General features: G+C 41.1%; 3 protein-coding genes across 4 annotated transcripts in view; all 3 read right to left on the bottom strand.

Moving 5' to 3' along the window:
* Positions 1-815: 815 nt before the first annotated feature.
* On the bottom strand, positions 816-33415 carry ell (elongation factor RNA polymerase II). The gene is made up of 12 exons (XM_062395122.1): positions 33281-33415; positions 22559-22603; positions 14892-15013; positions 13571-13734; positions 11761-12011; positions 11541-11665; positions 7993-8062; positions 5385-5988; positions 4908-4974; positions 3760-3931; positions 3624-3668; positions 816-3529 (listed from the first exon to the last, which is right to left on the bottom strand). Exons 1-12 carry the CDS (start codon positions 33413-33415, stop codon positions 3425-3427), a joined length of 1905 nt encoding a protein of 634 aa, XP_062251106.1. The 3' UTR covers positions 816-3424.
* A 1703-nt stretch (positions 33416-35118) lies between these two features.
* On the bottom strand, positions 35119-43489 carry fkbp8 (FKBP prolyl isomerase 8). Its single transcript, XM_062395123.1, has 9 exons — positions 43339-43489; positions 42567-42835; positions 41413-41582; positions 41192-41280; positions 40748-40968; positions 40297-40469; positions 40138-40215; positions 37879-38019; positions 35119-36549 (listed from the first exon to the last, which is right to left on the bottom strand). Exons 2-9 carry the CDS (start codon positions 42823-42825, stop codon positions 36463-36465), a joined length of 1218 nt encoding a protein of 405 aa, XP_062251107.1. The 5' UTR covers positions 42826-42835; positions 43339-43489; the 3' UTR covers positions 35119-36462.
* Positions 43490-46206: 2717 nt separating this feature from the next.
* Positions 46207-60948, bottom strand: part of ssbp4 (single stranded DNA binding protein 4) — a gene marked incomplete in the record, with an annotated part of 67311 nt that continues 52569 nt past the window's right edge. Inside the window, 12 exon segments of one of the 2 annotated variants that reach the window (XM_062395125.1) lie at positions 46207-49230; positions 50531-50632; positions 50719-50747; positions 51130-51208; positions 51351-51421; positions 52940-52994; positions 53128-53163; positions 53255-53300; positions 53787-53851; positions 54976-55043; positions 55183-55309; positions 58146-58229. In XM_062395125.1, the coding sequence (XP_062251109.1) occupies positions 49201-49230; positions 50531-50632; positions 50719-50747; positions 51130-51208; positions 51351-51421; positions 52940-52994; positions 53128-53163; positions 53255-53300; positions 53787-53851; positions 54976-55043; positions 55183-55309; positions 58146-58229 (792 nt within the window). 2 annotated transcript variants of the gene reach the window in all.

Raw genomic sequence — 60948 nt, 5'->3', positions numbered from 1 at the left:
TTATCTGAGGGATTTTTACACACTGTCTGATAAAGATTCCGACAGTAAAGGCAAGGGGTAGTGATGGATTTTCTTTAACAAGTTAAGTCTTTTCTAAGACATGAACTGAACTATGAACTAGTTCAGAATTTAAATGGGGAACTATGAACGTGAACTATTCAGGTTTACTTGTATGAACTGAAATTTGAACTAGTTCATGAGGTGTAAACTTGCACAACACTGTTCAAATCTTTCTTTTTCAATTCGTTGTCATTTTGAACAAAAACGAGATGTGAGGATTGAACCGTGGGAACCTGCTGCCACCTACAGGACATCTACGTCACTACAGCACTCAGAAATAGTAAATAAATATTAGAATACAGACAGGTCCATTGCACATTACATTACATGTCATTTACCTGACGCTTTTGTCCAAAGCAACTTACATTTTTAGTACACTCAACATTTATGAGGGGCCATTATAGGGGTTCAGTATCTTTGCCAAAGTTACTTAGGCATGCAGATGGGAAAGAGTGGGAATTGAACCAGCAATCCTCTTGTTGCAGATCACCCGCTCTATCCCCTAGGCCACGCTCTCCCCCAGGAATGGAAAATTAAATTAAAAACGTTATTAAACACACCTGTGTCATTTATATTTCTAAGAAATGACAGCTGTAGTTCTTCTAAAAAGAGATCAAAACAGGTATTTCATGCTTTGTCAAAGGGAAAAGTACTCAAATACTACCTCTGTGTGTTACATTCAGGGCCTCACTACCCCTGCACAATCCATGAATTACTCTCAATAACAGAAAACAGCAGTGTCTGATTTTCATAAATAAGGATTTTAAAGAATTTTATTGAAACAAAGATCAATTTCAGTCCCAGTCCCTTATGGTTTTCAAAAAGCGTGCTTTGGGTTTTAGCGCCAACAGTTCACGGCTCTTCTCCCTCTTTGCTTATACAGCAGCATGTATATACTCAGAGAAATGGGGGAAAAAAACCCCTATACAACAGGTGATTTTGGCACAACTCAAACAGCGGGTACTCCTGTGCTGGCATTTCGTTACTTTCACAACAGTTAGGTCTCCATCGGAGCAAAAGATGAACTCATTCACAATGGATTTTGACTGTAAAGGAGGCGTAATACAGTAATCATGTCAGAGTGTTTCTAAAAAACAAGGTACAGTAAGATTCAATGAGAAGTGTCTTTCTTGTTAAGGGGTTGCAGTACTGGGCTAGTGTTGATCCTAGTGACAAAAATACTGACGTCTCCTCCTGCTCAGACGTCGTCAGTTCTCAGATTCAGTCTTGACCATGGCAGCGTTGTCAAAGTGAGCACTGGCTTTAATACATCGTTTGAAATCAGAAATAAATATAATCTGAACCTTGACGTTAAAAACACTTGAGCCCAGTCATGCAAACCTTATCTGAAGTACAAGGAGCCTCCCCGGACTTCCCACAAGAAAAACATTCAGAAACTTTCCACGGGATGATATGGACAAAAGAAATGAGAACAGTAACCAGAGAATACTGCGACATGTTCTTTAGCCAACATGTGGTAGAGCGCCACGTTGGATCAGACTCAGTAAACACTTTGGTATACATGCTGGTCAGATTCATGTCTCATGATTACATCAACTCAGTTGGACTCGCCTTTGATTGAGTTCTAACCCCCCCGCCAAGTAAAGACACAAAGATTGTTCATTGTAACACATTCATAAAGCATGCACTCCGATGGACAAAGAGAAAAGTGTCATTTTGGACTACCCCCCCACACCCAGGTAACAGCGAGATCAGGCGAAAAAAGTGCAGATTTTTCATGTTCACAATAAAAAGATTGATATAAGAAATGCAGCAGTTGACTGAACTCAACTTCTGATGCAGTATTTCTTCATTTGTCTTCGGCTCCGTCTCGACGCAACACTTCTCTGAGAGGAGAGCTGATCCAGGAGATTAGATTATCGCTTCGTCCTCCACTGATTTGACATCACATTAGAAAAGGCAAAAAGTGGTCGCACGTGAGCGTTGCTTCTCTGAGCAGGAGGGCCGCTCAGAAGATGATCAAGGATGGCTTCATCTTAACAGTCGTCGTGAATGGACTACATTATATTTTGATGAGTAGACCCAAAAAAACCTGATCCAATAGGACAATGCAAACACTATTGTTATAAAATAACTTAAATTGCCAATAATAGTAACTAAAGAGATTTCAGATCTGAGGATCAAATAAAAACATTTTGAACACCATGAAGATGAAAGAAAGAGCCTGCAGATCTGAATCCCCCATCCGCATCATCTTACAATTACAGGATTCTTCTATAGCGTGATGAAGAGTAGAGCTGGCCACGAACTCTTCAGACAACTGTAAATCTACTGCTACAAAAAGCCATCACAAACGATACTGGAAAGACACCAACTTTAGATCTTAGAATATGGTGAGAACATAATAAAGGACCACTGCTGTGAACGAGCATCCCGTCATGAGTGAGGAGACTGTGTCCGCGGAAAATCTACAGCTTCGGTCTGACTGGAAAACTTTCACACGTCCCCATTGTTAAGACATCTGCACATGATTTTAGAAAAGAAGAGCCAAGCGCACAAACCTGCCACTGACCCGTGTGCATTTGGAGGCATCGTTTTGATTTAATCAAGAAGTAATATCTGCGTCTCTTTAAAAGAGGAAAGAATGATGAATGCCAACAGGTTGACAATAAGGTGGGCAAGGCAGCTTCTGAATAAAAAAAAGAAAGAAAAAAGTCTGACATTCAAAATGTGAGGACAAAAAAAAAAAGAAGAAAAATAAGAGGGATTTTAAGTTAGTACTGGTATTGAGGAGTGTAGAACAGATTCATTCCCCAGCAGTCAAGTGTCCAAAATAAATAAAAAAAGGTCAGAAAAATAAAGGGAACATCACAACATTTGTTTCAGAATAAGGGGTAAACTGAAGCATCATTAACTTAAATCTTTCTTTACACGAAAACGAAAATTAGTTGCTTTTGGCGTACAATCAGCAGTATTCATCTCAGTGTCGCCCTTCCCTCACTCCAGTTTCAAAAGAAGGAACAAATATTTCCCCCAAGAAACTGTCCATGTTTTTGACTCGTTCAGACCTCTGTGCACAGTTAGCAGGCTGGGCTGTTGAGATCAAACTCAGCCAGACAACTTGTCCTTCTTTCTGAACTCATTGTAACTACACAGATGGACCTGGCCACACCAGACGCAGCCCGTTTTCAAAAAGGAGGGAGAAAAACAAATCAAAGGAAAGAGAGAAAAATAGATCACATGTCCTGCTAAGTCCTCTCTAGAGCCTTTGGCCCTGATGAGGGAAATACTCCCTTCATGGCATCTTTCATAATACATTTTTTTTGCACAAGCGGAATCCAAAGTTTTCCTGTATCTGCTTGGTTTCCAGAGATAACAGGGAAACAATGTCTAATAACTACTTTTAAAGTTGCTGTTGATCGTACTCTGCAATATGTCTCTTTATATGTGCCAGTTTGTTGTGTAGATATTCACAGCGGTTCTTGTCTTGGCTATAGTTTGGATTAGTCTGCAGGGAGAATAAAAGCACAGAGTCAGAGACAGATAATTACCTTAATATACACATCAGATATACTCAAATTAGTTAAGGGAGGAAAGTTCACCTTTTTTATTTTATGATATTCTTGAAGTATCTGATTGTGGATTGTCTGCAAAGAGAGGGAATAAATTAGTGTGTATTTTAAATAACCCAAGATACTTCTTGACAAAAACTGCACGTGTGTTGTTCAGGAAACTCACCTTGTACTTGTCTGTGCCTTGCTGCAGTTGCTTGAGCTCGTTGTCGAGCACCGTGAACTGCCGGGTGATGCCCTCTATCCGAGCATGCAGGCTCCGGTACTCACTGTACTCGGTGTTGAAATCGTTTTTATACCTCTGACGCTGCTCTGGAGAGGCAATAACTGTGTACTTTCTGAGAGAGGAATGAGGGGAGAAGTTAGTGAAATACCCAAACCACTTAGAACAGAGTGCAAACATTTAAGGCCCTATATTGTAGAGAGTGAGATTTCTGAATAACATTCAAGATTTTAATCCCGAAGCAGGGGCTGTGAAAGTATTGAAGTGCAAAATGCTCACAGCCTGTATTTAGAGACTGTGCCTTCAGTAATTTTGTGATGTCTCAATCTGTCAGTCTTCACTTTCAGCCATATCACCAGCACTGGTCATGATCAGCACCCGGGCCGATTAATCCAAACTTTCTCTGAGCACTCACTTGAAATCAGCTTTAGCTTCATTCAATATCTTTCTAGTGAATGTTTTGTTTGACCTCTTGTTAAATTACCTTTAATTGCGTTTTACTTTTTTCCTAAAAAAATCTTATTACAAACGGGTCCATCTTTAAGTAGCCATTTCTCCAAACCGAGACACAATGAAAGTTAACAACATTAAATCAATGAATGTTTTCACAAGAAGTTTTCAAGTTGAAACAAATTTCATTTAGTTTAGTAAAGTATGATAAAATAAGCATCCCAAATGAATGGTTGCAATGAACCCGTTGCATTACAGACAATCAACAATGATTCATATAGATACAGGTATAGAACATAAACATTTTTCAGATATACAAGCGTTTATTCCTAATGTACATCAGAAACACAAACACTCTCACAAAGTCTTACTGAACATGAAAATATGGGAAACGTGTCTGGGTGCTCAGTTTCGAGTCAGGTTTGAATTTTGATGTTAACTTGTAAGCAGGCACCGCTAGTTTTAAAGAACCTTCCAGCAACTGCACTAACTGTATGCGATAGAAACCAACTTCCATTGTTTTTTTGGACAGGCATCTGCTCCTTGCATCTCACCCCCCAGGCTCTCCCTTCAACTCTACCACCTTAACTAACATCATCACTTTTGATCTACAGAGACCTTCATGTAAAACCTATACTCACAATAAGTAGTCTGCGACCACAGGTGATGATGAAGGAATACTGGTACTGTTGCACATCCCGTTCGGACCTGAAACAAGATCAAACAGAACTATTAACGTTATTAATGGTATTTGTGTTGTCCCAGCTGTAGTGCGACTGGAAAGGAAACACCACAAAAGGTCATTCACTATTATAAGTTATTGTTGTTAAAAAGGTATCTCTTAAACATGCTATCCGCTAATGATGATATCTGCCAGTTGGAGTCTATTTGAGGTAACTGAATGCATAATGCTGAACAGCAGGGGACTCTGATTAATCAATGAGTCACAGGCTGGTCACATGATGGATCACCTACACACAGTGATGACTAAGTACTGTCTGTCCGCATGTGAAGAGCTCCTGTTATTCAGAAATCTCTTACCTGAAGTGAGCTGTGAAACAGATTTAGAGTAAATAATGATTTAGGGAGAGAAAAAAAGAGGACGAGGTTGCTCTCACCTGTGCTTTTCTGTGGAATACTGTTGCTTTTGAGGTTTCCTGGGCTCATCTCACAGGCTCTATTAGGCTCAGGCCCACGTTGCTCACGACTCTTCCTCTCCTTCTCTTGCTCCTTGTCCCTCACCCTGTCTTTGCTCTTCTCCTTCTCTTTATGCTTTTTCGACTTCTTCTTGGATTTGCTGTTGGAAGATGAGAGGCTCTTGTCCCGAATTCCATCCAGGACTGAGTGTCCGGGAGATGATGTGCTGAAGCTGGGCACAGTGAGCGCCGTTGACATGGTAGCAGCAATGACCAACGGAGGCCATTCTGATACCACCGTTTCTTGAGAGTCACATTCTCTCCCATTATGGCTGGAGTCATTGCTGACGTCCGACAGCGCTTCGAAGGGACGAGGGATGTCCAGCACAGGGAGCTGCTGGGAGCTGGATGTCACGCCACCTTCTGCCGTGGAAACCACCTCAGCCTGCGCTCCTCCAGCGTCTCCTCTCCCATTGGAGGAGCTGATCTTGCCATTAACAGGGGCTGTCGTAGCTTTGCTAGCGAGGTGGGATATCCTGGGCTTTTTGTTGGCCAGAGGGTCGGTGAAGTCAGCAGCGGGCCGTTTCTGGCAGGAAGAAAAATCAATTTTAGAGGCAGAACCTGTATTAGGGTTCCACATGAATTCAGTTCACCTTAGATCGAGCCGGAGGGGAAACTGCGAACCAGGTCAGAACAAATGAAAATGGTCTGAACTGAGGAGTGAGTGTAAACACAGGAGGATAGAAAGTGGGGTCAAACGGTCTGAGGGTGGAAAAGTGGTCTAAGACTTGTGAAAACCATTGTAGATGGAGACAGCAACACAAAGAAAACAGAGTATAGTAGGACGAGTATTCTCAGAAGTACTGTGACGTGTTCACAATAGCAGGGATAATATTACAGGCAGGGCTCTGTTTGACCCAGCATGCGCTACTGTCATTGGGAGTGGCCGACCCAATCACTGTGTGACCCAACAGAGGACTGGTATGCTCAAACTACAAGAGGAACCTGCAACACAGTGATTGCAACAAGCTAAGCAGTTATTACAATGTCCATCTTCATTTTGGGCCAACAGCCAGATTACTTAACACTGTTTTTCTTCAGCAATCACATTTGTGGGAGGTAGCAGTTATGAAAACTTGTTTTTTTCTGAAGAATGACAGAGGGGAGATAACTGGAAATTAAATGCTTGCATGGACTGGTTATGGTAGTTTGAATCCATTTTAGTGCGGACGTGGTTTTACTCCCTTTGCCTAGCAGCACTACCTGATTCATCAGATGTTTATGCACAGCTTTTATTTGTTTTCACCTCAGAATCTAAAAATATTCTCAGGGTATCGTGTTCGCTCGTGTATCTGTGTGCTGTGTTTACTGAGGGAGTGAGTGGAAAGCAAGGGGCATTCAGTAGGTGTCTGCCGGAGAAGAACCTGAGAGGAAGGAGCTATTAATAAAATAGTTCCCTCGACCTAATGGAAGAGTAAACAAAGAATAAACTGGTCTGGTCAGACTGAAAAAGAGCAGCATGGTAAGGAATGTGAAAAATATGAATTAGGTGAAGAGTGAAAAAGAGAGCAACTATCATGAATTGTAGAGTGGATGGAATTTCAGTGTTGGTTCAGAAACAGTGCTTTGGTACCAATTCAGAATTAATCTGATGAAACTGAAATTCACCTAAAAAGGAAACAAATCAGTTTAGAGGGAGAAAGAACTGAGAAAAACTCTCCATGAGAAATAACAGAAATCCCCAGACAGCAGGGAGAACCCAGACAGGAGGGTGTAGTGTCTGGTAAAAATAACTTGGTACATATTTTTTGTGAAATGATGTGTATTGGACAATTAAAGATGTGTATATTTCCTATTATATAATTTCTACTGGATCAGCTGGAACAACTGAAGGCAAAGTAACTCTTTGACTCAGTCTATTTGCACTCTGTGGAAGAAACATCAAGCAGTTCCCAAGTCTCAAAACTGAAATGTCATTATAAAAGTAATCACGATTAAACTGATTAAACCGTCTGACCACGGTAAAAAATCCCTGACTTTAGTTTTTAAGGTTAGCTTCTGTGGAATCACTCAAAAATCACTTATGAACATACCTGTGTAAATTTAGATGTGTGTGCACCTGATCTGTCTCTCTGTGTACTTTAAAGTAATGCATTATTTTATTTAGAATGTATATCTTCAGTTTTTTCACTTCGAATTCTTTGGCCCCATCAAGAGATCTGTGACTCTTGCCTGGGAAAAGTACACAGATAAACTTAACTTATATACACATATTAGACACTATTCTATAGCCATTTTTAATTTTAACTTATCTTCTGTGTCTTTTTCTTTTCTGCTGATATTGTCTATCAATGTCTCATCTTTTTTCCATGCTTGTGTTGCATACCTTTGTCATGATTGTAAAGCTCTCTAGCTTAACTAGATACACATATATTTGTTTGATTTCAATGTATCAATGCGTTTGGCTCATCTCTTTCTGGGATTATTAAACCTCCCTAATTTACTAAACCCACATCTTATCCCAGTAATATGTGAACAGAACTTGTGAAAAAAAAAAAGGAGAAAATAAATGACAAATGACAAAACTCACCTGGGAGGGCGAGCTGCTGGCCGGCTCTTTGGGCGGGCTCTCTGGTGGAGGGGCAGAGCTGTTCTGTTTCCTAACAGAGTAAACACACAGGCAAACTAATATAAGAAAAGCTTGATATGAAAATAATCTTTGCACACTTGGTGTGGCAGGGACCCAACTTTATCTATCCAGTAAAGATTTGATATTAAGATCTGATCGTTCTTTTATTTCAAATGTTGCAAGCTTGTTCTTTCTAGTTTAAGCTTACAATGCTCTGTTTCAAGAAGTGACACTCAGGCGAAAGATCCAAACTACGAAGCTGTCATTTTTGCAGAGCTTATTCTACGGATGCATGAGGGCATTAAAAACAAGTTACAACAGTCTCTTTGTGAGGCTGAGACAGTCGCTATGACAACTGAGTGAAGGAGGAGCTACTTGACAGAGCCGCATTTTATAATAACACTTTACACGCATGGACGAGGCAATTAAATCATTATTTAAATCCGTGCAAATTTTCCAGCAGTTTAAAAGTCTACAGTGTTTGTCATAGAACATCTCGCATTTAATTCAGCCATCTTTCTTTCTCCAAAGAAGTAAAAGTGTAATCTCACAGTTCACCTCATGATTCCTTAAAGGCTGAACAGTTTTTGCAGCTAGTTCAAGACAAGTGACAAAGTGGTATGACTCCAGTGAGAGAGAGTAATAGAGAGAGAATATGGGCCTGCAGCTCACGTGGGGTATTTGGAAGGTTTTGTAAAACTTGTTCTTATGTATGGTTTTCAAAAGGGGATCTAGGACATACGTACTTTGTTTGTTTCAACTCCATGAGACTCTTTACTAACTGTAGTATTCAGGCCTGTATTTGGACTTGTCCAGTCGTGAACACATCAGCCAGGAACTATTCCCGTGTCAGATGAGAACAGAGCCTCGGATGTATTATGATGCATGAAACTGATCTCATTATGTGTCAGATAAATCTGTCACATGGCAGCAGTGTCAAAACAAAGAGTCGCAGCAATATACAGCTATTCAACCAGGATAAACAGTGTTTAACTTACAGCCAAGACAAAGTTTACTCAGTTTAACATATTGAGCCAGTCTCTCTCTTTAAAAGGAACATTGTGTATAATTTAGTGACATCGAGTGGTGAATTTGTAGCTGAATTCCCTTCACCTCAGTGGTCTTAAAAACTCAAAAAGGTTATAGTTTGTCCATTTTGGATTGCTGTAAAAAACATGGTGGCCTCTGTAGCGTGGATCCTGTCTCGATGTTAATATAAAGCATTTAAATATAAAGGGCCCCTTCTAGGGTCAAGAAAATAACAATTCATACAATTTAGATGATTACACACTGATGAAAACTTTTTATACAACAATTCTGCCAATAGATCGCTTTCAACTAAATCTTACACACTGAACATTGAATTGATTCCATGACTAACATGACATTTGATTCTGAATGTAAAAGAGCAGTTTGCACATGCAAAGTTCCTGCTGCCACGGCTGGTGTCACTATCAGTAGGGGGCAGTTGGATGCAACATGTCTTGTCAATGCCCCACCCTATAGTTCCAACAGGCCGTGTGTGTGTGTGTGTGTGTGTGTGTGTGTGTGTGTGTGTGTGTGTGTGTGTGTGTGTGTTTGTGTATCTGTGGTGCGGACAGTCAGATAGACAGGTGGTGGGAGCTAGGAGTGAGACAGCGGGCCCAAGCGGTACAGCTAACCTTGGACCGGTGCCATCTCACACAGATCAGCATGTGCTAGAACAGTGTTGCATCACGTGCAATACATTCATGTAGCTGCGCTGCTGCGTGACTGAGTGTATTAGCTCAAAACTCTGGAGAAGCTGGGGTGGGGGGAGGCGGTATTAGGTGGGAGGCTATGATTGTTAGTCAGCTGATAAACTCCAAAACAAAGCTCAAAGTACAGTAAAAACACAGACACACATGCCTGTACAAACAAAATACAAGCACGTACGTACACAACAGAAAAGACACAGAGTGGCTAGAATAACAGAAGTCCATATACACTAATGCAATACAACTTTAAATGTTGTACGTGATACTTATATGACAGAGTAATGGGGCCAACATGACGGGAAAAAAAGAATAGCTTTACAAGATTTCAGAAAAAAATGGAATAAACACGGAGAACCAGCTCTTGCCGGATCTCTGCTCCTTCTGAGTCCAATATCGTGAACCAATCTCATTATAAAACCATGAAACCCCTTTGAATAACACAAAGATGTATCAATCAATAATCAGTCAACCTCTACCAAACATTTCCTCCTTCACAAAAGAGGCAATAGACACAATCTTGTCCTGAAGCTTATGATAATTTGGTGCTGATGAGTCAAATTATATTACATTCTTCGTGAAACTTATACTAAAGTAAAAATTTACTCCATGCTCCACATTCCTCATTTTAACGCTGATTGATCTTCTCAGATTCCCCATCTAAAAACCATTGCAGCCTCAAATTATGACTATTTTCACATAATATAATATAGACTTTATTCTCCTCTATTCTGCATCACACGTATTATTTCTTCTACATGGCCTAAGTCTGTTGCACGTACATGGATAGAAATTTAAAAACCCAGTTCAGTTGTCTAGTAAACACAAAACATACCAAAAAAACTATTTGAGCATCAGTCTCAACAAGAGGGTAATTTCAGGTAAAGCATCACCATCTGCTCGAGCAAGTTCTTTCTGTTATTCAATTTGAATGACCCAGCTGCCCTTAGCGTGCACCATAGGTGCATTTGAGCTTATCATTGAGTGTAGGAGCCATACCTGAGTGCACTATGCAAACACAGTTTAAGCTCAGACTATGCTGCCTGGTCTATATATATCTGGCTGGGGGCTTGCTATTCCTTAGCGTCCCAGATCCTGAGAAAACACATTTTTCTACTAGGAAGAAGGCCAGAAACTTTTGCCGTCAACAATTACAACACTCTGACAAAATTATGTGAAGGGACGACATGGACACCTGCCACTCTCGCATAACACAAAAGCTGGTTGCCCAAGTTTTGAGCATCCATACTTCGGTACATAAGTCATGACAGTGGGGAGAATAAGAGTTTCACAAATCTCATATAAACCATAATCTCATAATTGTTTACGTACAAAGATATGGCAGAACTGTAAAGGCAGATTTCTCGACAATGTCTGGCAGCTGTATATTCATTATTTGCAGTGTCACACTTACTCTACAACACACTGAGTTATAGCATAGGAAAGGTCTACCCAGGAAAAGCAAATATAATGAAAGAAGCAGATATACTAAAAACAACCGTCACTTTACAAATCAGCTATTGTTGCTCTGAAGCTAAGGGACATAATGCTTCTGGCGTGAAACATCTCCTGAAAATAATTTTCATAAACATTGCAAAACAACATCCCAACCCTGAAACTTAAAATCATCAGTAAAAATGAGAACTATTAATGTCAACATTTGGCTGATAAAATAATCTTCACATCTAAACAGCAAGAAAATCCTCATATAACATATATAGCAGCAAGGTGACGTGTGGGTTTTTAAAGTGAGGGTGATCCACATGCCTGACGTACCTAAACAAGATTCTCTTGAGTATCTGCTGATCTTCTTCCGTGTAGCCCGCCCAGTCCTTCTGAATTTCCTTAAACAAAAAGTCCTTCAATGTGAAGGTGCTGTCTTTCCCATTCAGGTTGGCCACCTAGGTAAATACAGAGAAGTGATGGATGAGTTTACTACTGATGACGGAAGGTGTGTGTGCTATAGTTAAGAGTGTGTGCGTTTGTGTGGTGAGACCTGTTGCAGGAAGCTGTCTAGGGAGTCTTTGTCCATAAGTGAGAGGCCATCTTTTTGCAACCTCAGGATCAGCTCAGGCTTCTTGTAAGGCTTGAGGCCCAGCAGGTGTATGAGACGCTCTCGGAGTGGCCGGTTCTGAATCGCCCCTTTCTTCAGAGCACTGCTGGAGATGATGACGGGCCGAGATGTTCTCCGCGATGGGGCAACGTCTGAGAGGCCAGGTGCCGGTTTCCGTATCTGAACCTTTTTGCCTGAAAGGAGTTACAGGGGAGAAGTTAGAGCATGTAAGGTTGGCACATGGCTGATACCACTGTGATGACATTGAAATATTTTCTATTGGAAATCTGACATTTTGTATTAAATATTTGTCAAACATACAATATTTAGAGGTGCACTTGTATGCACTTGTTAGGTATTGAATGTGAATGTTCAAAATTGGACAATAACATTTTAAGAAATAACATTCTGGCAGAGTTGAAGAAAACAAGGAGCAAAAGAGACAAACATTTTGGCTGAATGGTTTTGAGAGGACATATATCCTTCTCAAGTAAAAACAAGTTAGTACAGATCACTCTAGAGTTGAGTTATGAGTTGTGCTCAGAATTTCTGCTAATGGGAAACCTAACTGCTGGAGGAATTGTGTGAAATCAACTACAATCTTCCAATGAAACAAACGCTTTGGCTGAAAAAGGACTCAAGTGACTTTTTGGTAGCGAGTCTAGTAATGGAGCAAACTTCTCCTAATGACCACTATATGACACTATTGATATGTTACATGGAGTCTTATAAATTTTCCTCTTCCTTTTAACATCACACACTTTTCAGTTTCTTCAAAATAATTCATCTTTAAATGTGAAATTATGAAATACTGTATGTGTTGTTTGACTTACTGCTGAACAGTGAATAGGCTTACAGTGGACGTCTTTCTTTGCAGGCAATGAGGCAGGGTCACTGTGGTGTTTTTAACACGATATGTTTTATAGTGCAGCTCACAGAACAAAACAAAAAGGTCAGGAAGTTGACGTGTTCTGCCTGGAGACAGAAAGATGATCAGTGTGTATGTGGAGCATCGTGTGTATTCAATAAAGGTTCTTGTTACATATACGAGGCAATGGGCTGAGCCTCTGCCATTCAGCCATGGAACCAAACCACCTGTCTGGTCGAAGGCAGCAGGGACCTGAGCCATTAAGATGTTTGCAGGGCACAGGAAGTACTCCACTTAAAGACATTTACAAGTGAGAACAATAATGTCCGAGTCAGTTGATCCAGACATTTTCTGAAACTGTTCATAATAGGCCCCTTGTAAAATGTCTGTATAATGTCAGAGTGTGAGCCTGTGTGAGAATACAGCGTGAAAATAAGAAAAATGCTCTTCAAAACTGAACAAACAAAAAAAAAAAAAATATCTCAGGATGAAAAAGATGAAAGAAGACGAAGATGTCCACTTAGAGAGACGAGGATATTCAAAATCTTTCAGTGATACGAATTGATGCTGATTACGAAGTGCCATGTTATTTCCACAGCGGAATTCATCCATTATGTCCGGCCTCCTTTATGCTCTACCCAGGTGCCAACCCTCGGCGGAATGTTCAAGACGCTTTCCTGTTGTTGTGAATGCATCTGACCTGGACAACACACCTGCTGTGACATGCTCCGGAGTTCACGTCTGAGAATGGCGACTCCTAACACTTTTACGGTGTTGAAATAGAAATATCTTTTCCATCACCGAAAACCCTACTTGCTGAATACTGGTGGTCCGTGACTGAGAGAGCGACTGATATCATCTCGTGTCTGCATCATGTCTCCTCACCTACGTATCGCCCCCCAGGCTTGATGACGATGGCACTCCTACTGCGAGTCTCCTCCTCAACCTGAGCCATGTTCTCCCTGGCCTTCTGGTAGGAGTCGTCTGTGGCACACACTGTTATCTTGTCCTGGATGCATCCCAAACAATCCAGCTGAATGCTCCCTTCACTGCCAAAACACAAAGAGGAGAAGTTGACTAGAAGCTGGAGGGAGAGAATAGAAAGGTTAGAAGGGAATTGCTTTTCATTAAGAAGGTGCTGAATGATTTAGATCAGTTTTTGAAGTAGACAGGAAACAAACCAATACCATGCTATATTTTAGAGGACGCTACTTCAAAATACTGAATATGAATGCACCAATAGAGTTCACTCTCAGTTTTAAGCTTAAATCACTCAATACTGTGCATTCATACGAGTTCAATTAAACATCCTGTTGGCATTAGTATTTTAAAAATGTTCATCCGACTGCGAGTTCCCACAGTGAGACTTACTGCTGTATCAAAACTCTATTCTCTCCTGACTTTTTCCGCTTTGATTCTCCACCACTTTGATTAGGTTTTGGCAGAACATGAGATGGTACAGTTGCTAGAAACTGAGCTCTTTCATTTGGGTTTTAGATTGGACCTCAAGGTTGATTAGGATCCAGTCAGGGATGCGGCTGAACTCCACCTGACCCACTTGTTAAAAATATTTTCACAGCGACAGGGTCAGAAGCAGTCAGAGGAGCAGAGGAATCTTGCAGCGCTTCTTTTCTCTTTCTACTTCAAAACACATTTCTGGTTCTCTGATTCACACAGTATTTGTATACATTTGTTAGTCTACAGAAAATGTCAGAATGAGTTTAAAGGGCCCGATGCATGAAAGGGAATCACATTATGAGGTGTTGTGTCTTTCCTGCGTCTACCACAAAAACACTTGTAGTAAGACCGAGTGCCACAAATATTTAAGTTAAAATTAAAGCCAGAAACTAAAAATAAAGCAATATTTATTTTTCAACTACTTGATCCTAATTTTGCAACTGTAAGGAAACTAAAAATATTATTTGTTAAATATTGGGATAATAATGGGTGATTAAAGATGATTAAATGATTTAACATTGGATGTTGTCTTTTCACACTTGCTTCTGGTTGCTCATGTGTTCACTAGTGGTGCCTGTTAGGCAGAGAGGCTTTGAGACTCACCTCAGGTCCTGATTATGTTAAACGCATGGTCTGTTGTCAAAGAAGATTTAAGTTTGATCTTACAGTTTGTGAATTTGTTTCTAAATAAGAGGAAGTAGTTGCACATTAAGAGTGAAGGTGAGTGAGATACAGTGTTTTCTCTCACCTGGTGATGTATTGCTGGATGCAGTCAAAGCTTCCCTGGGGGTTATCTCTGCCCACATTCGACAGGTAGAAAGTAAACTTATGCAGTTCACTGGTATTTTCTGACCGTGGTATTGAAATTTTCTGTTGAAAACACAAAAAGAAGAAAGGAATTCCCAAATGAAAACAGGGTCAATGAACTTTTAAATTTACATGGTTACATTTAAGACCATTTGCTTTTCATACCTGAATTTAACACACACTTTACTTTTCAGTCAGCACAAAGAAAGGAGCAAATCCATTCTAGATTAAACATGTTTTCTGTCTGATGCATTCAGTACTTTAAACAAGCATCTGCACTACACACAGCTGGGCCTGAGGCATTTTCTTCCTGGCATTAAAAACAGTGAAAACCTTCCAAATTGCAGCCGAAAACCACTGCGTTCTCCTCTTACAGCTCATATCTACGAAGAGAGTCTATGAGCTGCACTGTTTTCCAAACGTGTGATTGCAGGAGCCACATGTAAATTACTGTAGCAGAAGAGCTATGATAGGTATTTCTGCAGTCTGTGGCCTACCAAGCGGCTCTGCACATCCTATTCCACCCCCATAATTACCTTCCTCCCACACTACAGGTGTTGCTTTTCGAAGACTCTGGATGAGGTGGAGTTAATCACAGTCAACTAGCTGCTGACTTCCACAAACCAAGTGACACCTGGGAGGAAGACGCTACCTTTGCGTTTTTAAATTCATTTGACACTATAAAGTTCAGCATAGGCTGAAAATGGTGAACATTATATTGCAGGGCAAAGAGGCATTAGTAATCTTCTTAGAGAGAAAGCACTGGGCGACTCTGAAACTTGCCCTTGCCACTTTTCAATAATATGCCACCTTAAAATAGTTTTGACACCCAATTAGGGTTCACACTTGATTTGCAATGGATAACGCAGCCTGAGCACACTCTCTTGGAAAATAACATCTTCCTTACATGCTCAAACCAAAGCCACGCATGGGAACGTTGGATGGCCAGTGTAATGTTTGCCATGTAGCTGAACTACATGTTAGTTTTTGTTGTTTGTCAATTCATGTCAATGGACAGTTAGAATGAACCCTTTTTCTGAAGTTGCTATTTAGCAACAATAACCTCAAATTTATTGCTACTCTTTTTTAAAGTGTGCTTGCCGCAGTGGCACTGGTCCCTTGACATTGGCACTGGTCATCAAGATGGACGACATGAAAGCTGCCAAAATATTAAGCCAAAGTTTGTCATCAAGATCGGTTAAGTGAGTGTTAGTGGGACCACAGCTCCATCCCGTATCACTTCTGCACAGGCAGCATTAATATAATTATTTTAATATTTAATTATTTGTACTGATCAATATATCATTTAAATAAAAATTGGATTACATCAGTTTGTGTACCAGTACTTTTTGAACATTTTCAGCTCATTTTAACAATAAAACTGATAAAAGTGATAATTTTGTTCTCCATCATTGTGATACAGAATTTACACACTGTCATCTCTACGAACTCATCAGAATGTGAATTCAAGCCTTATTTAATTTGAAGAGTCCTGAGGAAGAGACTCCGACAGTAAGGCCAGGCAGCCTACTTATGTCACAGCCAAGGAAGGTGCATGACACCAGGAAAACAAACGACCTTACCAAAGACCCTGGTTCAGGTGCTTCTGACCAGTGAGAAGCTCGATGAGAGCGACCTAACCTACATCACCGCTCCCGTGACTCACTGACTTCTACATCAGGGCACGGACTGACACGCGCTCAGTGTACAGGCAGCTGGCCTTTTATTTTCCTTCCTGGAAAACCTTTCACCACGTGTTCTGCACTTTAAGGGAAACACACTGATTCGGAGTAGAGTCAAACAGAATGGAACAGTGACCACTTTCTGAAACTTTTAGAAAGCTCTGGAAGTAAATTTCCAGTTCCTTTCCACCATTGTCGTTTCAGAAAATTCCTTTAAAAAGATTTGAAGCCGACCAGCTACAAGATGAAACAGGATCATAAAACATCTGATTCGTAGCAAAAAATATGTATATATATACACATTGGAAAAGGGTAGAAAGGCACAAGTAAAAGTGTGAACATAATCTTTTAAGATTGAAGAAACTACATACATACATGTCCCATAAACCATTGCAAAAAGCCCTTTCCAACAACCTCCGGCAAGTTTCCTCTTGGATTAAACCTTCTCCTCCCTTTGAACACTTTTCCTCATCACTTAGAAACCGCAGCATGGTCGAAAAGGGAAATCTAAGTTTTTCCGTGGAAACTTAGTATTGCACTGAACCATCTTATCTTAACCAACATGATTTTGAAAGCGGTGGTACATATTTCCATGGCAACAGCGAGCTATTACACAAGAGTATTGTGGGTAGTGTAGTACTCCTTGACATCATGAATAAAATTCTCAGAATGCAGTTGATAGCTTACAGGCTAAGCCTTCTACAGGGGCACATGACATTGCTTCACAATCTCGTAGCTTGTACTAAGTCTACCTTAGATGGTCACAATGTTATGGCCGATAATGAAAATCTCTGTACAGATAATTAATGGGATTTCCACTTTCAGAACAACACTGAGCTTTATTAAAAAAAGAGTGTCTCAAGACACACTAACATTTTGGTTGTTTGAGTTTTGACTGTTGTGCTTGGTTAGAATGGCCAGTTTCCAAGCCACCTCCACATATCCATATTCATTATTGTCCACCTCAGGATAACAAAACATGCACTACCTCTGCAACAACCTACCTGCTAAAGATACAATAATAATGAATCAGAGGTCAAGCAGCCCCTGCTATCATCAGAGGAGTAGATTTAAATATACCGGTCACGACAACATCTCCAACATATTCACTTTCCTCTCTGATATAAAATGTGGTTTCGGCAAAGAGAAAACTGATTATTTTTTAATCATTTAGCTCCCTGTGTTGAATGAGGGTGTTAAAAGCTATTAAGTGAATAGCTATGTCCAGTTTCAAACACATTATAAACATTTTAAAATAAATGTTTTTGTGGGAAGAGGAGCGACAGTGATAGAAGCTCTCAGCTGACTCACATTGTAGAAGGTAAAAAGAGTGAGAAACGAAAGAGGTCAAATAAAAGCCACCAAATGGCTCAGGCTCAAACTTGAAAGTCTTTTAACCACAGCATGCATAGGATCATTTACTCATCCAGTGATGAGAACAGCTTCTAAAGAAAATGTGTAATCAGGAAGATGAAAGCCCACACACCCTGTTGGTTTTTACTGAGTGGAGATTCTCTCTCGTCTGACTTTGAATTCAGACAACACAACTGTGTCTTTGTGCACTTTGTGTGGACGTTAGTGACGAGCTATTAAATAAAAAAGTAATGCATTTTTGTATTAATGATTTGATGCGTGATGAGCACTCGTGAGATTTTCATATTGGAAATTTTTAAATGTTTGTTTGAGATTTATAACATGATCCCAGTCTAACATAAAGTAGAATTGTCAGGACAACGTGTTCATTTGTGTGCATCATTTTAACAATCTCCTAAAAACAAAGATATTCAGTTCAAAAAGGCAATCTGCTCATGTATAAGCAAATTGCAATCTATCATTTGTTGACAGAACAAATGGTAGATTGAACAGGGACTAGCTCAGAATATAAAAAAAAACACAATTACCTACAAAAAAAATCAAAATAACTGGATTCAGGACATCAAGCAGATCTGACGGGAAAAACAATAGGGTCCTCGCACTGTCAGTGCTCAGGCCCTAACTACAATGAGTACCATACCACTGCTATGGCCCAACAGTTCCCAAAACTACATTTAAATCAACCAGATCTTAATTCTTTCTGCACCAAAATGTCAGATTTTAGTTTATCAGAATTCATCAATTATTCCCTGAGAAATCAATCAAAACATATCAGGATTGGTCCCCTGATCCACACCTACGTACATTTATTGGGTTCTCTCCTGACACATACAACATGCTTCCACCAAGTTTCATGGTAATCCGTCCAGAAGTTGTTGCGTAATCCTGCTAACCAACAGAGACGAACAAACGCAGACGAATACATAACTCATTGTTGGACATAATAATCTAGGAACAAATACTTCTGTGCACACATTAAAAAGCATTGAGAGGTTTCTTAAAGACGAGGTGAAGGGCAGGGAGTGAAAATGAAAACACACCATCTTTAAGTAATAATCCCACTTATGCAGGTCTTCTTTGGGTGGAAGTGGATTGTAAAACCACCCCCTCTGTGTTTTGCAGGCCGCTAGCCTCATCTTCTCATTCTACACGGCATCAAGCAAACAATGGCTCTTTTCAGGCTGGGGGTAGCTGAAGAGGACTGACCCCTACACACTTCAGCCAGACTTCTGTACACGGCCAGGCAGGAAGTGGAGGAGGAAATAGATATGAACAGGGAAAATCAGAGACAGAGATAAGACCCTGACAGGCCAAGAGAACTTCAACGATTTAGTGCCGGCTGATTAAATGCTTTTCTCCCACTGCAAAGCCAACAACCAGCTGACCCTTGACATGTATGGGTGAGTAGCTCCAACATGTAAATAACTCATCCTGCTGTCCAAAAAAAATTATGTGGCCGGACAGCACAACATCCATTCATCCATTATCTATCTACCTTTTGAGAGTTGCGGGGGAACTGGAACCAAGCCCGGTGGACAAGGTAGCAAGAGACGAGGCGCAACGTTTACAGGTCGCCAGCGTGTAACAGGGCCAACATACAGAGATCAGTTTACACAGAGACCATTCACACTCACACCTAAGGTCAATTTAGAGTCTACCTAACCCCAATCTTGGACTATGGGAAGACGCCAGAGTAGCCGGAGTGAACCAAAAGAGAAGATAATAACTCTACAAAGAAAGACTCCTGACGAACTGAGATTCAATTTCCATTTGCATTGTCAAACAATATATTTGGAAAATTTAAATAATATCTGGTAGGAAACAGAACCTGGGACAAAAAAAGATTTTAGTTTCAGCTTGTTTTGGTCAGTAGAAGGAAATAAAACTGGGGCAAAAAATACCAAAAAACTAAACCAATGTGATGCACGCTCAGCCAACATCTGCATATAGCAAAGGTCGATAGCTGTCAGTGGCGTCAGATACTGTAAAATATGCAGTTGATTTTTAGCCACATATACTCTACAGAGTGTTGACTTGGGTTTTCAGAAGCGGAGAACAAACAGCATGTAGAGCGACAGACGGAGAGGGTGTGTGAGAGTGAGAGAGAACAACATGTATAGACCAACTCTGTTTATTCATTTCCACAGGCCAATTGTGCAGCGTTATTAAAGGAAAGAAGCATGTGTCTCCCACACTCAACAACACACAAACTGCACATAACAACAGAAAGTCATATCAACAGCCAGAATGGCATTAGCAAGAGAAATAATACCAGAGCGTGGATACAGGCCACTAGGTCTTTCTGTATCAGACACCTTTTATAAAGCCACATGTCTGGTTTTATTGGGCCACTTAACTTCTGAATCCGAGTCTGAAGGGAAATACACCTCACAAATTTCATATGCTTTTTTTCTTCTTAAATGTTTGACTCTCTAGCAGGTGCTTTGGTGTATGTGTGTCTGTGTGTGTCTGTGTTAGAGCTCACAGAGTGCTCTACCAGATGAATGAATATGAATGAATGAATATGGGATGTCATTGTGACAGCCAGGCCTTCTGCTCTGTAATTTAGCCACTTTCTCATTTCTGACAAGCATTCTGATCCTACAAGCAACAGTTTTTCCTCTGGAGTGGGCCTGCGGCCTAAATACAATGAATTACTTTGCTTCTGGCAGCCTAGAATCATCAGATAAAAAACATGAGTTCTACCAATTGAATCGGGCAGCTGGCAAACATGACTACACATGAACCATGTGCATGTACACGCATGTGTTCTCACATTTCAACATACGTTAAAAAGAATGGTTATGTAGAGCTGATCCTCTTGCTGCAATATTCATAGAGCATGATTAACAAAAGGGCTTTGCTATTTACACATCAACTTCCAGAGCAGATTTGATGTTCACAGATCCTGGTTCCAATCCTACACTAATATATTGAAGGCAGGAGAGTAGCATTACAATCATTTCAAATGTTGTTAATTTGCCATACGTGTCAGGTAGTGCTTTATGAAAATGGGATATACAAATAATTTGATAGATTAATAATCGACACATTTTCAGTCTTAGTTCATGCTCAAAAACCTGTGTGTTTGTATTAAACAGAACTATGGACAGAATGAGATGATAGGAGATGTCGTACTACTGCATAAAATGGTTCTTCAGTTGTCTGAAAGAAGTGTTTGCTTTTTACTGTTTAGTGCGATGCCTCAGACGAAAGAGCGATATGTTCTTTTAAGTAGGGCTGCAACTGTATACCTGCACCAGAAAGTAACACTCAACCAGATTTTCTACAAGTATTATTATTATTGTTCCATCATTATCACTACAATAACCCCTACAAGGAAGTAAAACAAGTGTTTTTTGGTTGACCGTGTGAGTTCACTTTCCCTAATGTCACTGCTGACATCTGCTGCAACTCTAAAGCTTTATTAGGAAGCGCTTCAGTATAAACCACACAATGACCCTGCTTTACTTTGGAAATGGAGAAATGTGCACACATCCAACCCACAGTTCTCAGTATTGTGCCAACCTACGCTGGAGCTTTATTTATCACATCTGATGACCTATGATAACCTGTGTGTCACTATGTGTCACTGTGTGTTGGGTCACCCCGACACACCCACACATGCAGACATTGTAAGAGTTTGTGTGTGCATTAAAGGAAGTAAATATAACAGTGGCTTGTGACAGTCATGTCCACTAACAGCCAATACAACGCTTGGAGATCGAGGCAAATCGCTAAATGAACCAGGCCACTGGATTTGTTTCCAAACTGAAACTTTTAACAGAGCAAATATGAGCATGTCTGACTGGGCAGGCTCATACATGCAAACCCAGTGTTTTGCACAAGCACTAAGTGGCTCCTCACAGAAAATACTTTTGAGCATGAGGACGCTAACTGTCTGCATGTGGACATACTGGAACCCATGTCAATTCTGTCATTGTGATTAAGAAGCAGCTTTCTTTCGATGATATAAGAACATTTCAATCTAATTCACTGTACTTGCTAGCCACTATTGCAGCTAAGGAGGCCAGGCAGGCAGTGACAAGTAGGGGTAACTTTAGCTACAAATAACTGCAGGGATGTCTTCTGTTTTGATCCTGTTCATTTATTCCCTGAATACTTTCCTTGCATTACGACTAAAGCTTCATATTGGCGATAGTAAAGGAATTTGGTTGACAATTGACCATATGGTGTCCACGAAGACAACAACGATGCAATAGGTCACCAACATGTAATAAGCAACACAGAGCTGGCTAAGTTCCCGTTTAAAAATTAGAAAAGCCTGAGTCCACAATATTACTATCATAACATGTCAATTAAGAGACTACAGACACAAAGAGACTTATCCTTTAAAATCAAAGTTCATTATCAGCCAAGCTTCCTACTACAGACAGGAACATAGCTGTCATTTTGGAAGAAAAAAATAAAACTAGCTTCCAACCAGTGTTACCCTATGAAAAATGTTTTTAACATATATTTTTATTCAAGTAAACCATAATGAGGGTGCATGCAATTGGGGGAGACTGTGAGGGAGAGAAAGATGTCTTACCCCTTGATTTCCATTAAATCTGATCAATGGTCGCGATGACAGCACCTATAAAACATAGATAAAAACAGCAGTGTTAAATCATTTTCAAGGTAAGTAAATTAGAACATTTCATTAAGACAACTTTTCAGATAACATCTTGTAGGTTCAAGTCCCTAGAGTAATGAACTTCATATAGCAGAAGCTTCAACCATTCTAAGGAGGAAAAAAAGCTAAGAAACTATCAATTTCCTGACATCATTATATTAGATTTAAGATATGTTTGTGTACTGGAATGTCAATTAATAAAAACGATACAGATATGTCTCTGAAAGGTTCATATTGGGTGATTTTATAAACTGATAAATCTGTCGATATTTAGTTTCAGTATTTGAAATTGAGTGACTCAAACAATCAGTAGTATTTTAGTTCTCGAAGAGAAAACTCTTTCAGAAAGTAATGGAAAGAGGAAAAATAGGTGAAGGTAGTCAGGAACTTAACAGTGCTCCACTTCTGGTGTACTAGAGCACCAGAGTGACAGTTAGCTCTGATTACTGTAGCGTTTAAGTGGCAGCAATAAGTTAACATTCATGGACATAAAAAAAAAAAAAAGAAAAGAAATTTCTAACGTGCTGCTGCTTTAGAGGACCAAATGTGATCAAGTGAGAGACTGTGACTAAAAGGTTCAAAGCAGGACAATCCTATTAAAAAGACAAAACGTGCTTTGTATTCCTGCCTGAACCCTGACCCGAGACACGCATCATGCACACAAAAACTGGTGAGCTTTCGGTGGCTTCATTTACACACACTTCACATCACAGCATTTACTTTACTCACTAACAGTCCAAATCAGTGTTTGGTGTCACGTAGGCATTAAAATATAAGTATTCTTCATCACATTATCCCCCATAGTATTACAGTAGGTGAATAAATTGTATGTGAAGTAGGGCTGGGCCATATGAAAAAAAATGTATCACGATAATTTGTAATTTCCCGATATAAACCAAATCACTCAGTCATTCTACTTTAGATGGTAAAAATCATTAGTGGTATTTCCTGTCTGTGCTTTTGACCAAATTTGCCCAGCCCCAATGTGGAGCATACACAGTAAGTGCGTACAGTTTGGGACATCTGCATGAGGGTTGGAGCCTATACTTTGCGGACATGGGTTGATGACATTTATATGATGAGGACCACAGTGGACTGGCAGACTTGGTATCTATGAATTCGCCTTAGCGTGATTGCTCTGCCTTGGTGGAGGTATACATTCTACTGAGTAGTGATATTTATTGGATAGATATGGATATGACATGTAACAAATCGTTAAAACAACTGAACGTTGTCATTATGTGGTATGTGCTTTAACCATTCGGCCACAAAATGTGTGCCATGGCCAATGACACATTATTAAGTGAATCAGTACCACAGTTATACAGCCAGTACATGATATAAAATGATTCCCTTACTGTAATCATTGTAATCCAGGTGGGAGAGACACAATTGTTCAACACGTTATACCCAGATTACACCGTTTAGATTGCGCAGGAGACTTGCAGCTTATTTATTTTCATAGCAGCCAGCCATTTCTAATGACATCCATTGAGGATATGTCGGTAAATTAATTGATTGGGGTCACTGGGTTATAAAAAGCAGCGGTGACATTATACCAATGCATCGCTCCATTTAGGTACTGCTGTACTGTGATAAATTGACTTGAGCGAATGGATTTTGCTCATGTCGCACATGCGGAAGGCTGTGTAAATATTACCCAGACTCTACTTCCAGAACTTTGCAGCCTTCAGATAACTTTGCTAATCCTCGGTGTTGCTAAACTTGTTTCACCAGCTGCATTGGTACAACACCTTGCCAGCTAAGCCTTCACCAAGTATGGCGTAATAATTGATTGCATTTATAGCCCAACAGATCATGAGGTTGGGTTTTTATTGACGACTTAGGAAAGAGGCAAACCACTGCTATGAATATTTTGTGAGCAACCAAAAACGGTGTCAGATTGTACTGAGTTCTGAACAGTCAAAAGCTCCCGAGGAACGTCCGACCTTTCATGGAGCTACACTCCCTAGCTTCCCCCTGAAATGTTTAACACAGCACCAGTTTTAGCACTTCCAACCACCCTTTACCCCTCCCCCACCACAGTCCTGCGAGCATAGTGCTACCCTCAGCCTGTTCATTTCAATGGGCTGCTGACATGTCACTATTTTCTGGGACCTGAGCCCAGAATGTTCCACAGAGCTAACCTTAGGGACAGAGTACGGGTCCTGAGCGTGGATCGATGACAAGGCCATAGATGTTCTCACACACTGCCAAACAGTGACAGAATGGAGATCAACTGGACAGACGCAGCTCATGATAAAACTGAACTGATGGAAATGTTGTTCTTACGACATAAAAGATTGTCTTCTTATTGTACTTTGCCCAGCAGTATACACTGACCTGAAGTTCTCTAACAATATTATTTGCAAATGCTTTAACTGCTGCACAACTTAATAGTGATTACAAATTAACATGATCCGGAAGTCTTTTGGATCAGTATATACATTTAATGATCGAAAATCGGTCAGACAAATAACAGCAACACATTTTATCAAAATTTTCATCAATAACAGGAGACTTTATGTCAGGATTCCAAACTTGAGACTAAAAGTTCCTTCTTTACCTTAGAGACAACAGTTGACAAGACAACCTCACGGTGCATTTAGAATTCATAATGGGGTTTGATTGTATTATAGGATATTCAGCAGTAAAGTTTGCCCAAGTTGTTTTGATTGCTGCCAAAAAGGTGTCCAATGCATTATTCTAGACAAATGAACGTAGACAAGTAAACTGTGAATTGAGTTTAAAAACCTCCCTGGTCAAGTTCAAATCTGTGCAGCAGTTTAATTGGGTAATAAATTGACAAGTTAAACTACAAACCATCTGGAAACCTTACAGAGAACATCCGGAAAACCTAGAGATCTGTTAATATTATCGGGCCTGGGGAAGGACGGTGTCGAATTTGGTGTGATTTGGACATGTGATACGTTCAATTTTGATAAACCGAAGAAACAGGTAACCATAGCAGCAGCGGCGGTTGGCCTACATCAATGCAAGTGACGTCACAATGACAGCGTGTTCATGGCAACGACAACTGATTCTTCTAATCGGGATTCTGCGTACTGACTCGAGCTACACTGAACTTTGAATAAACAGCTGAACAGCTCTTTGTAAAGCGGCTATGGCGAGGCTTCGGTGTCCTGTGGACTGACTCCTGCAGCCGGCCTTTACTTGCCACGGCTCAGTTACTGCTGGTCACTTTTACAGTTTCAGAGAGAAAGCTGAAACCGGCATCATCACAGCCTATCCCAACAGGAAGGTTTAGAATGAGCACTGCAAAAGCAATTACAAGATGCTATATTATGACAATAGTTTCAGTGAACTTGAATTTAACATGTTAGGATTTTATCTGTGAAAGAACCTAGCTGTTAGTCGTAGAAAAGGACCGGCCACTTAATAAATCAAGTTAAATTATTTCCCCACAGTGTAACTCTACTCCTTCGCTCATGTTGCAATGCCAATGGGTTTCTTTGTTTATGTAGTAAATGCATACAGGAATAGCCATATTTAAATCCCTATGGGTATTGGCCGTGGCACCCAAATTGTCATGTGTTAGGTTACATACGTAGCTGTCATAATGATGGCATGTTCCACCTGTCTAGTATTTCAGAGGTGGAAAGAGCACAGTGTGCTGTGCAGTTTGCAAGTGTGAGATGGTACTGAGTGTACCCACTCTCAATATTAAGTGTGCATGCATCATTACGGAGTGTGCCCAGTGTGTGACACGTGGCGTAATGGTCTAGTCTTTAAAATAGCTGTGACAGAGGGGTGTCAAGCGAGTATTTGAAGTGACACAGTTTTCACAGAGGCCTAATTGGACCTACTTGTTGGTGTATTTAGTTGGACTGGTTTTTCATTGCTCAAAAGAAACCCTTTGAGGTTTATAGTGTTTTCCATTTCATGACTGCTGAGCTACATTTGATCTTAAGCTTGAAATGACAGAACACGTTTCTTTGGTTTTGCACCACTTGTTGGTTGTGCGGAGAGGATCAGGACATTTATATTGTTTTCAGAAAGGAACTGGGATAAAGGTCAGAAAAATTGTGTGCAGACATTTTGCCTTACACATATCCCCCTCTTTCCCATCTGCATGTCAAAGTGTCCTTGGCAAGATACTGAACCCCTAAATGGCTCCTCATAAATGTTGAGTGTAATAAAAAAAATGTAAGTCGCTTTGGACAAAAGCGTCAGCTAAATGACATGTAATGTAATGTAATGTAATGTAACATATGAAGAACCCATGAAGACACAGGATGGGATTGTCTTGGTGGTCAGACACGATCACAACAGAAACATTTCCTTGCCAGGGCTGACGTCTGGGTGGGGCATGTAGGAGGCAGGACATTACATATATATTGCACCGCAGAAACCATGTGTTTTTGTTTATAGCACATTGACGTTGATGGGAAGCTATGGAGTCAGCTGGGATATTTATTCTTGCTGAAACATTCAAAACTTTTTGCATTTGTCCAGTTTAATGTCCAGAGGTTGTTAGGGTGTTAGAAACTTCAAGAGCACACTAACCCTCTTTTCCAGAGATTTTCCTGCTGTATTCTCATATGGGCTCGTACGGATATTGTACTAGGGCTCAGGCAGGAAACTTATATTAAATGTCTTGAGTAACTGACATTTACATTCTCACATAGAGCTCCTCCCCAAATTTCAGGAAATGGCTTTCTTTCCTCATTTGGGTAAGCTAAGCTCAACCATTATTTGTCCAGTTACTCCATTTGGTATTTTGGGGTTCAACTTAGTTCATGACAGTTTATTTTATGAATCTTATGTATAGCAATACTGTTCAGTGGGACTTCAATTGAAAATCCCAGTAGAATGCTTGCCCAGTTCCCTCACAAAATAACTACGGCCAACCACTGTATGGTGTTGTTGGCTACACTAACATTTCTGTTTAATGACACCTGATGTCTGTGAAGGAATACATCTGTTGTTTTAACAGCTTCATCCAAAACACAACATGAGACCACTGTTTTCACAATTATCTGTGTTTGAAAACCAAAGAGTGTGGACAAAACATTATGGTTTCACTTGGATGTGCCACCACTGACAGTTGGCATCAGCTCCAGTACAATTTAAAAAAGCACAAAATGTGATATTTAACAGAAAACTGATGTGAGTTTGTCTTTTTTCCCCATCATATAAAAATAATCTCATTACAATCTACAGCAAGGTCTCTTCTCAAATCTATCTTCCTCTGGTCAGAACAACATTGGCACCATTTTTTACCTGGATTTAACAGATTTTATGTTCCCTATTACAGTCGTGATCATTACAACTTGCCTCATGATTTGTTATTGGCTGCAATTTACATCTCTATGAGATGACAAAAAATCTTTTGGTATGAATATATAAAGCTAGCTTTTTTGGAGTCTCATTTTCTGGCATGACATAATAAAAATCTATTAACTCAAACAAAAATTCAATGGCAAAGTGTTGATAGAAATTGTTTCGTTAATAAACTTTTCATGTAACAGAGCAGCTTATAATCCAAGCAAAGAAGTCCAGTGGCTTTAGGTGAAGACTCCCACAATAACAGTGGCTCTGCCTCATAACTCGTGCTGCTTGAATATTCAATTGCTACAGGACTTAAAATAAATAATGTAGCCAACAGTTGTGTCAACCATCTGTCATTTTGAAAGAGCCTATATTAGCTCAATGATCATTGGATTCTGTCAAGTTTGATAAAATGATGAAGCAGCCATTCAGACATCATGTCTTGGCTTTGATCCATAGTCAATATTCAGTTATATTATTTAACTGATGAATGCTCAGGTATAAAAACAGCTATATGTACAAGCTCCAGTAAATACTGTACACTTGTACCTGTTTTCAGGGATAATATTGTTCCAATAATGGTCAACTAGCACGGGCACCAAAACAATGTTTGTTGACCAAAGATCAAACCATGACCTGTGCTTTGACCGATTTCGTGAAAAAGAAACTGCACCGTGTGCGGTGACACAAGCTTGACACGGTCACGTGTCAACGCTGCCACAGGACGGAGGAACACTATGACATTTGGAGTCATATTTGGCCTTAGTGGTTATGGTCATCCCTTGCAGCGTCCTGTGACCTGCTGAAACTGGGGAGTCAGCATTCCTTAAATAACCATTGCACTGGCACAGCCTGACCAGCTTCAAGCAACATAATCCCCACCCAGTCTCCATTACTTCCCATACCATTCCCATAGGGGTAGAGGCAGGGGGTAGCCAGGAGCCAGGCACTGTAAGCTGACCTCCTTAATAAACCCTATAGCCTGCCACCGCAAGTACTTGACTGAGTATTGATCCATATCTACATGTAAACCTCAGGCATTCAACTTATAGTCTCACATTAAAACCTAGATGCTTTTAAATAATACGATTCCGTAGAGGGTGTCAATGTTTCATCCATAAACAAAGATAAAATCCAGTAATCAAATATCTGTCTATCTCTCTAGATCTACTACCCGCCAAACTGATAACACAACAAAGTCAGATGTACACCTTAGGTTTAGGTAAAAGCAGCCAACATTAGTGGAGACAGGACATATCTAATGTATGTTAAACAAAAGTCTTTGGTGTGCTCCCTAAATACAATACCAGCCAGTAGCCACTGAGATCTACCTTGAGCCTCAGAGTACTCACATGTTCTGCCCGTACCATTGATTACAAACCCAAAACACTGGATGGTGTTAAGGTGCACAGTTATGTCCCTAACATCCGCTGGGGGCCACTAACACCTGCTAACATCTACTGGTAATTGGTTACCTAAATTGTGCAGAAGACCTTCAAACGTAAAAGGGATATTTAACATCTCGTCCTATATTTGTCAATGCCATTTGAAACCAAAACCACCAAATCAGTTGTAGTCATTGTAACCGAGACATTAATGTTGTTTCCGACTTCCAGGCAAGAAAACTCCCTTGGTCATTTCGAAACCACACAATTTAAATATGTCCCACTTTCAACAACTGTTAAATGACAGATCTCGAAAAGCATGACAGGTTTATTGTTTCCTTGATTGGCTGGCCCTGGCATTATGTAACATATAGCAACACTAGCAGGAACTAGCCATTGGTTTACTTCAAGAGCTTGTTATTAAAAATTACTGGATTAAAACCAGCTTTATTAAATGCATCCCATTGTTCATTGACAATGATCATTTCTTCCAGAGCTTTAAATATAGATGCAAAACATAATTAACAGCTCACAACAAGATGAGTGCCGCGACTGTGATGTATGTCCTAAAGAATTTATGCAGGTCATACCTACAATTACAACCACTACCTCACCCCAAGACAAAAGATGTGACATGGGCCAATTCAAAGTTTTAACAATCACATGGGACTACTTGTATTTTCAGAACAAATGACAGTTCCAATTCTGTTTCGCAACAACAGACATCCAGAGACAAAGTTATAAACTTTTATCTGCACTCCCCATAACCTCCAGCTTGATGACGCTAGAGGAGAATTACTTATTTCCTTGCTTATGTCACAGCCTGTTCAAAAACAAAACAAACAAACACGAGTCTCTGGGCTGATAGTCCCACTGCATAGCTCCAGTTCACTTTGTCCTCAGACGACCAGCGGAGGAACCGGCTGACAGTCACGTCTCATACAGGAAACTCAACTATTGCTAGTGGCTGACTGCTGTTCCACTACAGGAACACAGTAAGAATGACTCAGTTTAAATAACATTCTTGGAACTAGTTTACATTGCAGAAACAGATTTGCAGCTGGGCCAACATTTATCATTCAGTCATCTTACATTGGAAAAAATGTTTACAGACTTGTCTCTCCAAAGTAGCATAGTAGTGACTTTCCAATAAGTCTGTTGACAAATAGAGCCTAACAGTTCTTGCTGCGTTGATATTTTGTAAGCTTGAATCCAAAATGTATCAAAGCTTCTGGGCTACATCACACTGGCCTGGAGCAGCGTCGATGAACGCAAGTGGTCAAGGGGCACGACCATATTTGTCCAAGCAAAACTTGGGTCATAAACATGACTGATTACTGATTGTGACCACACCACAACTTTTTCTTCGGAAGGCTTGTGTCATTCTGTAGCTCTCTTCCGCTTCCTTTCTCGAGTTCCCAGCTCACCCCTACATTTGGGTGCCAGCCAGTGTTTGAGTTATGAGGAAGCCTCAGCTCCTCCTGAAGTTACCAGAGCCACAATGAAAACAATATAAGCTCAAGTTTGGGGTGGTGGGGTGTCTGTGCTAATAATTGAGCCCTTAAAATTTGATTGACAAATTAGCTTCCACATGACAAAACTGTCACCAAAGCTCAAAGCTTGTACAAATCTCACACCGACAAGCAAGCGACAAGCCACTTTTGAGTGAAAACATAATAATATATTTTTTTAATCTATTTTTGCACAAATGTGCTCCATATCACTGGTGTTTTCCATTTAACCATTGTGTCAATTTTAACCTTTAACTTTAGAAGGCTCTGAGCACTCGTGAGTGGGGCTGACTAACGAGACTCCCATAATGTAATGTATACGCACTTGGAATTAATTTAAACACATGGCACACCTCCACATGCTAACCGGGTCAGATGGGTATAACCTGTATTGTTATATATTGAAAATACAGCCCCATGAGATTTGATAACAGATCCCCCAGTTGTAACCACAGTAACAGCCCCACCCCCCTCTCCACAAAGGGCCAAAATGTGATTTGAACAGTTGTGCCAGCTAAGGTGCAAGCTACTCAAAATGCTTCACATCAATCTACTGCTCTCTTAACACAAGTAAATACAAGCACTCGCCTCTATTCCATCCTGCATCTGATTACCCAACAGCTAAGATCTTATCAAATAGTGAGTAAGGGCTTTAACTTCAATTAGAGGGAAAATGTTGTAGAGTGCAAAACAACTAGACCAGGTAGCGAGCCTTCATCTCTTTAAGACAAACGTTCTTTAAAAGGTGCATCTTGATCCTTAAGCATGATCTCATAACTTACCTCCTTGGTCATAAGTTTATGAGCTGACCAGCAACATTTCTTGTTGTTAATGAAGTAATCATCACATTTCATAAGGATGTGCATTTAATGCTCCTTTGTGGAAAATAAAGGATGGGGCTACGGGTGGGGCCACTACCCCTCAAGGAAAGCCCAAGTGCCAATACTTAACACTTTACAGGCCGAGATGCTTGAGCTGTTTGCGTGCTTTGTCCTGCCTCCTCATGAAAAGAAGACTCTATGCTGAATTACAATGAATCTAAATTATAACACATTGGTATAAACCCTTCTGTTGCTATATAATTTGAAAATGTTTTGCCAAAATCGCTGTACTCTTCCCACTATTCCGGGTTCGGGGAAGAAGCTATCCTGAATTATAAACGACGCTAGTTGAATTTTAGTAATAAAAAAAAGTGCAACAACTCAGCATGATGCTATAATGTACCATTGCCATGATGTCAGATCGCTCTATATATCTAAAAGGACAAAGGCCTATTGTAAATATAAAAAAATATCCAGTTATTTACAAACTAAATGTAGCTAGAATGACAAAAGCTTAAAGAGTCGAGGGGTCGCCCAAATATTGCCAATTTCGTCCGTGTGACATAGCTCCACAGTTCCCTGTCACTTTTATTGTTCTGGTTTATTGGTTGCAGTTGTGCTGTGCACGGCCACTGGAGCTGGGGGATACGGCCCTTTCCTCCTGCACGGCTTGCCAGGTTTTCCCTGTCAAATATTTATAGACGCTGAAACGTTAGATGGCCATCATCAGACCTACTGCTCTCTACACAACAAGCCAGGCCAGTGAGGCCACACGCCACCGGGAGCAGCAACAGCACAGAGATCCGAGCTGGACATGACGCGAGTTAATGAGTTGGATCTCCAGATAAATAAGTTTGCAGCAGTTGTGAAGCTGCGAGGTGAACGTGAGCCCTCGGTGGCGGTGGGGGGGGGGGGGGGGGGGGGGGGGGGGGGGGGGGGGGGGGGTTGGGAGACAGGACTCAGGTGAATAACACTGGGTACTTTTCCAAATGATTCACCACGTTGTCATCCGGCTTTGCTGGACTTATAGACCGGACCATCGAGATGTACCTTTAGTGAGGTGGTGGGTACGGCTCAGACATTTAAAGTTACCTCTATGTGAGGCTACGTTAGCTAGCAAGGTCTGTCTGCTTTTTTTGACAGATTTAAACTTTCTGGAAACATCGGTCCTCCCAACACAAGTTACTCCATGTTTCCTGTTAGAATGACCACGGACGTTCACACGAGTCAAGAGAGGAGTTCAAACTGTTGTAACAACGAAAACAAACGCAGCGACACGGTGAAATAACAAGTGGAGCTCAGGCTCTTGTTAAATGACTGGGTCGGTGCGGAGCGACGCCAGTCTGGGTGTAGCTTCGTGAAACAGCCACCTAACATCCAACAAGTCACCCGGCCAGAGGAGAGCCGCTGCCGGATCAAGTAGACGGTCCGCCACGCCATAGCTGCCCCAGCAGCCTGCTGCGGGCTGTGTGCGGCGGCGTGACGGCAGCCGCATCGGGCAGGGAGGCAGCCTGAGAACCGGTGGGGGGGGGCTAACTGACCTCGCTCTGCCTGTCACCGAGTCCTCCGCCCGGACAGACCTGTACACGCAGAACCGGGACGCCGCGGGGCCGGGGACAGCCCGCTTACCTTGCTGCTCTGGTAGCCCTCGAAGGCCCTCAGCGCGCTGTCAGTGAGTTTAACGTGGAAGACGGAGACATTGCTGCCGTTGCTCACTCTTCCACAGGACAGTCCGTAGCACTGCTCCTCCTTCAGCGCCGCCATCTTGCTGCCGTTCCCACCACGCGCACGGACGCGCTCTGTTGTAAACCGAGAAGTCCCGTCGCTCCTCAATGAATATTCATGAGTAAGCAGCCTTGCGCCAATGATGTGGCCCCGTACACACACACGCGCGCGCACACACGCGCGCGCACACACAGACACACACGCGTTAGACACACTTTTAAAATCAATACTTAGAAAATATACTCTTAATATCAAGAGTCAAATAATTTATTTCAGCGTGACAAGTCGTTGACTTAAAAAAAAAAAAATTTTACTTCACATTTTAAACAACACGTGAGTCAAAGTGTTTCATATGCCATTATATATCCCCATTGTGTACTTTGAAGATGTGCTGTAGTGATTAACGGAGGACACAACATACGTGTCTCAAGTCATAGGCAAACAAAACGTTTCTCATCAGTGATGATGCGGTGTAAAGCCTGAAACATGCTTCTGCGACTGCGTCTGCGTCTTTTCACGCCGCTGTGGCGCAAGACTCGTTTTCATTCATGCTTCCCCAACCGTTGCGCGTCTTACAAAGCAATTCCGCGCCAGAACACTAGGCGGAGTACTGCTTTTTGTCGAGACGACCTTAGAGACGCCTTCTTTCTTCTTCGTCGATTGTTTATTTACATAGCCACTGCGGCTCCTCGTAGCCTTTTTCTGGCGGACAAATCCGCCAGTCAGTGACAGGTTATACAAGTGATCATACTGTCGGATATCTTCTGCCAAGTGCTCTTCTATTTGGTCCATATTCGTTCTTCTAAATCTTCCGTGATTTCTGCCGGTATTATGGGGCATGAAACCGGAAATGCAGCTCCAGAAGGGATGTAGAGCAGACCAATCACAGCCTTGCGGGCTGAGTGAGCTTGCGGAGCTTTGCCGTAAATTTTAGAAAAGGGGGTCGACACCCGTCAGCACGTAAGGAGGGATACATAAGCACGTAAGGGACCCGGAAGGGCTCTTGCGCTTACGGGCCCGTGAAAACGCAGAAGCATGTTTCAGGCTTAAGGAGGAAACAGGTCATCTCGTTACGTCAGCGATACGTCAATGTCTGGAAAAAAAACCACAGTTCGGGAATATCCATCAACCTCGGGAATGTCCGCGTGTAAACAAATACAACCGTGTGACTGTAAACACTAATCATCCGTGACATGTCAAGGACTGGTTTTATCTTAATATCTTCAAAACAAATATGAATATACAGGGATTATAATAGAGGATGTGTCTGATGTGTCTGACTCATACAGACATTACCACTGGGTACCGATATTGATTAAAGCTCCTTGTAGGGCAATACAACTATATCAATAATTATCACAATGTAGTTTTTATCAATAGCAGTATGACAAGTCATATAACTATCTGCACATATTTTATATTCCAAAACAATTCGGACGAATTACAACTTTCATTGCACATTTAGAAAACAGTCTTGTACATTTTATTTCTAACTTGATCTGATTTATACTAGCTTCTGTTTCTATTCAGATACCTTTTCCATGCGTCAATTTTCAATTTCCTCTACAGAGGATCAATTAAGTTATATATTAGAGCAATAAAGTGCTTATGCATTTTGCAAAGATGTGTAACCTGTAATTGATCAACCTCCTATTAGTATGTTTTGCTGTTTGTTGAGTGATTTTTATTCTCTGCTAATAAAGAACTCATACATTATAAAATGACATAAAAAGGAAACCACATTTTGAGAACAGAAACATTTTTTTTATTGAGATAAATATAAAATTAACAAATGCAGGGAATGCAAGGTTTTTATCACGATCACTTGGTTTTATGCAACTTTTGGCTCTGTAGAACTGACTGTACACTGAAAAAGCCACAGCTTTGGTGTAATCACATTTAATAAATGTATGAAAGCAAATAGCAAAAACAATCTAATAAATAAACAATCATAGGATTATAATTTCAGGAAAAACGTACAGGCAGAAAAATGTAAGCGCATAAAGAGGAAAAAAAAAAAACACCCAACATGGAACTTGAGGGGTCATCCTTCAGCATTTGGTGTTATTTATCAACAATTTAATCTGGAATTGGATAATAAAAATAAACTATCCTTCAGTATCAATAACAGACATGATACATATAAACTTCACATACCATTTTCTGCCTCTGTTTTAAAGGTAAAGCTGCAAACATGAAATGACTCATTTCGGAAAGCTGAACATTCAGTGCAGTATATCTCCACTAGCTGACACTTTAAAGTATTTATACATGAGGGACAGAGTATAAATCATTGGATTCTAATCAGATGACTCAGTTCCATGGAGCTCTATCAGGCCACTTATCGCTTTGAGTTGTCATCAAGACGTCATAAATACAGACAATTTACCATTTAGCTGTGTTGAGGCCAGGTCTAACAACACACTCCTCAGCCAAAATACCCATCATGCAAACTCAACAAAGATCGAAAACTTAAAGTAAGGTAGTGTATTCTTGTTGATAGTTGTAAAGGTGTCTCTGTTTCTCTGGTCACTCTATGAATGGTCTTTCAAGAGATGGGACAAACTACCAAAGTATCTTCTGGTGTGTGAACCTCAAACAGACCATCTGCATTAAACCAAGTTGACATAAAACTTCGTACCACAATTAAAACAATTTGATAAGTTAAGTGTTAACTGCACTATCTGATGCTTTAAAACTATAGCATTACTTTGCTGGGAAAATATTTTATAAATAGATTTTATGTTGCATCTACAGTAAACTATATCAATTTCCAACATCAACTACCAAAGACAAAAACAATGGCAGCAACAGAAAAAGAAAAAAAAACAGTGTATGGCAATGCAACTGATATGCATGAACATCCGTACGATTGGAAAGAACATTTCCCATATGCAAATATTGATGTTTAATTATTCATCACGTTAAACTTCTCAAACATAGCAGAGAACGGGAGACAGTGAAGAAGGGACTGACCCGACTGGCATTTCCACCCACTTTGAGCAAAGCTAAGAAGGCCCTGCCAGATGTGCTTTTGTGTATTGGTTCTCACATTGCAGGGGTCAGACGTTCACTACAGGCTGGGTTCAATTTCTAGCAGCTATGACAACGGATAGCGCTACACCCCCGATGGCTACCGCAGTGGCACCAAATAGCCATTTCCAGCTGAGACCCTAGTGAAATAAAAGGAGAGAAAGAATAGAGAGTGCATATTAAGTACTTTGAATAATGAAATATTGAATCATGACAGCCGGATAATCAGACAACTACTTTCCTATTGTTTTAAGTTGTGTCACTGCCACTTTTTATTAGGTTTACGCGAATGAGGGATTTCAGTCTTCAGACCTCCAGATCTTATACATGTATTTTCAGAGAAACAAGCTGAGAAAAGAGTCCCCCCTGTTGTTGAATGTTGAAGAAATGCTGATTTTATCCTTTAACTGCTCTTTTCTGTGTTTTACTTAAGTCAATCACAGGGTCTGTTTTGGAGAGGAAAATTCAGCTACTGGTAAACTGAAGGAATCCTAGTTGAGCTAACGTTAGCAGCAGCATGATAAACGGCACGCAGCCCTTTAAAGCCTGAAACATGCTTCTGCGACTGCGTCTGCGTCTTTTCACGCTGCTGTGGCGCAAGACTTGTTTTCATTCATGCTTCCCCAACCGTTGCGCGTCTTACAAAGCAATTCCGCGCCAGAACACTAGGCGGAGTAATGCTTTTTGTCGAGACAACCTTAGAGACGCCTTCTTTCTTCTTCGTCGATTGTTTATTTACATAGCCACTGCGGCTCCTCGTAGCCTTTTTCTGGCGGACAAATCCGCCAGTCAGTGACAGGTTATACAAGTGATCATACTATCGGATCTCTTCTGCCAAGTGCTCTTCTATTTGGTCCATATTCGTTCTTCTAAATCTTCCGTGATTTCTGCCGGTATTATGGGGCATGAAACCGGAAATGCAGCTCCAGAAGGGATGTAGAGCAGACCAATCACAGCCTTGCGGGCTGAGTGAGCTTGCAGAGCTTTGCCGTAAATTTTAGAAAAGGGGGTCGACACCCGTCAGCACGTAAGGAGGGATACATAAGCACGTAAGGGACCCGGAAGGGCTCTTGCGCTTACGGGCCCGTGAAAACGCAGAAGCATGTTTCAGGCTTTAGTCACACTGAGTACACGCAAGAGAAACAATGACTTAACGAGAAACAGCAATATTAACTGAAACGTCTTATTTAACAAAAGAGAACACCCCCAAAAGAGCACTTCCACAAACACCACTAACCATTTCTCCCAGCTAATGGGAAACCCGGAAATTATTCATCTAACTTGAAATATTCATTACTGATTGCCTCTTTATTACACTAAGTGCAATTTGAGGAAACGTCCCTATCACTGCAACAGAACATGCATGACAGTGGATAAGTATCATGTGATGATGCCCACAGAGTCAAATGCTACATTTTTTTCCCCACACTTTAAAATGTGTTTTCTCAAGGAACGACTGAATTTCTCACCCATGAAGACTTGGCCCGGTGTTTCTGTGTGCCGCTGTTGCTATTATTGGGGTTACCCAGCATCTTCTTATACATGGCCTGCTCCGCTCCTCTCTGCTCTGAGTTCTTCTTCACCAGCTTGGAGAGCTCTGCATGGATCGTCTAGACAGGAGAGGAAAAATTATGAGTAAAACATTAACACAAATACCCACTTCACCTGAACAACCAAACACCCCAACATGAAGAAAATCCTGCTACTGTAAAACCACCAAAGACTGATAAACTTCCTAATAGAAATGTGAGAATGACAATATCCTTTCATTAGACACACAAGGCCACCAAGTGATCAGAGCATAACAACACTATGGATGCAGCTTTGATTAAATGCCAACATCAAAACAATGTTTGTGTTTGTTGTTCTTTTGTCGTCTTACAGGAAATCACAGGTTTTCATAACAAAATCAGGCTGCCATTTAGCCCATGTCTCCAAACATCATTCCAGGATATGGTTCAGTTACTGTTGCAACAAATTTCTCAAATCTGAGTCACTTCATTGCTTTAAAGTTTTCGAGTGACTAAGCAAAAAACAGCTTTCAGAGAAAACTGAAATATTTCTGCTTTGGAAATGTGCTTCAGAAAGACTGAAGGAGCACCATTACACACAATTCACAATAATATTGAACCAAAAGTCGTTTAATATTTGAGGGAGATTCGGTGACGAGTGGAGAATCGGTGGGAATGTCTGTACAAGTCTGTACCCTGAGGATTTGTCTGTTCTTATCTACTGTTAAGAGTTGGCACACACATTATGCAATCAGCTATCCACCATAATGACCAAAATGACACCACACTGACTGGTGTTCTCAAGGCTGGAATAAAGTAGGATAAACAAACATTTAAACATCCCGTCCTAACAGCCTCTGTGCTGAGGCCATCTATACTGGAACTGTCAACTCTGCACGCCATTTCAAACCGACAAGAAACAACAGATAAAATAAGTCTCCATCAGAGTTGAAGATAGTGGGCGAACAGCTGACACCAATGTAAAAAGGCAGACAGCATGTCTATCAGAGATTGGAGACGAGAGATAGTGTGTCATCTCATCATGCCAAGACTCCTATGACAGTTTAAGACCGCCTCTTTGATTATAAAGAAAGCGTTTTTGTATCTTCACTGAAGCACACCCACTGTTCTTGCTGTTAGAACATGCAGTTCCACTTGGAGTCTTTTAATTATTTTTAGCACAAAGAGACATGCCCATTATAAACTTAAAAAAAAACTAGATATGTGTTGAGAAAGTTGTAAACAAAGTCCTTCTTCAGACCTGGTGGTGACCTCTGCCACTGGTGAGCCTATCAGCTCTGAGTACCCCAGTTCACATCTTGTATTAGAATGTGTCTCAAGTGACCACGTGTGAGAAGATCACTCTTCCCCGTATTATATGCAAATACATAAGTATGCCTTGTCTGTTTGTAAAGAACAAATTATGTTGTTGACAGAAAGGCCTGTTGTCAATGCATTTTTGTGTTTATGACCTTTACTACCTCAAAAATCAGTGTTGTTGTTTGGCGATGATTATAAATATTTCATTGAATGATCAACACTGAGTGTTAAAATACATTCAGATCATTACTTTAACTTTAGTCGGTCAGAGGATGACAGCTAAGTAGGTGGTCATTACAATCACTCTATGAAAAAGAACGGTGTCAATATACATCCTTGTAAAGGTATGCACAGGATTCTCAACTACACACAGACCAACAATTCAGCTATCGATGAAGTTGCAGTATTAAAAATTGTAATAGTGCATTCTATATATATTAAATATATATATATATATATGTACTGCGTGTATTGGATGAAATGTGGTGGGCAAGCCATGTGCAGGTTGACAGATTGGTGTGGGACTGAAGTGGAGGATTCTGGGCTTGAACACCATGCTGCTGCAGCTTACAGCTAATCTAAGAGGCCCACGCACTCAGCTAAGTTTGGTCGAATTCTGCCAAAGAACTGCATATTCCCAACTCCATAAGCAGGAGAACAAGCACAGAGCCTGAGCATTAGTTATGGCTGAGCTGCAGGGCAAACCTATTTACAGCAACAACATGAAAACAGATCCTCTGAAATGATGAATCAGCACTCCACCTGACCTTGCAATACAAACTAAGTGGTGAGATATTTGACCTCATGGCACCACCTAATGGTCGTAATACTTAACTGCAACTTCTCTACAATAAGACCTGTTTTACCAAAACTTGATGGGAAGAGGCAGAAAAGTACCTTGTTGCTTGGTTCCAACTTCAATGCCTTCCTCAAAGTTTGCATGGCTTCTGTGTATTCACCTTGCAAGGCCAATACCTTGAGGGAAAACACACAACAATAAAACAAGCTACCAGAGATTAACAGGAGATAGAGTAAAAAAAACACAAGGAACTGTACCTTGCCCATGCGGAAAAGTGCTTTTATGTTCTCTGGCTGATGGGTCAGAGCTGAGACACAAGATTTAAGTGCGGCGTCATAGTGGTCCAGCTTCAGCTGAGAGGCAGCCATGTTGTTTAAACACTTAACTTTCACATCCATCAATGCGTCCTCCTCCTCAGGAGTAATGTCAACTGCAGCAAAAGCATCCACAACAAAATTAGATAAAGACAGGTTTCAAAAAGGACCACAGACAAACAGAAGCTTGTGAGTGTAAACCCAGTGTAACAAGAGTATAAAAATCTCTGCATTATTAAAATGATTGCAAATTTGTTGAATCATAGGGATTTTTCCTACCTACCATTTCCCACTGGTAAGGTACTAAAGCAATAATCCCAATGCCAAGTATTTGAATAGACATAAACAGTTAATAACTTTTCAGTAACTCATGATTCATTGACCTTCATCTCACCTTTGGAACTAGACTCTGTTATCTGCAGGGCAATACTATACGAGTTGACAGCAAAGGCATAGTCCCCACGCTGATAATGAACATTGCCCCTCTCTCTCTTGAGGCTGGCAAGGGCAATCTTTTCTATAGGGGCCAGCAGCTCCAGGTCTGGAGCATCCGTAGATTCCAGCAGTTCCACTTCTAGGGACAGCTCCGCATTCGGAGGGACCTTGGGTTCAAGTCTGGCAGGTGAAATAAACAGTCGATTTCAGAGAGGTCCGTGACTGGATAACACACACAGAAGTCCAGAACAGATCTTGTAAGTAAAGCTATGTTACCTTATCTAAATTCAACGAAGCACATGTTCATATCTTGTTATTTAAAAGCAAACTCAATTTTGAAACTACAGCTTGTGTGTATATGAAACCCCTTAATGCCAAAATTACATTAAAATACACTGCTAACCTCCCACGGGGGCCATATGCATATTTTCCATCTGTCTGGATGAGCGCCTTCTCTCCCATTTCCATGAGCTGCACAGTGAGATCAAGAGCCTGAAAAAAGAAAAACCAATACTTTCATCATGCATAACCTAGTTAAAAAGGTAAAACAACTCCTAAATACTTTCCTATACTAGTTGTAGCTAAAAGAGAGAATAATTAAGAGAAAAATGAAGGTGTTTTTACCTGAAAAACATCACCGTCTCCCAAAGTGAAATGTACGTCAGACTGCTCCTCTACCAGTGTCCCATCCTTCAGGGAGGTCTTCAGATTAATCTTCACATTCTGTCCTTTCTGTGGCCGACTGTTTCGCCCTTGCCCAGCCTCCAGGACTTTTTTCTTTAGCTGGTCATTACCTAGGGAGAGATAATGATCAGTGAAGTTTCCCAGGTCCTCTGGTACGGGTCAGTTCAATATTATTAAGTGTCAGACAAGAACCCTTGGTGAGGCAGCTTTTAAGCTTTTATACGTTGAGCCTCTGGATCAAATTCTACCTGAAGATATGACAACAACTGGAAGAGTTGAAATACTTAAATGCAAGCTTAAAATCCAATCTCTACAGCCTGGCTTTTGTTTAAGTATGGTTTTAACACATTATTCTATTGAATAAATGTTTTAAATTTCATTACATTGTATCTGACTGTCAACATCTTTTGTATGTTAATTTATCCAATTTTTGTTTTTAATTTCTTATATTACTATAGCTTTTCATAGTTTTTTATAACTTTACAAAAAGTCTATTTGATGGAATCTCCTTATCAACAGGTTTATTTGTTGTGTCTATTCTTTGGCTCATAAGTCAATTATTTGACCGACTGATTGACTGATGTCCATCATAATATATTATATTCAGTAGGGAGAGGCGGTGGTCTAGTGGCAGAAACTTGGACTATGGGCAGAGTAGGTCTCTGGTTCGTCTCTGGTTCAACTCCACGGAGAGACAACAAAAGACGAACCTGGATTGACTCCAAGAGTCTCCCTACCCTGTTTAGTGCCCCTGAGCAAGGCACCTTACTCCCACAAAATCTGCTCCCCGAGCGCCGTACATGGTCGCTCACTGCTCTGTGTGTCCTGCACCAGATGGGTCAAAAGCAGAAGTAAAATGTCCCTACCTGCATGAGTGTGCCTTGGCATGTGTTTGGGACTAATAAATGCATCCTAATCTTAATATAATCTACAGCACTAGTGACTGTCCAGTGACTGTGGAACAACCATATGTCAGTAGCCTGACTCCAGTAAGACCTTTGTTACTGATGTGGAAACTGTGTTAATCTGATCAGGCTAAAATTCCATAATCAACACTGACTTCACAACTTTATTGGAGTGTTTATATAACATACCTAAAACGTCCAGCCATTCCTCGACTTGGCGTGGGGGATCCGGATCTGTGTCTTCGTTTCTCTCGTCAGACACATCTGTGCTTTTCCCCTTGCCTCCTCCAGCATCTTCCAGAGGAGGGGGGTCGTCGTCAATGTCTTCTTCGTCCAACACTTCAAAGTCCTCCCCGCTGTCTAGCAACGAGGTTCGTCCGTTCTTCTCCGCTGCTGGTGAACTGTCATGGTCATCAGAGAAGTCCATCGTCTCCTCTTTGTCAGCCATTAGCACAACTCTGAGAAACAAGGCGAGCAACATTGAATATAGAGCACAACCGGAAGAACAACAATTACCATTCACGTTATCTCACTCCTGCTATATTATATCACAGAGCTTATTACCAAGCTAACACAGTATCTAAGTCAACCAAAAACCACACAGAGCTGAGTCAACTACAGTCCTCATTTGTCACAGTTTAAAATACGAGTAAAACTACAACTCGCCTGCTCGGTGTTTCTGCTGCGACAGTATAATGTGACAAACAGTAAGTAGCACCAAGCTAACCTCGCGCTTCCAGAAGTTTCTGTCAAGTTATAGGGCTGCCACCTCCTCGGGCGGCTAACTGGCTGCTAACAGATGTTAGCATCAGCTGTGCAGCCAGCTAGCTAATGTTAGAGACCGCAAAGTGCGTGCTTTGTGTTTATTTGAGCAATGAACGACTGCGCACAGCCACGTCCGACAGATATAGTCACCCTCACGCGGTAAAGCCCTTTATGTGGAGAGTAAACTGAAGGTTACCTTCAAACACGAGTGGTTATGCGGAGGCTTGATTTGGTCCCGAGCGGTCTCCCCCACCAGCTTACAGAGGTGAAGTCAGTTTGAGGTTGGCGCAAACACGATACCGTCGAAGAGTGTGTACTTTAGTGATACCGGCGTCAAACTGACTTCGTTGGCGCGGTGTCTACCTCACCACAATGAACTACTTCCGGTTAATGTTGAGCTCCTCTTCCTTTGTGTGACCTTTTCACCTGATTGATTAATATTGTAGACAACCACACCTTCACTCCACAGTCAGGGAACATGAGTTCAAATATGAACTCTATTCAAACAGGCTTGGTAGCCAATCCTAGTTTATTGGGAAAGAATATAATATAATATATTAATATAGGGAAATTGTATGTGATACACTATTGAATCGTAAGGTAATATTATAGTTATTATAATTAAGTTGTAACCTTGTTCTATAATGAAATGCGATCATTGAATTCCTTTTATTTTTTCCACATTATATTATATATATATATATATATAAAGTTTCATTAGTATTCCTCCCGAGTAACAATTTACGATTACAAATTAAAATTGAATGATTCTTCAAATAAAATCACCTAGATGTATAACCGTGGCCACATAAAGGGCCATTGATCTCTGTTAATTAATATAAAATATATGTAGATCATGTGTCTTCCAGGAAGAATGTCTCCTCTGGATCATCTTCAGACCTCATTGTTTGCAGTGCTTAAATGTTTCCTGATGAAACCTGTTTTAAGCAATAGTTATAGCACTTCAATCAAGTCGTAATGGCTAAATGATGCTGGGGTAACTGGGAATGTTTTTGTTTTGTGTGATGCAAACCTTTAATCTACATTAGTAACCTGCATGGCATTCTGTTGAGAGAGTATCTCCACCAAGGCCCAACAGTCCCTTAATGAAACCACAATTAAATACAATAGATCCAGATTCTTTTTTGGGTCTGCACCAGATTGCAAACCCTTATAAATGTGTCATTCCCTGTAACATTACTTTTTTTTATCAATATCCATTAATTGTTCCAGGAGAAATCCACGAAAATGTAGAGAAATGTTATAGGAAGTAAAAAAAAAAAAGAAGTATATATTGGTTTATTTTTGTCGTGCACTGATTGCTGGTTGTACATCAAATTGCCCTTGAAGGATATTAAAGATTTTATTTTACGGACAACTTAATCACAAGCTGCACAAACCCAGCAAGAGCAGCAGAGGAACCAAGCAGCCAGCAGGGGGCAGCCTCAGGACATCACATGGAAACAAGCAGCAGCAGACTGCTTGGAAATTAAGCAGAAAAGATCCAGGGATTTGTTGTTGATGTAGATTCGTAGTGAGGCCTCACCTTAATCTGTGCATGAAGTGGAAGTCAACCTGAGAAGCTAAACTTGAACGGGGACATCCAGAGGGGGACAGAGATACAGCTCACCTTCAAAGTAAAAGTTCAGGAGGCTGGAGGTTTGATTTAATTAGTTGATGGGAACAATATGTAATTTATTTGATCACCGAATCTAAACTAGAAGGTTTTGCATGAATTTTCAGAATTATATTAAATTAAATGTGTCCAACACTGTGATTCTTGTAAGGTGTCAGAAGCCCAGGTTGGAAACTACTGGGTTATTATCTAACAATAGGTTTTTTAAAGAATGTAAAATCATCCATCCAGTATCTAAAATCCAAAAATATAAAAGTAACTTTTAAGTAAGGCTGTCCAATATATGTAGTAAAGTATTAAATACAATGGTTTTGTAATGGTTCTCTGAAATGTGTATCAAAAGCAGCATAGAATGACACAGACACACACACACACACAATATTTTGTCCATCTTCTTGATGTGCTTAGTTTCTCATGGTAAGGAGCAGGCGGTCTGGCCCCGGTGGTAGAGTGGTCATCCCTCAACAAGAAGGTTGGTGGTTTGATTCCGACTCTCCTGCATCTGCATGCCGAAGTCTCCTTGGCAAGATATTATAAAAAAAAATATATAAAAAAATTAGATTAAATAAGATTGAATGAATCCTGTCAAGTCTGCTTCTGCGCAGGATTAGTTTAATTGTTTTTATATATTTTTGTTTTATATATTTAATTTAATTTCTTTTCTTTTCTTTTTAAATTTACATAGTGTAAGATATTGTGCAATGAATAGGTGGTTGAAGTCCTGCCAACACGACAGCCATCCAAACTTTAGCAGTTATATTAGCATTAAAGGTTGGATTAACTGCTCATTCCCATGAGAAATTAAGCACAGGAAGAAGATGGACAAATTGCACCTGTAGACTTTTCGTTTGTCTGGTCGTGATACACCTGAGTATCGATGTTTGTGAAGATCGGTACAGGGGTCTCGGGGGCACCGTTGAGCCATTTTGCCACAACCCCTTGAAAACTGAATTTTTTTTAAAGAATTTGAGCATGTTAAAGCCTTCAAAAGCCAAATCATTTGCCTGAAAAATAATAATAATAATTATCCTTACAATTTCAATAGGGCCTCACTGTCTGTCAGTGCCTGTCAGTGCTCGGGCCATAAAAAATGCACTCCAATCCTTTCCAGGTATGTAGCTGCAGCAAGTCATTCCATAATAACACTTGTGTCATTGGCAGAAGCTGTCAACTTCATAAATGCACGCAGATAATAGTTATTATTGATTTGTAAAATAGTTTGAGTCTTGATATAGCCTAAGGGAAATCAAAGTATTGTCACAGTTTAAAAATTTGGAAAATTATGCCTCCATTAGAAATTATTTTTTATAGTTGAACACGACTGAAGTGATCACTTGTTACATTGTATAAAACTTATCTGTGTGCCCTGCCTAGATCAGGGCCTTAAAGCTGAACAAGAATTCAGGGGAAGACATTCAAACAACAAGGAAAAATCAAATGACATTTATTATTGATGCATTGTTTCTTTTTTGATAAGCAAATCATCTGTTTTTCTTTCAGTCTAAAGAAACTTTACAATATAAAGAAACATACAAAGAACATCTTTATTACCTACACAAGACACCTAAGTCCCTAAGACAAGATTTTGAACTATCCTACCATGAAATACAAAGCAAACCCAAGAGACAGACTGCTTCATATTGAATACTGCCGTGTCATCAGAAAGGACCATGAACGGTACAGGAGCATCATTTATATTCCCTTCCCCCACCCCACCCCACCCGACCAGCAAATCTTCCTAATGGTACAGTATTATACATCACAATAGAAGTACAGAGATGGCCAACGATCGATATACACAGAGGACTGAGAGAGGATCAGTGAGAGAGCTTCAATCTATACGAAGCTATCACGGGAGCAAATAGCAAAGGACACAGTATTACTTTTTTCTTTTTAAATCTATTGTAAATTTAAAATGAGGTTCTCTTAAGTGTTTTTCTCCTTTCCAAAAGTTCTTAAATTGATAAAAATCCTTCATATTAAAAACTGCAATATGAGGTCGCATGTTTATTCTCGTGAGAAGACGCCCTTTAGAAAAACGATTCCGATCAATCGCAGCCAATATTAACATTTAAACTGAAGCGTACGGAGACGAGGGCAGAGCGAGGACGCCGCAGCTCATTTGCTTCACTCTGTCCTGTCCTCTCTCTGTCCTATCTTCCCCCCAACCAAACAAGTCTTTAGCATACAGTCTGCATTTATTGTGTTACTGTCTATACATTTCTTAAAATGGAAATTTAGCCACGCGAGCCAAATCGCCACCGCATCTGATCTCTGTGAAAAACATGGACAGTTTTATTTATAATTTACTTTCAGCTGTATTCATTGGTAGTGACTGACATATCAAAACATGTCAATGATATCAAAATGCATTATACAGTATTTACAGAAAAAGAGAACGTAAAGAGAAAGGGAGAGAGGTTTTGAGGGAGTGAGGGATGGGAGGAAAGAGGAAAAGAAGGCAGGTGTGTGTCACTAAATTGAAGGAACACTGGAGAGAGTTCCCGGGCCACTGACAGCCAAAAACCTGGAGACCACCCTGTTGAAGTCTGGGTTCAATCTGTTCACGCTGATATCAGAAAATTGATAAGCACACCCCCATCACCCATAGAGGCTACACTGGTTGTTTAGTTATTGTTGGTTTGAACACAGTATGTGTTCCTTGAAACAGTGAGTTTATCAGGCCAAGAGTACAACACAAACAGAAAGTAACAAATTAAATAGTGAAACATGTAGCTAGGCTTCTCTTTGTGTGCAGATTTTATGGGCTTTAAGTTTCTTTTCTTTTCCTAAATTATATACATTTAAAAAAAAAAAAAAAAATCCACAAAAAATAGAAATAAATCCACCACAACAGTATCTGATAATTGTTCCTCTTCTTTAGAATAATGTGGCAGAATGGCCTGTTAACACCCGTAGGTACATCCTTCTGCTCCAATCAGCAGCTCTGCTACAGCCGTCCAATCCTCGGCATCCATTATCCGACACGTAAGAGACTCGCTGAGGGAACAGGTCGGTGGAGCTCCGAAGAGACGGTTATTTAGCCTGGGTTCAGAAAGTGGATCATAAGGGATCTGCAAGTTCAACCCAGACTCAAAGCATGAAAGCCTCATGATTATCTCCCTGACAGTCCAGAAAAAAACTGAGAGGAGACCAGAATGAGTCCTGGGAGGAGGACAGTGCCACTCGAACGAGTCCACATTAAATGGCTGAAATCAATTGACGTAATGAAGGGGGAAGAAACCAAATTTCAGGATTCACAGACAACTTGTAATTAACAAATAATAAAACAGCCACAATACAAGCTATTGTTGTATTTACAGACGAGACGAAATCCACAGAGGAGACGAGAGGATCCACAAAATGCTGCCACCTGTCAACAGACACCTTGAACCAGAAAACAGCAATTTGTTGTGATTGTGTGGAGCGTTTTAGCTGGGATACACAAACTTCTGAATTATAATCAATTATTACAATCTCTCTTGGTTTCATAGTTTATGGAAAATGCTGCTACAAATATCTGGAAGGCAAAGACACAAGCTACAAGTTCGGAAGGAACTTTAAAAGGACAGGTTCGTCAAATGAGACGGTGACAAAAAAACAAACAACAAATAACCTAAAATCATGTAAACAGAAAATCATTGTGCATTTTTTCGAGTGTGTGCTTATTCTGTCATTGTTGATGCTGCTGCTGAGATAAAATGTGCCCTTTACAGGAAATCATAACTACATTAGTAGGATAATAATCAATTATGAAAATTATAACAATTATATTATCATCATCAACAACAAACAAAAAAATACAAACACTTAATGAAAACCATTCTTGCCCCAAAATAACAACATCAGTTCATCTTTTTTCTTTTTCTTTTTTAGTATCATTCAAGCCACAGGAGTTTTTGCACGAGGGTTTACGCCCCCGCCCTGTCAGTCAACTACTGCATGCCCTCATAAGAGATGATCAGCATGATTTAATAGAGTGGTGGTCGATGCAATGGGGGCATCTTGATTGGGCTGTCATGACACCCATAGGGGCAGGCTTTGCGATTGGGAAAGATGGGCTCGGAGCAGGTTGAGCTATCACTGTCCAAGGGCCCCTCGCTGGGCCCGGCAGACGAGGAGAAGCGGAGAGGAGACCCTTCATGTTGCTTGGACGCCGTTTTCATGTTCTCACACCCATTTTGCAGGCGTTGGGATGGGGGGCCTTATGGGGAGTCCTGCTTTCCAGGGGTATCCTCAGGTGCTGTGTGGCGCAGCACACCGTCCACAAGGAGGAGGAGGAGGAGGAAGAAGAGGAGGAGATGGGATGGGATGGTGGGAGAAAGGAAGGTAATGCAAGATGCACCGGGCAGACGGGAGAGGGAGATTGGGATAAGGGGGAGATGAAAAAGAAATAAAATAAAATAAAATAAAAAATAAAAATCACACACTCATCGTCATGTTGGGTGAATACTGTAAAAAGAGAGAGAAAACAGAGGGAGGGGAGAAAAGATAAGCCAAAACTATATTAAACCTCGTTCACTACCCAGTTACAGATGAAAGCATGAACCTCTAACTAAACTAGATGCCATGTCCAGTATCAGCAGCCATGACACTAAACAAACAACTAACCAAATTGCTAATTTACGGTCTATGTCAGTAAACCAGCAGCAAGCAGAGCAGAGTCCAGCCCAAGGAGAAAATGTTAGGGGGTTTCAGATCACAGTGAAGATACTGTGGCAAAATGTCAGTCTCACATTAATCACTATATGACAATCTCTCCATGCGTCAGAGAAAGCATATGATGTGGTTCTCTTCCATGCTCGTGTGCATGCATGTTGTTGTACTGGAGTTAGGTGAAGCTGGGAACACGACACTACGCGACTGACCATGGTACCGAATTCAGCCACAGAAGCTGATTTAAAGATTGGATTTTGTGCGTTAAATTAACGTTAACATAATTAAGACCTGCCTTAACATATTTAAGACCTAGAACATCATATTTTTTACATATTTAAGACTATTCAAATGTTTTCCATGGTACTTCCTTAGTTTCCACGGTAACAATCGTTACCACTTGCTGACCAGTGGCACCAAACGACAAAAAGGAAATATGTCGGATAATCTATTTGATTTCCTGAGCACGGCCTCTCAGCTCTGCTACAGATCTGCACTGAGGGGAGATTTTTGAGCTACCAAAAGATTTTGTATCACAAACACACAAATATTTGCTAAATCGCCAAAGAAAGATGACCTTGTCACTGTAGACTGTTTTCTAAGGTTTAATATTTTCTAATGTAGTCAAAAGAAGAAGTGGTTCAACACAGCTGCTCAGTCAGCTGTTCTTACTTTAGTTTGAAGTATGCCTTCATTTACCCAGAATACTGGCAAATTAGTCTCATTTACGAGAGTCAAGAACCAGACAGCTTAGTGCAAAGGATAAATGGAGGATTTGATCTTGGTCGGATGCCTTTTAGATTGATGTGAGTCATATTCAAAGTCTAGTTTTGTGAAACCAGACCCACCACAGACAGTTGGCACACAATGCAGTGGTTTTGGATTTAATTTTTGAGCCATCACAACTTTATCAAGTATATTGATTCCTTGTGAGTGGATAAATCTGAATGTGCTGCTTGATACAAGTGGACATTTTTGCAGATACTCTAATCTGCATAAGTAAGTGACTCAATGCTGTATGTGACTCTCTGCCTCGTCACAGTTAGATAGCATATTCTCTGTTTGTTCCCAGCTTATAATGTTTGTTGACACTCACACTTTCACTTTGGAATGGGTTTAAAAAGTTGCCTGCCATCTCGCCGTCATCCCGCGGAGTGCCGGGGGGATTGTTCATGCCTGCCATGTTGTTGGGAGAATTCTACAACATGGGAAACAAACCAATAAGAAACCAGGACTCACAAACAACCGCACAAATAAGACGGCAAATCGGTTAGTTGGTCTTACCTTTGGCAACCCATCCATGTCACCGGAGCCTGTGGTGAGACAATAAAACAAGAGGAACCTGAGTGATTGTAACCGTTAGCAGATCCTCAGCTGCTAATTTAACATCACTCCAGGATATCCAGTGCAAACAGAAAGACCAGGCCCTCTCACTGCTAATGGCCTTTAATTGAGCCATTTGTTTCAGATACAGATGAGCAACAACTCGGCCGGCTTCACTGGCCACGTCTCACCCATCTGCAGGATCAATTGCCCTCCTCACTGCCCCACTAATCTGTTTTAGCTGTGATCAATACTAAGAGGAGCGAGAACACTTCCTCCGTCAGTCACAGGGGGGAAGAGTCTTACTTCCAAAGGCCTCTGAACAAACTCTGTACAGGCTACACACACTGGACATTATATTCAACTACTCACCTAGTGACCCGTTCATATGATGCTGCTCCATACCACCCATTCCACCCATTGGCCCATCAGGACCCGGTCCCATCGGGAACTATTCAAATAACAAGAAAATTCACGGAGGTCATTTATTTTTGCTTTTTTCATGCTTGGAAATGAATTAGAAATAAATGTACATATACAAAAACTGAAGCAATTAATTATGATTCAAAACTGATCAAACCCATGTGACTCACATTAGGTCTATTTCCACCAGGGCCGATGGGGTTCATCATTGTGTAGATGTTTTCACTCGAGTTTGTTGAATCTATGAAGAGAAAATGATTGGATGTTTAACATCAGGCGAATGTAACATATCTTGTTCCAGAAATACTTATATTGATCTCTGTCTGTATCCAATTGGTCTAAAAATGTCAAACAATCCAGTTGGTTCAGGGGAAATGAGAAATAATGAGCTGAGGCCACTGGAGGGGCGCTGTCTTTCACTGTGTCTGACATTGTTTCAGTGTAATTTTGTAGTTTGTTTATTTTACAGCTGGACAGAACCCAGAAATTATCTCTTTTTTTTTGGCAGAACAGGACAGAGAACAACTGTATGTTACTTTAAGTGCCAGGACAAAATGATGGGGAATGTAACTCTCAGTCCATCTCCAAAACAATAAGACCAAGTTAGCAAACAGTGCATGTTGGGTCACTCCTCATGTGTCTGTGCTCAAGATTATAAGAGGGACGAGTCGTCCTTGATCAGGCATTAAAGGTAGTAAGTTGAGAAGAAGACCTGGTATTACCATCACAATCACAAATGATGGTCGTGTTTATTTGCACATAGAGCGGAGAAGTGAGATCTGATCACAAGTGGTCACAGGAGACACATTCAGGGCACATTTTAATGTTCGGTGTGAACAGATGAATTTAACCCAGACCACGTTGGTGATTGGCTCTCTCAGGACACATGTTAATACCAGGTCTGAACAGAGCCGCAGAGAAAAAGCAGGAAAGAAAGAGGACTAAGAAATTGAAAGAAGAGAGATAGATAGATGTAGCATGTGCAAAGTGGTGGAGAGAAGTTGCCTGTTAGATTCCCTGAATGTACTTGTTATGTCGTGACTGGACTGGAGGGGGGGGGGGGGGGCAATACTGAGTAGGAGGTGTGCATTTTTGGTGTGTGTCTGTGTGTGTGCGCGCAGAGTCTTGGCGCCTGCAGTGGAAATATGTTTTCCTCTCCCGGTGTACGTGTGAGCAGCAGCGTTTTGTGCAAAAAGGTTGCCGCGGTAACGGATCACAATAGAGGTACGTATATAAATAATAAATAGTGGAGACAAAAAGAAGCTCTCCGCAGGCCGACAGGAACAGAACGTCTACAGGCGATCTGCCCACAGCGCTTTGTTAGCAGCGACTCCTCCACAGGGACATGAGAGTGACGGGTCAACGCAGAGACAGATCAGCTGATCGCCGACAGACATGCCTCTGCTTCTCTTTCATGCTGTAACTGTCTTCACTGTGAAACCATGTTTTGCAGAATGTCCCTTAAGCGGAAAATAGTAGCAAAAAATCTGATACCAAATCAAAACTTTCCATGCATGTCACATACTGAATAACGTCACATTCAGTGAAATATTTTACCTTTATTTTATGTTTTAAACTCTGAAAAATATTCCTAAAGGCTCAGTTCCTGCAGTATTTAAAGCCCTATTTCTGCCTGTCTCCCAAAGAGAGACGTGTCTCTGACAGCGACCAGGTTTGATGTTTCTGAGAGAGAGCACTTCTTTCATTGAGCGGCGGATAAAAGCAGAAGTCAGAAGGGAAAGTGAAGTGTGTAACTCACCTCCGGGGCTAGGCATGATGGGAGTTCCTGGTGGGCCGCCTCCCCCTGGAGGGCCCTGAGGGGTGAAGAAGCGAGAGGAAAAGGAGAGAAGTGAGCGCTGAGTGCATGTAGATGGCAGCGTGACTGTGAGATATCATGGCGTGATAGGTAATTTATGGCATGTGGTTGGACACGATTCCAATACTTACCACGTAGTTGCCTGGAGATGAAGATGAATATGCTATCTGTGGATAGAGCAGATGAAACAAAACATGAGACACGGTTACTGTCAACACAGTCATACGGACGACTAAGACGTGAGAGAGCGCGACTCACTGAGTTTGAGTTGGGGTTCGGCCACGGACCTCTTCCACCAGGACCCCTGGAAATGCAGACACAGGGAGAAATGAGAAGCTGGTACTAGAGTGCAGCTCGGGCCACGATCTTCTCACCGAGTCCGACCCAAACACGAAAAGCATTCTGTTTCTCTGTGTCCCAACCTGAGCTTTATGGTTTCCCTAATTACAGTTATCATGTCCCCTTGAGCCTTTTCTGTTATGAGAAACATTTAGAGTAAAATAAGCTGTCAACGCCGTGACAATTAACCTTAACACTGCAGGAAAAAAAGGTTTGTGGTGTCACAAACCAAAAGAACCAATCCTGTCAACTTGTGGGTGAGGCTCAGTGGCTGGAAAAGGCTCCTAAGCTGCAGGTGAGCTTTGAGGGTTTGGAGTATGTTATTTTGTCTAATAAGCTACTGGAGTGAGACTTCAACAATAGATACAAAAAAAAAAAAAAACTAAAACAGGCTCATCTCTGTGACTAACATTTGTCAAATATCATAGAAATGTGTTTTGAGTCTACTAACATGTTCATGCCGGGCATCCCTGGCCCCATGGAGTTCGGAGGGGGCCTCATCCCTCCACCGTAGTTCTGCAGAAGAGAGGAAGACACAGTCAGTGCACCTGCTCCCTCTAAATGTTTGAATCTTAATGAAGGTCAGTGGTGATCATGTCTCCCACTAACTAGTGTTTAATTATGCGCGTGTGGGTTGGCTGGAGTGGGCTGTGTGTGACGGTGGACAGCTGTGTGTGTGTGTGTGTGTGTGTGTGTGTGTGTGTGCGCACGTCTGTATATGTTGTGTGTTTCTGCATGTGTGTCTCTATGTGTTCTTGCTCCCCTCTGTGTGTTTGTTTTCATCGCTGCCCAGCAGGCGGGTTTGGCTGGTGCTACATGCCTGAACTTGGGTGTGTGTCAGTGTGAGAGAGACAGAGAGTATGGGGGCAGGCCAGAGAGCAGCTCCACTAAGAGGAAGAGTTTTGTTCAGCAGACGATTACACTTGTCGAGCAGATGTCACACCAGCTGCTGGTGCACTAACTGCCAAAGTCACCGTGCCAGGGTGGCACAGAGAGGGGCCGGGGGGCACAGGGAGAGAGAGTGTGTGCGTGTGTGTGTGTCTTTGTGCGAGGTGATGTTGGAGCAGGAGGTGGTCGGGTGCAGAATGAAGCAGCTGTCTGGCGATGGTGATTCAAATGGAGCTGTTGTTTAAGCATCTCATGTACACCCTGAATCGCATTGACGATGATCAAATCGATAAAAGGAACGCAGCAGTGGTCAGACTGTGCTGGTGGCGGATCACTCAGTCTGAGTCTGTCACACTAGGTGGGAGACGGCAGGATTTCACATGAAGAACTGGCGTTGGCTCTGGTCTCAGCCAAGCTTATCATCAAAGCGCTCCTGACATTTAAAGGCAAAAAGTTACGAGCCTGGCACAACCAAGACTTCTCCTCAGCAGAGGAGACGGATCATGCGCATGCAGTTTATAGGCTGCTGGTTGGACAATATAGCTGCTTTTATGGCGCCTCTGAATGACGGGTAACCAAACATTGGGTTTGTTCATAAACTGTCAATGACCAGATCTGTGTGTGCGGCAGCTGCAGAGTGAGTGCAGTGGGTTGGAAACAATAAAGGACACAAGCCAGTGTCACGACTCGCTGTATTCTCACACCTCTTTGTGTTATAATCTGTACGAGTGAGTCATCTGACTGGTGCTTACCTGGGGACCCATCCCTCCCATGCCTCGGGGGGGATTCATTCTCATTGGACCTCCCATGTTTGGATGTCCTGTGGTGAGACATGGAGAGCAGCTTGTTAGCACGACAGCACTATTTACATCAGCAATGATTGTACAGCTCGCTCAGAGACCGGCATGAGACTGCACAAGTGCAGCTTCTCTGAAACAACACTGCATGTTGTACTTTACCTTGAGGTCTGGTGGGGTCCAGGCTGTTTGGCAGGAGAGGCTGTGACCCGGGGATGCCCCCAGGAGGCTGATTTGGCATACGGAGGGCGGGCCTGGGGCCACCTGGGTACCGTGGAGACATGAATGGCTGCAGGAAGGACAGGGAGAGGATGATCATTAGTTATTATTACCTCCACTAAAGAGGTCATGGTTTCGTCACCTTTTATTTGTCTGTTAGTTTGCAGCATACACAAAACCACTGGATGCATTACCAAGAAACTTAGTGGAAAGTATTAAGTCCGTTTCTTTTTAAGATACAGTTTTTTTTAAATTTTTAACAAATATTTCAAAGGAATATTAAATGGATCTTGGTGAAAAACATATTACGGGACTGAGTGTAGGAAATTTGGTGAAACTATTGGTCCTTGGCTATGGTATGCACTCTTCTGAGTTCTATTTATTTCTGTAATTAGTTAAGGATGAAATACTTCTTGACAAACAGGCCTTATAATATCACAGATGTATTTGCTCTTCCAACTTTCTACACTAGGGTTATGTCCACAAAACCATGCAAAAGATTTCCTTTACTTAGCATGACATTTTGCATCTCATTAATGAAAACAGAAGCCAGAACCAATGAACTCAATAACAAATACTGTAACGTCAGAATTGTCTTTAAACATTTTGATTATGAAGAATCTAAAGATGATGTAATCTACATCAATTGCTCATCTGAAGTGCATACAAATTTAATGAAGTACGGTTCAGAAATGCATAAAGATATATAGACAATATCTATTTATAGAGACGTGTGTAAAGTCGATACCACATCTGAGTAAATTATATAGAAACAAAATAATGCACAAAATAAAAGATACACAAAGCACCACAGAGTATGTTTTTCAGTATACCACTGTTATTATCAAATTCAAGCTTCATAACATCACACATAATGTACATCTGCACTTTGCTCTTTAGTGTTTTAACATGGACAAATATTAATTTAGTTTTTTCATGGATCTTCTATATTTAGGCGGTTTTGAACAGGTAAATACTAATGATATTAGTTTCCTTAATAAAACCTGTACCTGCAAAACCAAATCTGTCCAAACACAGAAAACCTTATTTAATAAATGGCTCACTGCATCTAACCTGACCCCTCTTGGTGTGTTATTATTGTGGACCGGCAGGGGGAGCTATTGTGTTGAAGAATAATGCACTGTTACAGTTTTGTCAAAAGAGGGGGCTTGCTAAGTTTTGCTAAGACCTCAGGTGGTAAAATCCATTAGGGTGAAGGTAAAAAAGACAGATAAGAGGGGGAACACATGAAGGATGGAAACTTTTCCTGGAAAAAACAATGTGGGAGCACAGGAGGGAGGTGGAGCAGAAAAGATGAGAGAAACATGACAGTTGGATGGAAGAAGGAGTACGAGTAGGAGCTGTTCTGCTTCTTGAACGTTTCCCTGTTTTGTGCTGCTGCCCGTTTCCCCACAGCGTGTGTGTGCATGTGTGTCACCAGACAGCAGTGCTACAAAAATACAGCCTGCATGGATGGTTTGATTCCAAACTGCAAGAAACTGAAGACGCCACCGAGACAGATGTTTGAGAACGGAGAGGGGACAAGAACAGGCTGGCCGGGACACAGTTAGTGCCAGAGCACAACCGGTGAATAATGTAAAGCGCCCCGGACAGATGGTTTTCACATTTACCTGTGAGAGTGCGCTGCCGCAACTACAAATGCCCACAGCCGCGGAGCCATATTTCTCTGTCAGACGATGAAATTTAATTGCAAAAGTCAATGCAAATATTTTAGTATCAAGGGGAAACATGCTGATTTGAATGTGGATTGGGTGAGAGCTGTGTGCTTTTGTCACGGAGCATGAACAGCAGAATAATGCTTGTGTTGTTATCTTCGCTTGGTGGTAAGCACAGCACAAATAGATGACAAGATGAGACTGGTTTTCACTGGTAATTATAGACTCTCTGTAATGTTCTGGACAGGTTAAGATAATGACAAGGAAATGAATGTAAGTCTATGAAAAGTGTCTGAAGGTGACCTATGACAGAGTGTGTGTGCATAAGTGGAGAACAAGTTATATAATTGTAGTTACCCCTTGGGGTGAGATTGGAGAGGAGACTTACTACTGTTTTCTTCTCTTTCTCTCTCTCTCTCTCTCTCTCTCTCTCTCTCTCTCTCTCTCTCTCTCTCTCTCTCTCTCTCTCTCTCTCTCTCTCTCTCTCTCTCTCTCTCTCGACCATGTTATTGTAGTGGGCTTGTGCACAAAGAGCTGCACAGTGTCAGGCTGTGCTGCAATATTAATGGTCTATTGACGGACTATGGGATGGTGAGTGCTGGGCTGAGGGAGAGCCGAGGCCCTCCAGATGCACCTCCGCTCCTTACAGCTGGGCCAACACCGCTAAATTATTCATCCAGCCTACCATCGTGGATGCTGCCTGTCCTGTCTGTTAGCACAACAAGGACCCGTGCGCTGTTTGTACACTGTGAGTGAGTGAGTGAGCAAGTGAGCCTTATGGTTGTGGGAAACGTGTGAATAGATACTCTAGCATCATCGACTTACTGGCATTGACTCCATTTGTTTATTTGTTATAGTTGTTATATTTGTTAATGGGGCCCTATGTTTACAAAATTACACATAGTGAAAGAAAGACCTTTAAGTGGACATTTCATGGACTGTCACAGTTTCCCCATAGGGTTACAATGTAGCCACTACTGCCACTGACAGAGATGATCTACTGGGCTGATTTCAAAAGTTTCTGTAAGTATCATTCATTTATACACCCACATTTATAAACATCAGAATTTCTCTTTAACTATTGTTGTTATTTTCACATTATTATTATTATTATTTTGTTGTGATTGTCTTCAATATTGTATTTGTGCTTTGTAACCAATGTAATAGAAATCGATATGGAGTGAGTGAGAAGGATGGAAGGAAAAGGAGGATGGAACGTTTGGGTCTTACCTGTCCGTGAGGTCCCATCATGGGATTACTGGGGTTGTGTGGGGGAGGCTGTGAGTGAGGGGAAGGCTGAGATCCTGGTGGACCCTGGGGACGAGAGAAAGACAGAGAGATCTCAATCTACTGCACAGATACTGGCGATCTGCTTTAGAAAAAATTAAATTAAACAAATTTACAATATATCCCTTGACAGGGGGAGCACTGGGGTTATTCATTAGAAACACTGTGGGATATGAGATTTAAAAGGAAATTTCTACCACAGTAAAGAAAGGGTAATAATTTGCGGGAGAGATTCATAATTTAATCATTTGTAATTTTTTTAAGTAGTAAGCAGTAGTCCACATACAGTGATTGAAAGCAACATTCGTATGATAGTACATTCTCACATAAATTGAAACCTGCAGTTATACATGTTTCTGACAATATTACTGAAACAAAAGCTTCCATATAAATAACTATTTGCAGTAGTTGTCGTTGAAATGGTTGAAAAAAGTTGCCAGTCCAGCTGAGAATCAATCCCAAACTCCTGCCATCTCTGACTACTTCCTAGCCACAACGAAACACACCACCGGTAACTCAAGTTCAAAACAGCATGACATGATACCTGACTACAGTGACACTGAGGACAGACAAATGCATGGCTGCATGGAAAGATGTAACGACTATCTCACACAAATATTGAGCAGACGTGTGTCATGTGGCAAGAAACCAAAGATCAGTGAGATGACGATGCTGTGTTTTGTCTGCATAGTGTATGAGTGTATTGTACTTTTTATTGTACTTTACTTTTGTACATTAGGGCCGTCCCTTTCAATCAAAATTAAAACCTTAATCGAACATGAGGTGAAAAGTTCATATTAAAAATGTTCAAATTCAAAATATACAGTCAAGAAGCGCCTCAGACCGTTTTAAGTAGTTTGCCTCGTGTTCCAGCAGAGGGCGCTCACCATCAGTTTGACCTGTTGCATGGAGGACGCTAGCTAGCAAAGTTGTTTCATACTGGAAAATCACGAAGTTGGAGCATCGGAGAAGCAGCGAACGAAAGTACACTGGGTTCTACATCGTAGACAGCAAGCTAACAAATCAAGATAAGGCTGTTTGTTGACTTTGTACCATGAAACAACGTTTTTCAACAAATCTGTTGGTTCATCTGTTAGCATTCGACCCGGGAGTCAGACAGACAAGCAGAGCGCGAGCCATTGGATTGCATTCGTACAGAATGCATCACGGCAAATCCATTCGACCTAGACATTTTTAGAAAAACAGCACTAACGAACTCTGGTAAATTACTCTATCATACAATATATCTGCCCCCTATTGGTCAGCGTCACTTAATGCAGCTATAATTGGTATTCAGGGAGTAAATGCAGCATGTCCAGACACAATATCTCTTCTGATACATCAATAAGGAGTGGATATTAAACGTTTTTTCACTGACATTTGCAGACGCTCACATTGATTTCCATGGGCAGGAATTGTTCATTTTCCAGATGAGGTCTGATCAATGCAGGAGGTGGACTTTAATCAAAGTTCGGTTACAATTGTGTAGTTACGACAAAGTATATTTCAGGTTGTTTTCCTGTCTTGTTTTTTAAATGCTGATGCTCGGTGCTGCTGTCCACCAATGGAAGCTTCATCCTGCTGCTGGTTTTCCCTCCACAGAGAAGGGCCAAATATTTGAGCCCAATCAATTACAGCACAACACAGAGAAATGCGACCCAGGCTGAAAATAACAGAAATTATTCTGTAATTTAAATGCACTCAGACTGTCACTGGTATGTGAACCGCAATTTCAGTATGTGGGTAAATGGACCCTTTCCTGAGTCCCTCCAAACAAACAGTGGTGATTACATTCAAGTTAATTCAATATCAGAGGAGTATGTGACCTCTGACCTCTGTCCCTTCCTACAGTAGCCTCACATGACTCCAGCTGCAGCAGTCGCTCCAGCAGAGATCTACCTGAACATCACTACAGAGGGAAGAGGACAACCCACTGTCAGACCAGGCTTATCTACGAGTCTGTCAGCGCCTCCGCCAGGTACTCTGCTATAGTGTCACATTACAGATAGGTGTGTGTGTATGTGTGTGTGTGTGTGTGTGTGTGTGTGTGTGGTGCAACCAAGATAGTGACAACTGTGAATATGAGATCTGTCTTTTCTTTTCACAGGTGACATCAGGACTGACTTCTCTCAGGTGCTGAATACGTGTGTGTGTTTGTGTGTGTGTGTGTTGGTTTGTATATGTTTGTGTTTGTACAATGTGTGTGTGTTGACCAAGTGTTCTGCTTCTACAGATGTGGATCTAGCATCACAGGGAAAAACTCAGGGATTAAGGGTTTACCAGTGTGCAATAACCTGACATGCACATACACACACACACACACACACACACACACACACACACACACACGCACACACACACACACACACACACACACATACACACACACACACACACACACACACACAGTTTTTATGAGTAACGTGGAAGGAATCCTAACCTAAAATACAATGACAAAGACATGCTTGACAACGAAGACTCCTCCACAAACACACACGCAGACACACACACGCTCTTATAAAACATGCGTTCATACTTTTGCATGCATTCCCGAGATATTCCTGTTGCTAAGATAGATCAGCAAGGGACAACATTTTTTTGGAGTCTCTTACTCATGATGGCCAAACATTTTTTTTTTTTAATACTTAAATAAATAATAATTTGTTGAGTTAATTGTCCCCTTTAATTTCCTCATTAATTATTTCCGCAATAAAACAAATATCACTGCACAACAGTCTAGACCTCC

Source organism: Platichthys flesus, chromosome 9 (genome assembly GCF_949316205.1).
Source record: "Platichthys flesus chromosome 9, fPlaFle2.1, whole genome shotgun sequence".
NCBI lineage: Eukaryota > Metazoa > Chordata > Actinopteri > Pleuronectiformes > Pleuronectidae > Platichthys > Platichthys flesus.
This window is presented reverse-complemented; position numbering and strand designations above follow the sequence as displayed.

Coding starts and splice junctions, on each gene's coding strand:
- ell (XM_062395122.1), bottom strand. CDS start 33,415: ATGGCGGCGCTGAAGGAGGAGCAGTGCTACGGACTGTCCTGTGGAAGA. Junction 4,975..5,384: donor TATTCCACAGAAAAGCACAG/GTGAGAGCAACC, acceptor ATCTTGTTTCAG/GTCCGAACGGGATGTGCAAC. Junction 3,530..3,623: donor AATATCATAAAATAAAAAAG/GTGAACTTTCCT, acceptor TTCTCCCTGCAG/ACTAATCCAAACTATAGCCA.
- fkbp8 (XM_062395123.1), bottom strand. CDS start 42,825: ATGGCTGACAAAGAGGAGACGATGGACTTCTCTGATGACCATGACAGT. Junction 40,470..40,747: donor AACAGAGTCTAGTTCCAAAG/GTGAGATGAAGG, acceptor CTTTTGCTGCAG/TTGACATTACTCCTGAGGAG. Junction 38,020..40,137: donor AGTTGGAACCAAGCAACAAG/GTACTTTTCTGC, acceptor TCTCCTGTCTAG/ACGATCCATGCAGAGCTCTC.